The 72,089-nt window shown below is 40.9% G+C and overlaps 4 protein-coding genes across 5 annotated transcripts in view; 3 read left to right on the top strand and 1 right to left on the bottom strand.

Annotated features, from left to right (window-relative positions):
- gys1 (glycogen synthase 1 (muscle)) overlaps positions 1-3,027 on the top strand; it is a 22,447-nt gene extending 19,420 nt beyond the window's left edge. Inside the window, exons 13-16 of the mRNA XM_053615142.1 lie at positions 559-654; positions 789-952; positions 1,156-1,236; positions 1,983-3,027. Of these exons, the coding sequence (XP_053471117.1) occupies positions 559-654; positions 789-952; positions 1,156-1,236; positions 1,983-2,195 (554 nt within the window). The 3' untranslated portion in view covers positions 2,196-3,027. The remainder of the gene's footprint in view (positions 1-558; positions 655-788; positions 953-1,155; positions 1,237-1,982) is intronic.
- Positions 3,028-3,479: 452 nt separating this feature from the next.
- On the bottom strand, positions 3,480-9,182 carry aspdh (aspartate dehydrogenase domain containing). 2 transcript variants are annotated; one of them, XM_053615193.1, is made up of 8 exons: positions 8,905-9,182; positions 8,353-8,409; positions 5,653-5,797; positions 5,460-5,544; positions 5,215-5,364; positions 4,705-4,928; positions 3,838-3,977; positions 3,480-3,751 (listed from the first exon to the last, which is right to left on the bottom strand). In XM_053615193.1, the coding sequence occupies exons 1-8, from the start codon at positions 8,909-8,911 to the stop codon at positions 3,714-3,716; spliced, it is 846 nt and encodes a 281-aa protein (XP_053471168.1). In that variant the 5' UTR covers positions 8,912-9,182; the 3' UTR covers positions 3,480-3,713. The 2 variants fall into 2 exon arrangements, with proteins under 2 accessions (XP_053471168.1, XP_053471174.1); XM_053615199.1 differs by having other exon boundaries at positions 8,920-9,181.
- A 2,009-nt stretch (positions 9,183-11,191) lies between these two features.
- tmem86b (transmembrane protein 86B) lies at positions 11,192-15,089 on the top strand. The gene is made up of 3 exons (XM_053615212.1): positions 11,192-11,416; positions 11,677-11,920; positions 12,776-15,089. The coding sequence occupies exons 1-3, from the start codon at positions 11,366-11,368 to the stop codon at positions 13,234-13,236; spliced, it is 756 nt and encodes a 251-aa protein (XP_053471187.1). The 5' UTR covers positions 11,192-11,365; the 3' UTR covers positions 13,237-15,089.
- Positions 15,090-44,413: 29,324 nt separating this feature from the next.
- On the top strand, positions 44,414-57,815 carry stk17al (serine/threonine kinase 17a like). Its single transcript, XM_053615245.1, has 7 exons — positions 44,414-44,838; positions 48,876-49,088; positions 53,133-53,277; positions 54,077-54,203; positions 54,843-54,891; positions 55,165-55,344; positions 56,324-57,815. The coding sequence occupies exons 1-7, from the start codon at positions 44,726-44,728 to the stop codon at positions 56,598-56,600; spliced, it is 1,104 nt and encodes a 367-aa protein (XP_053471220.1). The 5' UTR covers positions 44,414-44,725; the 3' UTR covers positions 56,601-57,815.
- Positions 57,816-72,089: the final 14,274 nt, after the last annotated feature.

Here is a 72,089-nt window from a genome sequence, read left to right on the forward strand (position 1 = left end):
TCCACTTCACGGGCGGTACGCAACACTTCCAAACGTCTTTTTTGAATTTGGTAATACGTTGGGCAACAGTGTCTCGTGTGTGTGTGTGTGTGTGTGTGTGTGTGTGTGTGTGATGTGCTCGCCATGTTTCCTGTTAAAGACCACCGCAAGCTTGCGAAAGCTTCTCGATCCAGCCACGAGAACGATTTCAATACCTTCTTGTTTTGCCATAGGCGTTCTTAAAGGCTATCTGAAAATAAATAAATAAATATATATATATATATATATATATATATATATATAGTGTACGTATAATATAAACGAAAAGTTTTGGAAGACGTTATGCTAAAAAGTGTTCATTTCCATTATGAATGGAGACTTTTGGGACACACTGTAATATTGTATATATTCAAATGTTCTTCATGAAATAAGTCTGTGTTGAGGTGGTGTGTGGAATTTCTTTACAGTTCAAGACGTCCCTGACTCTCACAGAAAGTTTATGAGAATGTGAGAGTCTGATCTCGCTTTCTTCCTCTCTCTCTCTCTCTCTCTCTCTCTCTCTCTCTCTCTCTCCCTCAGCGGAGTGCACTGTGATGGGGATTCCCTCCATATCCACTAATCTCTCTGGGTTTGGCTGTTTTATGGAAGAGCACATAGCTGACCCGTCTTCTTACGGTGAGATGCAGAACAAATATGAAGGATCTCGGGATGGATGGAGTTCACATTTTAGCGTGTGATGGTGTGACTTGTTCTGTGGTAGGTGATTATACTCCTGTCTGTCTGTCTGTCTGTCTGTCTTTCTCTCACAGGGATTTATATTCTGGACCGGCGGTTTCGCAGCGTGGATGAATCATGTAACCAGCTGACCTCCTACCTGTTCCAGTTCTGCCAGCAGAGCCGCAGACAGCGCATCATCCAGAGGAACCGCACAGAACGCCTCAGTGACCTGCTGGACTGGAGATATCTGGGCCGGGTCAGTCTCACACACACGCACACACAGATGTGGCACAGACATGACTCACACAGATACACACACCCACTTTACAGAGTAACCAAACCTGTTTGTACTAAAAAAAAAATGATTTATTTATTAAATTATATATTTCAAAACCCATTTCAGTGAATGCATATGATCTTGCTCACGCTTTGTTTGTTTTTTTCTCTTCTGTCTCTCAGTATTACGTATCTGCTCGTCATATGGCTCTGGCTAAAGCCTTCCCTGAGAGTTACGCGTACGAGCCCCAAGATCTAACCTCGGTAAGCATCCAGAGTTCTTTTATACATTTAAAAAATAAATAAATAAATAAAAATGATGATGATTTTAATGAATCGTTCAGGGATTTTAGAGGTGCAATTTGTTTAAAAGTGTTTCCAGGTCTGAAATAATCAGATCATTTATGCAATACAGACAAGCAAATATAAAGTTTCTTTAATTCAGGCATCTGGTATTTTTTCCATCATATTTTTTTTTCTCTCTTACACTCTTTCCTTAATAGGAAACTTACATCTTACTTACGAGACATTTTAACAGAGCTTATGGGGTCATTTGGATACAGGAGAAGGCTTATGGTCAATGTTTTCATTGTGATTTACATTTAGCTCTAAAAATCACAAACTGCCCCTTTAAATATTTACTCATAAAGCATTATTAAATATACAGTTGCGAGCGAAATGATTCAACCCCCGTTGCAAATCTGGTTTATTGTCAAAATGTATAGACTTGCAGCTGTTTGCAATGAACAAATCAAACGAGCAATTGAAATAGTTTTGCAGCTCGTTTGCAGCAGGTCATAACAGCAAAAAGGCGCTCGACTAGATACTAAAGATGCTTGCCATGAAGGGGTTGAATCATTTTAGAACTGGAGAAATCATTATAAGTTGCGTTGAATTTGTGGAAACCACTTGAAGCATTCGTTGTGTTGAACTATTTCAACTGCGTTTGTTTGATTTGTTCAAGCATGTGGTTCTCACACAACATACTTTTTGTTGCTTTTCTTCTGCAGGCTACGGGCTTCCGTTACCCCCGTCCTGCCTCGGTGCCACCCTCGCCCGCTCACTCGCTCCATTCGTCGCCGCACCACAGCGAGGCTGAGGACGAAGACGAGACCTACGACGAAGATCTGGAGGCTGAGAAAGACCGCCAGAACATCCGGCAACCTTTCAGTCTGCCAAATAAGAATAAAAGCCTGGAAGGCGACCTACCTGAGAAAAACTAACACTATATACACATGCGCAGGCACACATACACACACACACGTGCACACGCCTGTACTGCTGACCTGTTCACAGCCTGTTGGTTATTTCTGGGGTTTGAAAAGACAACTGAGAGATTTATTTCAGGAAACTATACTGTTCACATGAGGAGCGACTGTATTTTATTTCAACAATAGGTGAAGTGATGTCTTCCACACTTGCTAGTAGACTCCGAATGCTCAAGATACGTGTTTAGATCTTTTTATTCAAGACTATGAGAGGCCGCTTCAGTATGAAGTTAAATAGAATAGAAATAGTAGTCAGGTGCTGGAACGTGTCTGTTCTCTTCTCCAGTACTATACCTTTAACGAGCCAGTTAAGCTGAAAAGACTCTATTTTTACCAAAAAAAACGATGGTTTTGTAATACAAACCAGCATAAAAACCAGAGCTAGAGCAATCTGCGATATCACTGGATCTGTCTGATCTTTTTTTTTTTTTTTTTTTTTTTACTCCATTATTGTTCTCGAAGCACAGCAGAGGTAGAAAACCGTTCTCTGTTTTTGATAATAGTTTCATAATATCCGATAATACAAACTCGGACGATATAAGCGTTGCCTTGCTGTGGGAATAAATCTGTATTTCGCAGACGTCTTGTCCGTGGACTCTGTTTTCATAACGATGCACGCTCAGAATCAGAAAACATGGAACTCAAAATGAATGTGATAGAAACTTGAATGTGTTGCTTATGTACTGTAATGTAATGTACACAAAGCCACCACTTTGAAATTTTGTGTCAGTTGTACAACAAAAAATAAAGTATATATGTAGATCTAAATATATAAATACACACATTTATATTTATTTATTATATATATATAATGTGTGTGTGTGTGTATATATATATATATATATATATAAATTAAATGTATATACATATACACATTTATTTATAATACATATGTATGTATATATATATATATTTATATATAGTATGTGTGTGTATATATATATAATATATATATATATATATATATATACACACACATTTATATTATATACATATACACAAATTTATTTACTATATATATAATATAAATGAAATGTATATACATATACACATTTATTTATAATACATATGTATGTATATATATATATATATATATATATATTTATATATATTATGTGTGTATGTGTGTATATATATATATACACACACATTTATATTATATACATATACACAAATTTGTTTACTATATATATATATATATATATATATATATATATATATATATATATATATAAAATCATTACTACCAACTGTCTTTATTTTGTATATCTTTATATTTATATATCTCGGTGGAGCCCAAATTATTCCCACAAGGATGAGAATATCTAACCGTGTTGATTTGTGGGAACATTTGGCTGTTCCCCAACAAAAAACTGCAGCTTTTATTTCGAAAACTAAAAGAGTCAAAAGGTTTGTGTGTGTGTGTGTGTGTGTGTGTGTATTATTCTGCAGCAGTCCTCTTCCTCTTCCTTTTCAGCACAGATAGACTCTTCCTCCATGACCTTTGCAAACTGAAAGACAATACATTTGATCTAAAACTCATTCACATACACACTGCCTTTGTAACATTAATAGTCTGTTGTGTTCATCTCTGTACCTAGTAAGCTGCTCCAGAGAGAACTGTAGGTGGCGCTGCCTGTCACTGCTCCCAGCTTGGCTGGGTTACGCCTCACTGTTTTCACAGAAAAGCCGTCCGATCCTGTCACTTCCACCTCCACAAGGTGATAATCAGCAAGACTGAGTCATGGCACACAGGAAGAGCCGGTACAGAGAGAAGAACACAAATTACACAGATTTAAGACAGCGATCTGGGTAAAATAGATTACCATTACTTGTTAGCTACTTTAACTTGTCGCTCCAGGACCAATTTATAGAAGTAAACCTCAGACAACATCATCTGATCTCAGTGGCTTTGACTGTGGATAGTTGTTGGACAGATTTCAGAAAGTACTGATTTGGGATTGTCATTCATAACAGTCCCTAGAGTTTACCCAGAATGGTGCGAAAAACAAAACCTATCCAGTGAGCAGCAGATCTGTGAGGAAAAACACCTTGTTAAAGAAAGAGTTCCGAGGAGAACGATCAGACTTGGCTTGTTCGAGCTGACGGGACGAGTACGGTAATTCAAGTAACCACTCTCTACACCCACGGTGAGCAGAAAAGCATCTCAGAAAGCACAATACATCAAACCTTGAGGCGGATGGGCTACAACAGCAGAAGATATACATTGTGTTCCTCTCTCGTCAGTCAAGAACAGGAATCTGAAGTTACAGTGGGTACAGACTCAACCGAAATTGGACAGCTGAAGATTGGAAAAAAGACCAATTTCTTTTTACATACTGGATGTAATGAAACAAATCCAAAAGTTTGAAAGTGACAATTGGAAGCAAAATCCTGGTCACCTGTGGTGCATTGTCCATGTGGAAAAAATACAAGGATCTAAACAGTGTGTACGCTGACTCACGCTGTATCTGACACGATCTCTCCAGTGACTCCAGAGAAGCCCAGTGTCGATGCGGCGATGGCGGCGGCCGCCATGGTGTTCACGTTGTTAGGGGCGACGGGGCAGAGTTCAGCTACTGAACCGTGAAAAATCACACGCCGGCCTTCTCTTTCTGACCAATCAGAGCGCAGGTTTCCAGCCAGCCGGAAACAAGAGGGGTGTTTTGACATGCGAACAGACAGGGCCTGTCGTGGAGGCAAACAAACGCTGAGACTGAGCAAATTTCACTCGGGTCTTATTGCCTAAGGTGGGTGTTACTGTAAAAATAAAGATTTTACAATCCAGTTTTCAGTCCTGTGATTAAACACCTCTATGAGATTGCACTTTGCAGTTGATTAAACATTCAGTGGTCTAAATGTTCACAGAAAGATTCATGAACTTCAAGAGTTCCAGATGGAAAAGTTAAAGCGGGGGGAGGGGTGAATACTTACTTATGTAGTAATGTTATATTAAGTAAAACAGCCTCCTCACTTTTAATAATCCACTATCGTTCAGCCTCTGGATGTCCTGCCCACCCCATAATGCACCACTAGGCACATAGAGTGTGTGTCCATGCTGCTTTGCTGTGAGTCGGAGTTCCTCATTTAGCTGAGAATCTGAGAGAGCTGAGGGACTGCCCACCTGTAGATAAAATAAAAAAAAAACCTTTTTTGGTTAATTTTACATCTCTCTGATTCGGTCATCATACCAAGAACAAAATGACATGACACCATTACCAGGAAGTGTGCATGTGATAAGAATCGCCCGCCAAAATCTTTCACTATCTGTGGATGACAGACCTCCACGATGACGTTGGCGTTTCTGAAAAACACGAGCACAGATGAGAAAGATTTGGTCTATTCTCAGAACTATGATGCAGTCTGAAAGCAAGACGGAGTATATTTATTCATGAAACTAGCACGTGCGTACTTGTGCGTAAAATCCGAGAGCTCGGTCAGTACGAGATCGTTAGGGACTGAGCCACTGAGTTTGTCTGCGTTTCTGTTCCAAACAAAAGCCAAACCGAGTCCAACTTCAAGACCTTCCTTCTGTATGCGTTCCACCAGGAACTGACCTGTACGACACACAGCGGAGCGGAAGGATGATGTAATGACTTCTTCTAACATTGCTCTGAAACTGTGGTAGTTATTTAAGAAACATGCTGCAGTTTTGTTTATTTATTTATTTAAAAATATTTGAATCCATTCTGAGTTCCTGGGCCTTATTTTGTGTGGAGTTTCGCTCGCTGTGTCTGTGTGGGTTTCCTTCAGGTTCTCTGGTTTCCTCCTACGTCCCAAAAAGCAAAAAAGCTGGTAGGTGGATTGGTGGACTCTAAACTGCATTTAGGTCTGAATGAAAGTGTGTGGATGGAGCCCTGGAATGGACTGGCATCCTATCTGGGGGTGTATAGCCCACCATCCTGAAGTGGTTACTGAAGATGAATGAATGAGAGATTACGTAGTAATTTGTAGTGATTGTACATTGGTTCTTTAACATGCTTTATCAGAAATACTTTGTTTTGACCTTCTAGACCTTCTAACCTGTATAAATAAAGCTAATAACTGCAAACACAGAATCAATTTCAAGCTGTTTTAATGAAGAAAAATTGAATCGGGGTGGGGGGGCTTAGTGGTTAGAACATTTGCCTCGCACCTCTGGGATTGAGGGTTCCACCCTTTGTGCGCAGAGGTTTCATGTTCTACTCCGGGTCCAAAGATATGCGTTGTAGGCTGATGGGCATTTCCAAATTGTCCGTAGTGTGTGAATGTGTGTGTGATTGTGCCTTGTGATGGATTGGCACCCCGTACAGGGTATCCCCAATTTCCCTGGGATAGGCTCCAGCCTCCCCCACGACCTTCTGTAGGATAAGCAGTACGGAAAACAGATGCATGGCTGGAATCAGGGGTACAAAAAATACTTCAAATATGATGTCATCTTGGAAATTTTGTAACAGTAATTAAGAGTCGAAGCAATGTTTTCAGACAGATACGGCATCGTGTTCCAACTTCAGAACAAAAGGACTCACAAGAGTCGTGAAGATGCTGGGTAATACTAGCTAATTTGGGTGGAAAAAAAAGGCCAGATGGATTGGAATTCAAAATAATGAAGTTAAAACATGAATAAATTCTCACTATGGTAGTACACAAGTAGCGGGCTGAGAACGCAAGATTTAAACAGGATTGCTAATATCAGAGGCAGAGCTCATAGAAGACGTAGTGTGTGCTTGAAAGATAATGCTAGCTAATATTATTATATTATATATTATATTAGCAAAATATTGCTTAAAAAGATATCTGAATATCTTAAAGCTCACAGAATTGTCAGATAAATCCTCAACAGCTGATAAGCACAGAATATCACTGCATCCAGCAGCTTTAAATAGTACTTTGTGTTATTATTTTATGAGCTAGTGGTTCCAAAATTTTTCAGTCAAGCCACCACTTTGTCAATCGAATAATAATAATAATAATAATAATAATAATAATAATAATAATAATCCATCCATCCATCTTCTATACCACTTGTCCTTTTCAGGGTCACGGGGGAACCTGGAGCCTATCCCAGGGAGCATCGGGCACAAGGCGGGGTACACCCTGGACAGGGTGCCAATCCATCGCAGGGCACACAATCACATACACTTTCACACACCCATTCATACACTATGGACACTTTGGACATGCCAATCAGTCTACCATTCATGACTTTGGACTGGGGGAGGAAACCAGAGTACCCGGAGGAAACCCCCGCAGCACGGGGAGAACATGCAAACTCCGCACACACAGGGCCACGGTGGGAATTGAACCCCCGACCCTGGAGGTGTGAGACAATATATGTATATGTATGTATATGTATATATATATATATATATATATATATATATATATATATATATATATATATATATATATATATATATATATGAGTGATGAGTGTATGTGTGTCACTTAGGGGTGTACTCACTTTTGTTGCCAGCGGTTTAGACATTAATGGCTGTGTGTTGAGTTATTTTTACGGGACAGCAAATTTACACTGTTACACAAGCTGTACACTCACTACTTTACATTGTAGCAAAGTGTCATTTCTTCAGTGTTGTCACATGAAAATATATAATCAAATATTTACAAAAATGTGAGGGGTGTACTCACTTTTGTGAGATACTATATGTATATATATATATATATATATATATATATATATATATATATATATATATATATATATATATATATGAATACTGCATATTTATTAATAATATTTAACAACATAACTACTTAATATTTATATTTATATAGAGTGGGGATTATTTAACTTGTAACAATGTCAGAGTTTGTAAACTATTATTATTATTATTATTATTATTATTATTATTATTATTATTATTACATTTCATTCCATCTTACCTTTTGTTTTTTTCCTAGCTTTCGAGCTTTTCCCCCACTACAGTGCACTTTATGTCTCACGCCCTTAATTCTTCCATTACATCTTCCTGCACTTCCTCTACTTTGGGAACCACTGAGCTAAGCAATCCTTCAAATGTAATTTTCTATTTATGCTGACTTTTTACAAATATAAGTCATGCGTAATGAGCTCTGGGGGTCCTGTATGTTGTACCAGATGTTTCTGACTCACCTAAATGTCCATATCCCACAATTCCGACTCTTACCGGTGGTGATCTGTCAGTCATGTCTGCAGAGACAAAAGGATAATGGCATAATGCATACGTTTCTGGTGTAGGTGATGTCTGTTATGGCTGACGGTGTAGTTTTGGCTCACAGTGTAGCCCTATCATCTTATATACATTATAGGAGTACGATGAAATTAGGTTTGCATCTCCTGTTGTTGTAGGGAATATGTACACTCATTGTCCACTTTATTAGGAACACTGGTGCACCTGCACATTCATGCATTTATCTTGTCAGGATCTCTGTGACTCTGATCGTGGCATGGATGTTGGTACCAGATGGGCTGGTTTGAGTATTTCAGAAACTGCTGATCTCCTGGGATTTTCACACACAGCAGTCTCTAGAGTTTACACAGAATGCTGCAAAAACAACAACCCCAAAATAACCCCTCCTATGGAGTTACCATAACTCCTCCTATGTTGCTCATTTCCTCATATCAGTGTAAGAACTCACACTCACCTATACCCAAATAATCTCTACAAGTATTTTATAACTTTACCTTTCATTTCCTCACCTTTTCTCTACTTGTCTCGCTTTATCCGTTCTCCTCCGGAGCTCTTCCTGTGTCTGATCAGCACAGTGAAGTGTTTGAACCAGGAGGATTATGGGAGGTTGAAGTTCATTGTAGCGCTTACATGTTAATGATTGACTCGTACACCAGGGCAAGGAAACCCAATTTCAGTGATCTACCTGCTCCAGCTGCTGTTCCTCCAAGATATCATGCTGGATTGACAGATGATCCCAGACAATCCTGTAGCCTGTGTATTACAGGATCATAAATCCATGGTGATACACACATACACACACACACACACACACACACACACACACACACAAGTATGTAAGAAAATGAAATTCCATGTGCATGCAAGCACACTGCACTTAGTTTTTCCTTTAGTTCCCCCATCCTCAGGTCTTCACTTTCATAATATACCCTGAAGGCACACTGGAAACAGCTGTATTCTTTACGCTGTTATCTCTAACTGATCTCAGTTCAGTGTTTAGCTAATCAGCTTCTAAGAGATTATATACAACACCCTCCACTAATATTGGCACCCTTGGTAAATATGAGCAAAGAAGGCTGTAAAAAATTGTCTTTATTGTTTAACCTTTTGATCTTTTGTTAAAAAAAAAAAATCACAAAAATACTCTGCTTTCATGGATATCAAAGAATTGCAATAAATTTATTTATTTATTTGTTAAATATAGGTGTGCACCCCTATGAATTCATATGAAAAATATAAGAAAAATATATTTGAAGTATATTCCCATTGATATTTAAAAAAATTTTTAGTAAACCTGGGTGACTAGAAACAGGAAATTATTTAACCATGACTTCCTGTTTCACAGGAATATAGATATGAGGTAGCACATATTCCAAATTCCCTTAGTCATTTATAAAATGGGAAGTGTCTATAAGAGACTAGCACAAGCATTGAAAATGCCCATTTCCACCATCAGGGCAATAATTCAGCCGTTCCAGTCAGTCGAAAATCTTATGAATCAACCTAGAATTGGACATGTGTCTAAACTGACCCAACGCACTGTGAAGCTGAGGAGGATCGTAGAGAACGGACGTGGGTATAAGGAAGAAGAAGATCTGAGAGGTAGGAGGGAGCCAGATTATGAATGGCTTTGAATGTGAGCAGCAGAACTTTATAATGAACTCGTTGGACAGGAAGCCAGTAGAGCTGAATAAGGGAGGGTGTGAAATGGTCAGTGGACTTTGTTTGAGTAATAATTCTTGCAGCTGAGTTTTGAATAATTTGGAGCCAGTGGAGAAGTTTGAGGAACAAGACAAAGAGTTCAAGGTGTTCACTCGGCCTCCGAATTCCCCAGATCGCAATCCGACTGAGCATCTGTGGGATGTGCCGGACAAACAAGTGTGATCCATGGAGGCCCCACCTCGCAAAAGCATAAAGGACCTAAAGCATCTACAGCCAAAGGATCCATAGCACACCTTCAGAGGTCTTATGGAGTCCATGCCTTGATGGGTCAGTTGTTTTGGAGTGACAAACAGGAAGTACACAATATTAGGCAGGTGGTTTTAATGTTATGGCTGATATATATATATATATATATATATATATATATATATATATATATATATGACCTTCCAGTCCAGCTTGTTGTCAAGATGGACATCTGTAGGTGTCAACCTGGTCAACATCCTGACCCATGATGGTAAAGTGGATGGTTGTGGTCCTCTTCCTCCTGTAGTCCACCACCATCTGCTTGGTCTTGGCCATGTTGGGGAGCAGATGGTTCTTCCCACACCACTCTATCCCTAATGCACCCAACCACCACAGAGTCATCAGAAAATTTCTGAAGGTGGCAGAGATCCGACGTGTACTGAAAGTATGTGGTGTACAGGATAAAGAGGAAGGGGGTGAGAACGTGATGCTCCAGTGCTGCTCCACAGGGAACCATGCTCTCCCTCTTCCTCTTCACCCTGTACACCTCAGACTTTCAGTACAGTTCAGTTACCGTTTTAGCCACGATATTTTTTCTCTTTTCTTTTCTCCCCCCCCCCCCCCCCAAGTACTACAAGCTTTCCTGCACAGCAAAACTGATTCTTGACCAGTTGAAACACCAACTTGATATTGATCGAAAGTACCAGAGTAGAGCCTTTCGTTTCTGTTCGGCTTCTTTCATTCTTTCTTTTTTTTTTTCTATAAAAAAAAAAAAAATCACACGAGTATGTAACTGTTAAGTCATGAAACCTTTGCTCGTACTGATGATGTTACCGCAGGGTCACAGGTTCGGAATAATGGGGGCAGGCTGTTCAGTGTTTATGGCTGCACAATCTGACAGATAATGCATCACTCATATTGGTCTAAAGTCCAAACTCAGATTAGCAGATTTGACACACAGACACACTGCTTTCAGAGGCACCACAGGACTCTGTGGAATAGATACATCCCGTATTCACCGTGTATGTGAGAGGGAGAGGGAGAAAGATGGACATTCTGGAGACATATGCCTACGATAGGAGACAGCGCAGGAACACGGTAATGTTACACACACACACACATATACACATACACGTGTACCTACTCTCATGTATACAAATAATGTCCAGTGGTGCTGACAAGTAATCCAACAATAGTTCTATTTCAAATGTGTATGTGCGTGAGTAAAATTCTCCATTTCACTTGTTGTACCGATTATTTACTGACTGTAGTATTCACACTGGTTTTTTGGGGGGTTTTTTTCTGGGAAAGTGTTTCACTATACTGTTTTCATTTCTTCTCCATCTCTTCGTCTTCAGTCCTGCATTCTGTTTCTTTTTCTCCTTCCTTTCTTCACTTCTGCAGCACTGTATTTCTACCTGTGGATCCCAGAATCTGCTCCATCCATCCTGGCTGCAGGTGTGAAGGCTGCCCCCGTGCTCTCATTGGCTTTCGTGGTGCTGAGCTACAATGGAGGGTGGAGCCTGCTGGGCGTGGCTGGAGGGCTGGTGATGTCAGCGGCAGGAGACACCTGTCTCATCTGGCCACATCTTTTCCTCCTGGGTAAATAAAATAAAATAAAAAACCTCATGCTGCAATGCTGTATCTTATTGCGCTGGCCATGATGAAATGAAAATCATGTGTATTGCACATGGCCACTTTATTAGGAACTCCTGTAAACTTGCCCATTGATGCAATCACGTTGCAGCTGTACAATGTGATCACAGTGACTTTGACCGTGGCGTGACTGTTGGTGCCGGATGGGCTGGTTTTAGTATTTCAGAAACTGCTGTTCTCCTGAGATGTTTATGCACCTCAGTCGATGGATTGATTTTTCACAGAATGAAACAAAAAAGCATCCAGGGAGCGACAGTTCTGTGTGAGGAAATGCCTTGGTAATGAGAGAGATCAGAGGAGAATGGCCAGGCTGTTTCGATCTGACAGGAAGGCTATCTTTGCCCCTGTGATGAGCAGAAAAGCAGCGTAGAATACACAACACAACATGTCAAGCCTTGAGGTGGATGGCTAGAGCAGTAGAAGACCACATTGGGTTCCACTGCTGTCAGCCAAGAACAAGAATCTGAGGTTATCATGGGCACAGGCTCATGAAAGAAAAGTTTATCCTCCGTCTCCTCATTGCCATAACTCCTCCTGTGGTTCTCATTTCCTCATATCAGTGCCTCACATGTAGTGCTCAGCCTTTAACAAACATTGTGGACAAAAACACTAGATAAACAGCAGAAATACAATGTAACGAGGTGGTAAGTGGTTTTGAATGCAGCCGATATCTGTGTTGGATTGAATTTCTATTTAATATGTAATCTTCTTGCAGCTTATTCATCATATTTGCATTATCGATAACAGCTGGATGGAAAGCTACGTTAGGTACCTTCCTCATTTCTTTTCTCTGTCTTTTAGGAATGGTCTGCTTTGCTCTGGCCCACCTGCTGTACTCTCTTTCCTTCCTGACTTCACGTTATTCCTCTCACGCCTCTTCTTCCTGTGGCCTCTATTTTTTTTACCTCCTGCTCTGGGGAGCCGGTGGTGGAATTTACGTCTATCTCCTGCCCTTCCTCCAGAAGTCACCAGAGCCTGACGTTTATGTCCCGGCTGTTGGAGGTTACGCGCTTCTCATTGTTCTGATGGCGACTCTTGCGGCACGAACGAGGCAACCGCTTGTTCTGCTAGGTGGCCTGGTCTTCATGGTGTCGGACTTCACCCTTGCACTGCAGCATTTCAAAGTCGTTAAACATCTGGATCATGGCAGGCATATTGTCATGACAACGTACTACCTGGCCCAGATGCTGATCGCCATCGGTGACGTGGAGGCGTCGATGGCAGAGCAGGCCGAGGAGCTCCACAAATGGAAGAAGTCATAGGGGTGGCGTCGAGACATGGGCAGGTGGGACTAATGCAGACTTAATACAGACGGATATAAATAATTACTTATCGGAGATTCTGTGTTCTGTATTTATATGTTTACATAATGTATAGGTCGTAAGTCTGCATTGTTTAGCTACTAACCATGCTTATCATTTGAGAGGAAACTAGGACATGTCCAGTCATGACAGAAAGAAGAACTCTATGTAGCCTGTACTTTGTTTCTTACAATATTAAAATAACCAAAAAAAAAAACTCTCAAACAATAAATAAGAGACGTTGAATAAACTTGGGAACTCTACACATCTATGCATCTCTCCTAATTCCCTGTTCAACATTTTCAAAGATTATATTATATACTGTATTATCCATTAATGGAAAGGATCCATAGGGCCAATGATGTAAGTCATGATGTAGGTAACACTGATATGGTGTGTGTTCATGTGTGTGTGAGTGGTGTTAGTTGGATTAGAAACAGCAGCGACTGTATCCAATCACTGGCCATTTTATAAAACACTCATTCAAACAGGTATACAGTTAGAGACTAAATCTCATTTAATCATCATGCTGTAAAAAGACATCCAGTTTGATTGCATAATAATGACTTTGTGATTATTTTACAAGCTGTACATGCAATCAGCCCAGATGATTGCACCATGTAATTTCCCCACACAGGCCTGGATGACGACCTGAGCTGACTTTCTGTTGCCTCACGGTCTAGGCATAACCTCCAAACACATTAGTTATGTGGTGTCTCATTGTTGGCCCTGATGCCATTCAAAACAACAAGCTGCTTATATCATATAGGCCACATTGTGAGTCTTTGAAGGTGTTGACTTTCCTCAAAGCACCTTACAAACAATGCTAATAACTATAGTGGCCTTACGGAATGTGTCTCTCGACTAGTTTAGAGTAAGAACATTGGCTTATGGAGAGCCTGTGTGTTTTGCCTAGATGCTTAGTACTGTTAGAGTATATTCTCATATCACAACTAAGATTCTACTTGAAAGACTAATACTTACTTTGCCTTCAAGATTATCTGTGTAGCAGTGCACAAACATTGGGCATAGCCAATACAACAATTTGGAATGTCCTGAAAAAGAAAGAAACCACTGGTTTAATGAGCAACAGGCCCCGATTGGGTCGGCCAAGGAAAAGAATAATAGCTGATGACAGAAACATTGGGAGAACTTTGAAGAAAACCCCCAAAAATAACAGTCAATGACATCATCAACAACCTTCACAGGGCAGGGGTGAAGGTATGGGAATCGCAAAGAAATACAGAGATGAGCCAGAAAAGTTCTGGAACCAAGAGTAACTTCTACCAAAGTGATGGAAAGGCCAAAGTGTGGAGAAAGAAAGGCTCCGCTCATGATACAAAACATACAAGCTCATGTATGAAACATGGTGGAGGTAGTGTCATGGCTTGGGCTTGCATGGCTGCTTCTGGAACAGGCTCACAATTTTTTTTTTTTGATGATAGAACTCATGATGAGCAGCAGAATGAATTCAGACGTTTACAGGAACATTTTGTCTGCCAATTTAAAGAGAAATGCATAATTTTTGTCATGTAACCAGACAATGATCCAAAACACACTGCTTACTCAACATGTTTTATGTTTTATGTTGCTTAACACGTCTACACTGGCGCTTGAAAGTTTGTGAACCCTTTAGAATTTTCTATATATCTGCATTTCTATATAAATGTCATCCCATTGATTGAAAACACCTGACTCTAATTTCACCTTCAAATTAAGTGCTAATCCTAGACGGTCACATACTTTTGCCACTCACAGATATGTCATTTCTCATTTTCCTCAATAAATAAATGACCAAGTATAATCTTTTTGTCTCGTTTGTTTATAATTGAGTTCTCTTTGTCTACTTTTAGGACTTGTGTGAAAATCTGATGATGTTTTAGGTCATATTTATGCAAATATATAGGAAAATCCAAAAGGGTTCACAAACTTTCAAGCACCACAGTAGATGTAAATACCAAACAAATGAATTGGCCTTGCCATTCCAGTAGCTTTGGAGGGGACTGTACTGTATGTCACTACTGATCGTCTATTGTGTTAAACATATCTACGTGCTGCTACAGCATATAGGTAAAGCTCAAGGTCATGTGTAAGAATAATTTTGCTGTATAGCTAACTATCCAGCAAAAACAAACATTTATAGTCAGTCCGACTCTGTAGCTAACTAGATAGCTAACATGTATGAATTAGCATAAGAAAGCTAGTACAAAAACTAGCAAGCCTCTGAAACCCAAACAATATTTGGTTAAGTTAGCTAATGTTAGTTTGGCTAACTAGCTAATGTTACTTTTCATAATATACTTTTGATGTCCGAGGTGGTGTTCACTTCAGCATAGCTTACATGGTTAGTTAACCTAACATTTTCAGATCAGTGTCAATTGTAGACATATAAACAAAGTAATTGGTAACGTCAAGTCACCACACGACTTATTTACACGTACATGTGTGATTCTCTTGATCACTAGCCTACTTTTACTTCTACTCAACTCAAGTGAATTATTACTACAGTAACAGCACCTTTACTCAAGTCAGTGAGTTTTGTATTCTTTTCACCACTGGTTAAAGCTAATAACTTTTTTGGTTTTGTTGGTATAAATCCAAACTGGATGTCCACCAGGTGGCGCGAAAGCTTTACTCTTAAATGTCCCAGGTCGCAGAAGCTCACAGATCACACAGGTTTTCCAAAAGCACACACTACTAAACAGTATATAAACGTTTATAAAAGAAAATACCAAGAGTTACAGACATACTATTGTTTATTGGGTCAAAGGCTTCCTCAAGCCCATCACAATCAGCTCCATTTTAGACCGACAACCAATAACAACGATCAGTTGGAGACACAAGATTTGAACAAATTTGAAGCATTTTCTGTCAATTTATCATGTTAAAGGCCGTAGGGTTTCAAATGTAAATATACATGGCAAGAACTAATTGGACTTACCCTGCCTTTTAGAAATTTTTAGACACTTAGATTTTTCACCCCCATTTTCAGTGTTGGTTTGTGCTAACATGTTAACCTATTAAAGGCTAGGGTTTCACATGAGTGGATACTGTATGTGTGACAAGAACCAATTGCACACACTTTCTTCATGCATATATTCAGTTTTTCCAGGGGCACCAGTAGGAATTTTGAGCCCATTTATAGGTTAATGCTCTGGGCCTCTCATTCCTCATTCTCCTGGAATATTTTTGTTCCCGAGTCTATACAGGATCCTTGGAATCATCTCACCCCTCCAACCCGCCATCTGAGATTTTTAATAGAGACAAAACGATACCACTTTTTCTTTTCCGATACCCATACTGAAACCCTGAGTAACAGCCGATATCGATTCCCATCCGATATCGTTTTCTTTTAAAACTACTAACCAAAAAAAAAAAGCACTTAATAAAGTAGAAAGTATAAGTACAATAAATCATATCAATCCTACCGAAAAACAAAAACAAACAAGTCGAATCTCATTAGACTAGATGTAAACATTTCCGGTTGCAAAAATAAATAACTTTTCCAAATCCAGCTCCAAATCTTTTCCAGTTGTTACGAGATCCAAAATCTGATATGTTTTCTCCGATATCAGGTTATTTTTTTTTTCAGGTCGCAGCCAGATATCAATACCGGGTATCAGATTTGTTCCGCACCCAAAATAATGAGACTGGCTAAAGAGCTAGATGAAATCATTACTCATTACAGAATTATATAATGCACTCAGTTCACAGGGTTCATCTCCTACGCCTCACCCTCATCCAACCGTCTCTAGCAGCACCATGTTTTTAAATATCATTCATTATGTTCTGGGTCTTTCTCTCTCTCTCTCTCAGTAGAAACACATTCCATGACCATGTTTAGGTTTTAATATCTTTAGGTGACGTTCCCGTAATGTGCTTTTTTTAAAGCAATCCGTGTTACTGGAGGTGGAATTTCCGCTCATTTTCACAGGTTCCTTCTGCTGCTCACGGATCAGATCAGATTGGCTGCCGTCCTGCGGCCTTGACGACAGATAAGGGACCGTTTTTACTTGGCTATCAACTAGAGCCATCAGCATTAACAATGGAGCATAGGAAAAATGACCGTCATTATGCTGCAGCTGCACTGTGTGAATAAATTTACAAAACCGCACTGTGCATATTTTTCTTTAGATTAGTAGTGCGGTTTGGGGAGTTAAAAAAAAAAAATAAATAAAGCAGGTGTGTGCAAACCTGGTATGCATATACACTCATATCATTGACCCCCTTCCATACAGACAGCAATACACTATGACATCATAATATTCTAAATCATTCTCCCTTCCACACAGACAGCAATACACTATGACATCATAAAATTCTAATTCTTATTCTGAATTCTTGATGATCCCTACCAGTCAGTGGTAAAGCCTCATCGGTCTGCGTGTCGATACGGATTTCAGGGTGAAACCTTTCCACGAAAACCTGTCCAGAAAAGCTGAAAAGACTCACGCAGCCCAGCCAGGAGACGCCAAATTGTCGTGGAAATTAGACAACACTCTCAGACTCATCCTCTGAAGGTAAGGTTTATTACAGAAAGATGGTTCACAAGATTTTTTGCTGAAAAGATGGATACCCCCCCCCCAGCAAATTTTGATTGTATGGAGGTACACAGTAATCAGGATTTGATCAAACTTATAGTACAGTTGTGCTGCAGGTTAAGGTTCTGTATTAGTCACTGGAAGGTTGTGAGTTTAAATCCCAGGTCTGCTAGAGAGTCAACGTGTTAAGACTGCATTCTACCTTACACGTGATTACTAAATGTAAATCAAGCCCCTTGCAATCTGTTTGTTTATGTCTCCGTATCAGACGCAACTAGGCAGTAGACTCTATTAACAACATCACAATATGAGCTCCGTATATAGTTCATTCAGCCTACGACGCATGTTTTTCGACTCGGGGAGGACACCTGCGTACCTGGAGAATAGCCCCGAAGGATTCGGGGAGCATGTGAACACGGCACACACAGGACAGACGGGGAATTCGTACAACCAAGCCCAGATATGCAAGAGACTCCTTATTGTTATTTTTATTGTTATTGTTATTATTATTGTTGTTATTACAGCAGACCTTTCTCGCAAAGCTACACCTAGTGCAAGAAATTAAACAAACTCAACATGAAGAGTGAAAAGAGGTTTCGAAAAAAAATTAAATAAGCAAAGCTGCAAATAAATCCATTTGTTCCCTAAGTGCAAAAACTCCAGAACGATGGCAAGCAGTTGATTTATCTCACGGTTTCATGATTTTCATAATGACTCATATCTTACATAATCAGAAAAAGTTCTGCTTTCTACTGACATGTCAAAAACTACTTCGTTGAGAAGTCTATTACCAATCTAATGTATCGTTTATGAATATTAACGACTAGGGGGTGGGGCTCACGGTTGGGAAAAGTACAGTGTACACAGGAGAGGCAGAAAAAAGGTGATTTGGTGTCGTTAGAGTATATAGAAGATGGGAATATGAGCTGTTTATCAAAGTGAAGCACCTATTCAAAGCAGCATAACCGCACCAGCTTTCAGGTCACAAGCTGCACAACAGGATGTTGCTCAATTAGTACCAGTGTGCATGTTCACATGCAATGCTGAGCAGTGCAGACAGAATCTTAAGTCATCACTGTGCCATAGATTTCCCTTTATTTCCACATAGCACTGAATACAATTGCAAACACACACACACACACACACACACAGACACACACAGAAATGGACACACTCTATAATAAAAGAAAAAGGCAGGCACAACAGAAAAGGTAGTATCATCGTAAGTTTGAGTTCCCAAAGATGCCACAGCTTCATGAGAGCAAATCCGGCTGTACTCTCTGTGTGGGAGGGATGACATACTCTCTCTCCGCTGTCAATCACAGCAACACTAGCCAATCAAGGGTGTCTGTGAGGTTATGTATGCGGAAGAGGGTAGATAGCGCTTTGCTCCGAGTGTGTACCTTGTGACGCTGCTCCAGGTTTCCCCTTGACCCTGAAAAGGATAAGCGGTATAGAAGATGGATGGATGGATGGATGGATAGTGATTGTATGGAAGCATTTCAGCAATGCAAGAATCTGTACAAATAATCTGCCTTTATATATGTTTAAACATGCCGGTTATAGTTTTATCTTTCCTCAGGACAGCACGGCGTAGATTTTCACACTCGGTAATACTGCCGGAGGTAAAACATAGGATCTGTTAAAAATAAATAAATAAATAAATAAATCCAACCTGCAAAACACATCAGAAACTTTCAAATCCTGCTAAGAGCAACATAAAGTGACCATGCTTACAAAGCACTACCAGCAGAGGAATGTATGTGGATGCGTGTGTGTGTGTGTGTGTGTGTGTGTGTGTGTGTGTGCTCGGAGATCCTCCGGTGGTGCATTTTTTCCTGTGTGTGTCACTGGAGGATAGGTTTTTGTTTCTCTGTTCTCTGGGAAAGTCATCAAGGCTGGAACGCAGAAGATTGAGATGATTAAGTCAGTTATGTGCAAAGGTAGCAACTCTAAGTCTAAATGCATGCATATGTATGTGAAAAATACACAAAGGCCCAGTTATATAACTAAATATAATGTTACACTTGCGATGTGTGCAATATGTAGACATGTATAATATCTGTAAGAACTTATTTTGTGAAAATCTACTGACTATAAAGTGAGGCACAGATGAGTTTATAATAGTAGACCTGTATTTCTCTGTATACTTGGATTTGCTTTGAAACAATGGACGAAACAGATACAAAGAGCTAAAGTACTGTTTATAAGACGCCTGAGTGAACTCACTGAACAAGCTCCAATGTGCTGCCCGGTCTCATGTTTTTGTTACCTGGAAGACGTATTGACTAAAAAGCAGTAGGTAAATTAATGTCGCAACATATTTGTGAGCTAGTTAGCTAGCTAAGGGAAAGAAACACGTATATGATCATGGAGGAGATCCGGGCCCTGTTTGTGCTCTTGACAAAAGTCATTGTCCTATGTACATTTCGACCATGAAATATGGTGTTCTGTCCTCGGCTCACGTGTAAAGCCTAGATCACACTGTACTGACAGATCGGCGTCTGTTGGCGTCGGTCGGTGTTTGTTTTCACCGACTGACGATGATCGGCGTTTGTCGGTGGTCGTGGAATGTCTGAGCAGTGTGGTATGATTTTCCAACAAACTCTGACGTAATCTGACCTGGCCACGAACAGTTGCCATGACGATGAGGCAAGCGTCCTAGAAAACTCAACAGAAACGAAAGCCTGTGCCATGTATTCTTAGTGGTTAGCACGTTCGCCTCACACCGCTGGGGGTTCGCTGCCCTGTGTGTGTTCTCCCGTGTTGCAGGGGTTTCCTCCGGGTGCTCCGGTTTCCTCCCCCAGTCCAAAGACGTGCATGGTAGGCCGATCGGCATGTCCAAATTATCCATAGTGTGTGAATGTGTATGTAATCATGTCCTGCGATGCATGGATTGGCACCCTGTCCACGGTGTGCCCGATGCTCCCTGGGATTGGCTCCAGGTTCCGCTGAAGGCGGCCCTGTAGGATAAGCGGTATAGAAGATGGATGGATGGATGGATGCTATTTTCCGTATTCTGTTTCACGAAGTAAGAAGCGAAAGTGCAACAAATGTTTACAATTTATTTGCGTAAAAAAGATGGCTCGTAATGTATGACCTAATAATGGTCTTAGCTGACCACATAGCCTACCTTAAGATGTCTTTCTCGGAGTTGTTGGAACTGCTTGGGGGTAAACCGAGCAAAATTGTGAAAGCCCACGTCGCACCAACCAAGTCTTTTCAGGTGAACCATGACACGTAAAGACACTGGTAATAGTAAAAAAATTGAATTGTGGTAAAAGGATAAACCAGTCTTTTAAACCAGTCTGACTGTCCGTAAGAAAAGTCCGTTAGGGCAGTGTGAACATGACAGGTGAGTTTCCCAGCATTCTAAATCCAACGACCAACTTTTAAAATCTGGCGATTGTCGGCGTTGGTCGGCGTCTGTTGGAGCAGAGTGAACTAGGCTTAAAAGATATTAGTCAGGTCTTGCTAGTGTCTTTATTTTCTTTTGAGAGGTTTAACTGGGATGAGCATGTCGTGCTAGCATGACAGTTACAGGACAGCTTTGCGCTGAACTTTTTCCTTTGCAGAACCTTCACACTAACCGTCCCTCAATGGTGGAATGAACTTCCAACCTCAATCCAGACCGCAGAATCTGTCTCGATCTTCAAAAACAGCTAAAGACCCACCTCTTCCGTGAGCACTTACTAAACTAACCCCTAAAACACCAAAAAAACAAACCAAACACCTCTACTCTGTGCACTTTGCTTCTCTAGAACGCGATTAAAGATCTTGTACAGTAGCACTACTTGTATAGTTCTCCGCTTGATCTATCGCTTTGCTTGTATTTCCTCATTTGTAAGTCGCTTTGGATAAAAGCATCCGCGAAATGAATAAATGTAAACGTAAACTTTTTTGTTCGGTGTGGTCTGTGTTTCCACACCGATTCTAAAAAGATCGTCTCTCGTCCATGTGCACGAATTATTCCACCTTTCTACTGTACTGGCAGTCAAACGGATTCGTAACCTAAGCATCAAGTTTAAACATAGCTACATCACCAGATGAAGAATTCTGCTTTGGGAAAGTAAATTCACACCTGCACCTCTAAAAATGATACGGAGTCGGGTCACGTCCGAATACGAACACGTCATTTAAACCGTGAACAGGTAATACGTTCTAAACAGATACGTATACAGATATAAATAGGAGGCACACTATTGCTGTTGTTGTGTGTGGATTTTTTTTTTTAGAAAGTTTGGCTTTCCAGAAAGCTTCACAGGCGACTAGAGGTGTGAGTCGAAACTGGAATCCCGCAGGCAACAAAAACATAAAAAGGCGGGTGGTTTTGAACTTTAAGTTCTCAGATTTAAAGCTTAAATAAAGACCTTTAGAAACCGTCTGGTCCGAGTTGCGGCGGTTTAAATTAGGCTAGTATTTTGTTTATATTTTGGGAGAGAGAACCAGCTAAATTCAAAAATATCACGGGCATGTACGAGCAAAAATAATAACCCAGTGAGCAGGATTAAAAACAGTACTAAACACATCTCTGTAGTGGATATAGGGCTGTCTGAGCCAGTATTCACAGACCATGCTGATAGTGCTGGCATTTCTACCTCTCGGTTGTTTTTTTTTTTAAATGTTTTTCAGCGTTTTCCAGTTTAGGGATCATATTTAATTAAAAGTAACCTTTCTGTTTTAAGCCACACCCTCTTCAGGTCTAAATTTGAATAAAGATACACTTACAAGTATTTGAAGCATGAAACAGAGATACAGATACAGGTTGTGCTACATGAGAAGTGTGTTCCTCAAAGATAAAACTCTCCACAATCAACCTCCGTCTGATGTCCCGAGTCTACTAAACACGTGCAAACTACTGGATTAAAAAAAAAACCAGACACTCTGAAACTGATCCCTTCACACGGTTGAATATTTCGCACCAGACTCAGACCAGAACGGACTGTGTGTAAATAAACCTTCGACGTGTCCTCTTACACCCACTGAAAATGATAATGACACACTGGTGAAACATTATTGGAACCCTTTAGGAACTTCTTTTAAACATCTCTACTGGTTTAAAGGTCAGCTTTGCCCTGTAATTCACTTCGCTGAGCACGGTACAGGTTTCAGACGGTCTCCGAGCGCATTCTTCCTTCTGTGGTCATAGGACAACGTACGAGCCAGGCCAGAATAGGAGAAGTCAGCATCCAAAGCAAACAGCCACAAAGAGAGGCTTGCTATTTGTTCGTGGTTGTACTTAGAAGTTCTGACCACGGCCTCAGAGAAAGTGTACTCTAGTCACTGAGGTTAGAGGCCGTATGATTGGATAGCCGTCTGACGTCGAGGTCAGAAAAATGGCGGAACCATTTACGAGGGAGAGTACTTCTGTCCCCTTGAGGAACTCTGCGCCTGCGTCAGCCGGTAGCACTAAGATCATGACCTTTGACCTTGATAATTTGTAGACTTGGCTAGCTGTAATCTAAATGGTTGGCTCGTCTTTTGGGGGAAGAAGCGCAGCTTGGGAAGTAAGCCGTGGGAAAATGTTCCCATCTCCAGTGGCCAAGTGGAATGCTTTATTTTGACCCTTGAGCTCTGAACAAGGAATGAGGAACATCCTTTTCCTGCTTTCATACCACAAGGCTTTCAGATCACAGCTGCGGTTCCTATTACATATGTATGAGCAACGCCACATACCTGATGTTACAAATGACACAACAATGAAATGACATTCATCAAAACACTCTTTGATAGACTGCTGTTGAGAGCAACCTAATTAAAATGCCGACCCTGTTTGAACGTGTCAGCTGCAAGTTTGAGTGACAACTGAAATCCTGCGACCAGGATATAACGCTCTTATAATGTTTGATAGGTTTTGAAAGGAAATTCCAGTGTTTTCCAGCCTAATCTCAATCAGTGCATATATGCGATTACTACAGACAATTTTTTTAATGTCCTGGGCTCCCTAGTGGTACTACAGAAAAGTGTCCACTCTAACATCTGGCGAATGCATGTTTGAATCCCAACAATGCCACAGCCATCCATGTCTGAGAGTCAAGTTCCCTCCAAAAGTATTAAAACGGCAAGGCTAATTATATTATTTGTGATATACACTGAAGATATTTGGGTCTGAGATCATAAAATGAATATGAGAAGTAAGATCTCTCAGACCTTCAGCTGATAGTTCCTGAGATTCACATCCAGATGTGTTAAACAACTTAGAACATGACATTTTTTGTGGCAAACCATCCAATTTTTAGGTGAGAAGAAGTATTGGAACAGATAGTGAAGTAAAGTAAAGTAAATAACACTTAATATTTGGTTGCATATCCTTTGCTTGCAATAACTGCATCTAGCCAGCGACCCACTAACATCACTAAACTGTTTTTCCAGATTTCCTCAACTTCTTTCAGTTGTTGCTTATTGTGAGAGAGTTGATTATTTTGAGTTAAGGTCTGGCCAGTCTTAAACTTTCCACTTTTTCTCCGTGATGAAGTCCTTTGTTGAGTTGGCAGTGTGTTTTAGGTCACTTTGCTACATGATAAAGTTCCTCCCAATTAGACCGGATGCATTTCTCTTTAAATCGACAGACAGAATGCTTCTGTAGACTTCTGAATTCATTCTGCTGCTACCATCATGAGTTCCATCATCAGTAAAGATTAGTGACCCTGTTCCAAAAGCAGCCAAGCAAGCCCAAGTCATGATACTACCTCCACCATGTTTCACAGATGAGCTTGTGGTACAGTACAGTATGACTTGTATATTTCTGCTCTCAAAATCTTCTTTGAACAGCAGATTATGTTGACCTGTGGAGGTTGTTGGTGATGTCACTGACTGTTGTTTTTGTGTTTTATCTTCATAGCTCTCACAGTGTTTCTGTCATCAACTGCGGTTGTTTTGCTTGGCTGACCTGTTTGGTATCTGGTTGTTAGTACACCAGTGGTTTCTTTCCTTTTAGGGACATTGCAAATTGTTGTATTAGCTATTCCCAATGCTTGTGCAATGCCTCTGATCCATTTTCCTTCTTTTCTCAGCTTGGTTAGCTTTTCTCCCATAGACAGCTCTCTGGACTTTATGTTGGTTTATCCTTTTTAACAGCCAATGCAGTCTTCACAAGCAAAACCCAGGGCTCAAAATAAAAGTAGACATTCAGAGCCATTAATTATGTAAACAATCGATTTAACATGGCACATCTGGGCAACAAGTAACATCTATCAGTCAAATGTTCCAATATTTTTGTTCACTTGAAAAATGGCTGGGTTTAAACAAAAGGTGCTATGTTCTGTGTGTTTATTACATCTACATGTAAATATCAGGAGATGAAAGCTGAGATTCCGATCTGTCGTCCCATATTATTATTTTCTTTTAATCTCAAACCCAAATTTCTTCAGTGTATAGTAAAAAACAAAAGAATTGGCCTTGCCGTTCCGTTACTTTCGGAGGGGACTACACAGACAGCTTCGGTAAGACTTTTCAGAAAGGATGCCTGTCTCATTTCATATTGAGTTTATTGTTATAGTTTTGAATTTTCCATTACGTAGTCATGTAGTTGATGAAGTTCAACAACTGCCCCTAGACTTCTTCTTCTCTGTACGTGGAAATGTACCGTTCTCGATGGGCTACAGATCCAGTAGATAGGGATTTAGGTTGAAAAATGCTAGAGTGGGCCTTAAAGTTTTATCTTTATTTCTGAGGTGAGAGGAATGTACTTTGACCTACTAACTACAGAGCTAACAGAGCTTCTTCCAGAAAATGACTGCCCCCTCATTGCCAAGGTGTAAGGTGTTCAGATGAAAGGAAAAAGTGGAATGTTTTGATCTCTTAGAGACGGCTGGATGAGAGAGTGTGAGAAATGAGTGAAAAAGAAACGAGGGAGGAAAGGTATGTTGGTGGATGCCACACCTGCAGCTCAGGTATGGAAGGTCTGACTCCAGAGGCTTTTACACTGACATCATGACACATCACATGTGAAGGTTTCTGTGTCAAGGGAGTGGCAGCAATCATCATGTATCACTGGCATTTAATTTCCCTTTCTCTCTCTCTCTCTCTCTCTCTCTCTCTCTCTCTCTATATATATATATATATATATATATATATGTGTGTGTCTCTCCCCACACACACACAAACACACTCTGTGTGTCTCTTTTATATACACACAAATAGTCATTTGCATCTATATAGTGTCCTTTCTTTGCCCTCTATATAGTATATTCTTATAGACCAGCTAAATTCACACATGCCTCTACCTGTTTATGTCATCGGCTCCTTCCTGTTTCACTCCTCTGATGTGCGGATGTTTTTCACACGGCTACAAAAATCTACACTCCAAACACAAACATTGCAGTTGCTTTTATACACTCACAGGGCACCACACACACACACACACACACTGCTTCCCAAAATGGACATAAAAGGCATTAACGTGTCATGGCATCATGTCATTTATGGCATTTATGGAATGCTGTGACATATTTCTCTTTGCATGAGAGGTTGTTTTTGTTGTTTTTGTTTTTGTCTGTTTGTACCTGCCTCCATGGAAATTTGGTAATACTCGAATGAAAACTAACAAGCAACATTTTACAGTCATGACAGGGTTTAATATTATATTGTACACCACATGGCTGTTGAATTCTTGAATCTGATTGGTCAAATCACAAAATACATTATCGCTACTATAGGGGCAATTCATTTACAGGTGGGCAAGCTACAATCTATCTTTAATAACATATTGACAGATTACTGTAACTGACAGATTAAGAACAAGGTTGTTACTGTATATAACAAAGAAAAATGATAGTTGCTGATATGGTGACATTTTCTGTAAGGATATTATTTAATATTTCTGGAAGAAATCTCCAGTGTCAGCATGTCGTAACTGTCGATGCAAGAGCTTTACGCTTTCCACTTCTGCTGTAACAAGTTGTGTTTTTTGACTTAATTTCAAGTAGGAGGGAAAAAAAAACACAGAGGGGAATTGCTGTGGTATACGAGGAATAAAACACTTGACATGCTGTTACTGGGGAGAAATGAATCCTGAGTCTGGATACTTTAATTTCCTCTTAAAAACATGCCAGTAGGTGGACTGGCTACTCTAAATTGCCCCTGGCGTGTGTGTGTGTGTGTGTGTGGGTGTGGGTGTGTGTGTGGGTGTGATGTTTTGCTTTGGCGGTGCTGGCATACCTATAACTTACCTGTTTGTTCCTGACTGAACTTTACAGTATGAGAGGATTAGCCGTCACATGACTACTCTGTATCAGGCCTAATGAAGCCTGGGTGTTTCTTTTTTGCATTTCTGACATGCATGGCATAGGCCATAGACTGTAAGCTCTCTGCAACCAAAATAGGAAATGTCACCTGGCCTCATTCTTATCATTCTGTACGATGCCACTGTGGAGTCTTTCCCATAAACACCGGTATGTAGTAATGGTATGTAGAGCTGAATTGGCCTTATGTAATATGGACCTGTTGTTCTTGTGCTAGCTTAAGGCAGCTGGAGTGTTTTACAGGTATGCATAACAAATCCGTCAATAGACACACAACCCCTTAATATATGATAGTTCATTTTAGTTTACCTTACAGGCAGTCTGCCTCAGTAAAGACAGTTAGCAGTTAGCAGAAAAATGCTGTTTAACCTAGCAAAATGTTAAGAAAAGCTGCTCATTATAAATAACTATTTTCTACTTGGATTTGTGCTTTCAGTAGTAATTGAATAGAGCCTCAGTTCCAGCTGAAGAGAAGCAGCCCCATACAGTACTATACTGTATTATACTGTAGTACATGTCATGGCTGTGGCTCAGTTGGTAGAGCGGGTTGTCTACTAATCGGAGGGTTGGCGGTTTGATTCCTGGCCCAAGTGACTCCATGTACCGACATATCATTGGGCAAGACACTGAACCCCAAGTTGCTCCCGATGGCAAGTTGGCGCCTTGCATGGCAGCTCTGCTACCATTGGTGTGTGAATGAGTGTGTGTGTGAATGGGTGAATGAGACACCGGGTGAATGAGGCACTTTTGGATAAAAGCGCTATATAAGTGTGCCATTTACCATTTACATGACCACCTGCACCTGAATCACGTTTCTGTTAATGAGCACACTTATATATAGCCATTGTTTGCATCTTACGTTTGTCTTGGACTACCGTGTTTTGTTTCTTGCCACAGTATTTTGCCAAGTCGTCTTAGTGTCTTTGTTTTGTTGTTTGTTTGTTTAATTAAAACGTTGTATATCTGCGATTGCTTCCGCCTTAACCTTGAATCGTGACAATTCCAAAATGGATTCAACTCATTATTTTCCTCAAAATTCTACAAACAATACCCCATAATGACAATGTGGAAGAAGTTTGTTTGAAATCTTTGCAAATTTATTAAAAATAAAAAACAAAAAAAAGCACATGTACATAAGTATTCACAGCCTTTGCTCAATACTTTGTTGAAGCACCTTTGGCACCAATTTCAGCCTCAAGTCTTTTTGAGAATGATGCTACAAGCTTGGCACACCTATTTTTGGGCAGTTTCTCCCATTCTTCTTTGCAGGACCTCTCAAGCTCCATCAGGTTGGATGGGGAGCATCAGTGCACAGCCATTTTCAGATCTCTCCAGAGATGTTCAATCGGGTTCAAGTCTGGGCTCTGGCTGGGCCAGGTGATGAGTGGTGCCTGGTTTCCTCCAGACATGACACTTGCCATTCAGGCCAAAGAGTTCAATCTTTGTTTCATCAGACCAGAGAATTTTGTTTCTCATGGTCTAAGAGTCCTTCAGGTGCCTTTTGGCAAACTCCAGGCGGGCTGTCATGTGCCTTTTACTGAGGAGTGGCTTCCATCTGGCCACTCTACCATACAGGCCTGATTGGTGGAGTGCTGCAGAGATGGTTGTTCTTCTGGAAGGTTCTCCTCTCTCCACAGAGACACACTGGAGCTCTGTCAGAGTGACCATCGGGTTTTTGGTCACCTCCCGGACTAAGGCCCTTCTTCCCCGATCGCTCAGTTTGGCCGGACAGCCAGCTCTAGGAAGAGTCCTGCTGGTTCCAGACTTCTTCTATTTACAGATGATGGAGGCCACTGTGCTCATTGGGACCTTCCCCAGATCTGTGCCTCGATACAATCCTGTCTCGGAGGTCTCCAGACAATTCCTTGGACTTCATGGCTTGGTTTGTGCTCTGACATGCATTGTTAACTGTGGGACCTTATATAGACAGGTCTGTGCCTTTACAAATCATGTCCAATCAACTGAATTTACCACAGGTGGACTCCAATCGAGTTGTAGAAACATCTCAAGGATGATCAGTGGAAACAGGATGCACCTGAGCTCAGTTTTGAGTGTCATGGCAAAGGCTGTGAATACTTATGTACATGTGCTTTTTTTGTTTTTTATTTTTAATAAATTTGCAAAGATTTCAAACAAACTTCTTCCACGTTGTCATTATGGGATTTGTAGAATTGTGAGGAAAATATTGAATTGAATCCATTTTGGAATAAGGCTGTAACATAACAAAATGTGGGAAAAAGTGAAGCGCTGTGAATACTTTCCGGATGCACCGTATATATATAATGTATCATCACCTTCTGGATAGAATAAGAATAGAGTATTCAACATTGAGATTTCCAATTTCTGCCAACATAAGTATTAGGAATATCTGGTAAGACTCAGATACTGAAACCCCACTCTTGTCTACTTGTAATGCAAGCTAGTTTAACACAGTAGCAGTTAGCTAATTAGATAGTTATGAATAGCAGGGGGACATGGGAGCGTTTCCAAACTCTACATTTAAGCCATTTTAAAGAAAAAAAGTCTCTTGATGTTTAATAATTGATTATTTCACACAGATTATTTCAATGGTAAACTTGTGAAGATGAATCTTTTTAGACAGTGAACGTACACGTTACATTAAAAAAAAAAAAAAAAAAACCTTTTACAACAGCACTGAAAAAAACCCAACCCATAATGGTCATATTTTTTGCAGCGAGCCACCTCCAGCTGTGCCTTCATTCTGCCATGAGCTACATGAAGAAAGCAAAATTGCATCTGAAATAGAATTTGAAACAAGGCCCAATGTCCCATTTCGAGTCAGGCAGAAGGATCTTAAAGCCTCATTCTGGAACTGCTGAAGCAGGCAATATACCGAACAGGATACACTAAAAACTGCGATAACTACGTGAATTAGCGATCAGTTACCCGAAAGAAATCCCCACATAGTTCAAATGTATTATTTTATCCTTATTAAAATGGATGCAGGCAGCTCAGACGGTAAAAGTCTTTTGGCAAGGAACCCAAAACCTCATGAAAATCGAAACCCACTATGAGCTACCTCAGAGGCTTACAACCGGCCCTAAATGACAGGAGTAACTGAGACAGTGGGGGGAAAAAACGCTAGTGGAAAAACCGAGAGGCCAGTCAGTTCAGCGTGACCTCCTGAGATCTTCAGTTATGATACACTAAATATGGCAGCATATGTTGCACTTATACAGGATTCAACCACTTCGTGTACAAGATCCAACGAAAGCAGTGTCAAAATCCTCATTAGAGGTAGGAAGTAGTAAAGTACAAATCTGGTGGGGGGGATTTCCACTTTCAAAACTTTTAACTTTTACTCACTACATACTTTTTAAAGAAACAACTCTCGTTTTCTTTTTGCTACAGTTCCTGTAAAAACATTACAGTGGATACATGGACTGAAGCCTACACTGGCTACATCAGTATTTTGTAACACACACACACACACACATGCAGAAAAATGGAACATTCCATTGCCTGAACAATGTCATATCGTTTACGCTCATCACTTCCTGTGTGCTCCAAAAATAATCCAGGAACGTGTTACTAAAATCCAAGTTTTTTCTTTTTTTTTTTTCTTTTACAGAGGGCGTAAAAAGTACGTGCTTGTTCAATATCAGCCTCCATCTGCTTGTCCTCAGTAAAGGCACATACCGAACACTTCATGTTACAGCATCTTCATGCTGAAGACGGACGTGCCTCACAGCACACGTCCCCAAAATGGGACAAATTCCTCACTAAAGAGCGCTGGGTTTCCGACCTCTCCTCCTCTTACAGCTTTGGATGGCTAATCTGTCTTTGTGAGTGTAATTGCATAATAATTCACGTCGCCAGCCGCTGCAATTTGTCATATTAAGGGACCGACCCAATAGCACGGGAATGCAAGTGGGTAAACATTCACATGTAATCATCCATAAATCCATCCATCCATCTTCTACCGCTTACTCCTTCTTCAGGGTCGCGGGGGAACCCGGAGCCAATCCCAGGGAGCATGGGGCGCAAGGCGGGGTATATCCTGGACAGGGTGCCAATCCATCGCAGGGCACACAAACACATACACACATAACATGAGGTTTGTGATATCGTTTATTATATTGGGGGGAAAAAAGAGCCACAGTGGTTTCCCCGGTTTCCTCCCCAGTCCAAAGACATGCATTGTAGGCTGATTGGCATCTCTAAACTGTCCGATTGTGCCCTGTGATGAGTTGGCACCACGTCCGTTGTGTCCCCCACCTTGTGCCCCAAGTCTCCAGGAATAGACTCCAGGCTCCCCGTGATCCTGTGTAGAATAGGCTGTACAGAAAATGGATGGATGGATGGATGGCTTCCATTTGTATTGAAACTTTGCTGTTGGATGGAAAACGGTGATTTATTCACAAACGAGGGCAGTGGTGGCTCAGTGGTTAAAGGCTCTGGGTTACTGCTCAGAAGGTCAGGAGTTCAAGCCCTAGTGCTGCCAAACTACCACTGTTGGACCTTTGAGCAAGGCCCTTAACCCTCAGTTGCTCAGTTGTTTAAATGTGATAAATGTAAGTTGCTCTGGATAAGGGCGTCTGCCAAATTCCGTAAATGTAATGTAATGTTTGAATACGAAGTTAAATTTGCAACTCGGATGGAAGCATAGCTAGTCACTGTTTCTCTGACATCGACATGATTCTGCTTTCATGTAGTGATAAACAACATGGCCGGAAACACATAAATTTGATAATAATTTGCACCTGACCTCTACAGAACCTTTAGCCCTCCTTCAGAGGGACTGCTGAAGAAACGTTAAGAGTTCTGGGTTCATTTATCAGATTGATCCTTTTTTGGTTCACTCCCTACCCAGAGCCCTGGTAAACTGTGGTTGTAGGCCTGCATTGGCATATTTAAACCTGATTGGCTCTTAACGTTTATGACGCAATAATTCTTGCCGGCCACTAATTCAGATTAGTCACTAAGATCATTTTCATTATTTGACCAGACTGTCCATCACCTCTTAAAGGATATAATCATGCAAAACATATTTTATGATATTTAAGATGACCATAAGTATTACTTCTATGGTTTAGTCAAGGGCAATAGGCTACACTAGATTGTCAATCTGACACCTTCTATCATGTGTCTGCTTCTTCTTTTTCTCTCAGTCTTTGCCTCTATGACAGTGTGTGTGTTTGTGTGTGTGTGTGTGTGTGTTCCTACGCATGGTTGTTATGTCTGCCTACATATTTATGTGTGTCTTTTGCTATACCACACCATCACATTCTAACACATGACTGCCAAAAGACATTTCTATGAAAAAAATCATGGTCTGATCTGAGACCAGGTTTAGTCTCTGTCTCATGGTGCTTGTAATATGGCTTCAGGGCAGGAAGCTGTTCTGGGACCTGAAGAATGGAGCTGCTTCCACGCAGATGCTCTTCAGGTCAGAGGGTATTAACGTCAGTGGTACAGATTCCTTAAGAGCTTTTGTCAGGGGTGACATTCTTCTCCATGTCGCTGCGTCTCTGTGTCAACAGCGGAATAAAGAAGGTCACTGAAGAAGCCTGCGCAGCTGAGGAGAGGTGAGGATGAAGAGAGAGAGAGAGCGAGTGAGAGACCGAGACGGAGAAAGAGAGTGTCATGTTAGTAATGTTAGTAGAGTTTTGGACTCCAGTGGGCAAATAAACTTAATGGGTTGTACACACACATTAAGTAACGATTGTCTCCGCCAGTGTCATCTGCAAAGGCTGATTATGAACAAGACCTAATTTATTGCATACATCTCAAGCCTTTATTCTCTGAACCATTTCAGAAAGCTGAGAAAATATGAATGTGTGTGGTACTGTGTGGGTGGGAAATTCAGAAAGCAGTACTTTTTCTGGGAAGGGTAAAATAAAAACAGCTGAGTGTCCACACACACACACGCATACACACACACATTGTGCTGAGGCTACAGGAAAGTGTGCTGCAAAGATGTCTAACTGTGATGATGGGTGTGAGTCAAGCAAAAAACCTTCTCAGATTCTTATCAGGTAACAGTAATAATCTCACTGGGAAAGTTTTAAAGATATTTAAAAACCTTTTTTTTTTTTTTTTTTTTTTTTTTTTTACGTCCGTGTTTGTGTATGTGAGGGATGGAGAAAGAAAAATGGAGACTAAATCAGCCCTCTCGGGACCTATTAAAGGCTAGAGGAATGTTCTGTCCTAAAATTCGTAGGGTTTTGAGACAAGACGTCATTCATACGTGTATAAATACACAAAGACTGAATTTTTTATTTTTTTTTGTAACATTCATTTTGTCTGCTCTCACGGGCATCTGTATTTCTACGAGAAGAAAAAATAGACTGCCTGGCAATTTGCCCTTAGCTTATTTGGATGCCATCTACAAGCAATGCTGTGGTGTGGTTACATGTTATATAAACCCAACAGTGGGGATTTTTAATGGAGGGAAAAAGCATCTCATACAATATAAGCCTCCAAATGATGTAATTAAATCCAGAATGAAAATGAAAGGCACGATATTGTGCGGATGAGAGGTAAGTAGTCGGAGTTGGCAGTCTAAGGGATACTCAAGAGCGCCCTGTGCTGACACAGGAAATCCTGGAGATACGGAAATCCGTCCGCTGTTCCACGCATGCAGGGATTGTTTCTCTTTCGATCGATCCCCCGTTCCAGGCGTAAATACACGGCAGTCCGAGCGCAGAGTCGACCCGAGCTGTGAACGCACACCAGCAAATGGAATTATGTCAGCTTGTATGTATGAAAAAATTTGTGGTACCATTCATAGCCAAACAGTGATTCATATCGAAACACTGCTCTCTCATGAAATGGGTCAGTGAACACGTCAATCCTAGGGATTTGACTTCAAACCCTGTGGTTTCTACAAGACCCTGTGCATCACAAACGTTCATTTCTTCAGCGTTTCGCTGCACATTTTCCAACGCAGTTAGCTCATTTTTTTATTATTATTATTATTTTTTTAAATCCATCTCCAAACCACCAGCCTCTCCCATTCAAATGATGGAGTTCCCAGGCAGCTCCTCTCTCCGACTGCTCATCTTCCTGGCGCTGAGGTCTAAAACCCAAAAATGACACTCAATTTTTAATCTTATGGAAAAGGGAATTTGTGGGGGGTTTTTTTTTTCCCCCGTTGAGTTCACATGACCAGTAAAGAGCGGTTACAACCAGTGCAGTTCACATACACTAACACTGGTTTGTCTTACTGTTCAGAAAAAACCTTCCATTGATATAATTATTAAATTGGAGCTTTTAGTTTTTGTTAAAAGAAATAAAGTAGTTTTCTTTTCGGCCACCTTTCGCACCATACCCCCCCCCCCCCCCCCCCACACACACACAGAGATAAGCCATGTTTAAATGAGTTTATTAAGATCCTATCTGTCACACTTACGCAACCATCAGTATTATGAGCGCCAACGCACACCTGGAGACCAAAGGACAAGGACCGTGACCTCACACCTGGACGTCTCCGTGGCAACCAAATAAACCAAACCTGTGCCCAGATGCACACGCTGTTACGTTTGTTGAATAATGATTAGCTAGATAAATGTTAATACTGCAGTGCAAAAAGTAGCTGTGCAGATTTATAACAGCCTCCTTGCACAAAAGAACACACACACACACACACATACGCATGCGCAGACACAAACTCAGACTCAGTGTGCGTGTGTAAGTTGTTGGCTTCCTTTGCATACGAGCTCAGAACGCAGGATGTGGGCTACTCAAACTCACGTTGCTACCTATGAAACGTCTTTCATCTTCTTTTCTTTTTTTTTCTTCACTCAACCGCTCTGTTCTCGATTCTTCTGCTGCTGTTCATCCTGTTCATCCTCCCACTCGCTGCAGAAACACAAACTGCTGAGACTTCTGAGGAAACTTAGCAACTTACATCAGTAAATGACTCAGAGCTGATAAACTACTTAGCAAATGAATGTGATCTGATTTTTAGATCATCTAGGCCCTTTTTTTAAATTTTTTTTTAATTCGTTAACATGTTAATGTTAATGCTCTCTTATCACATTGGAAGCAAGTTATATTTATGTTGAAACATGTACTGTATTATAGTATATGACATCTATACATTTGAAGATTTTAAGAGCAAAGAAAGACACTACACAGTGCAATAATATAGATTACAGAATGTTCTTCTACGTGTACTCCACGTGTGCTGACGTTTAGTGCAAAAGTTTGCATACCCCCAAAAGGAACAACAAGAGCAGCAAGACATCGTTAGGTTTTTTCCACATTCTTCTTTCTCGCAAGTAATAAAATAGCCAAATAGTTTGGGTTCAGTAAGAAATAATACATGTTGGGATGTGCTGTTTTCAGAAAGTAATCAACCATGTGGCCCCAAAGTTGATTATTTTCAATAACAGCACATACCAAAGTGTTTTATTTCACTTATATCATAACTAATGACTTTTTTTTTTCATATTTTTATTTAGTAATGTGTCACTTTAAATTGTTTTCATTTATTAAAGACCAATATGGCAGTTTTTTCATCTATTTATAGTTGTAAAGTTGTGAATTGGCAGCTGTAACAGTACAGTCGTTCCTTCACCAGCCTCTTTTTTAATAAGCTTGTCATGTTACTGAGATTTCCGTCTGTGGTGCAAAACTAAAAAAATAATAATAATAAATAAAAAGTTACAGCTTTACCTCTGACTGTTACAAAGCGTTGACACTGGAGACTCCTTCCAAAAATGCTAAATGAACATCTCCTAAGCATGTTTCGTGAAAATCCCTGTGTTAGTTACTAAAATAATGATAACGCATTAAGACTAGATTATCATTATAATTATAGACCTGTGATTGGCCACTCTCAGAGCTGCACTTTCTGACCTGATCTGAAATCTCAACATCCATCCATCCATCCATCTTCTGTACTGCTTAATCCTTTTCAGGGTCACGGGGAGACCTGGAGCCTATCCCAGGGAGCATCGGGCACAAGGCGGGGTACACCCTGGACAGGGTGCCAATCCATCGCAGGGCACACAATCACACACACATTCACACACTCATTCATACAGTACGGACACTTTGGACATGCCAATCAGCCTACCATGCATGTCTTTGGACTGGGAGAGGAAACTGGAGTACCCGGAGGAAACCCCCGCAGCACGGGGAGAACACGTAAACTCCACACATACAGGGCCACGGTGGGAATCGAACCCCCGACCCTGGAGGTGTGAGGCGAACGTGCTAACGAAATCTCAACAGTGCTGTGGACTAAGATATTTATAATGAAAAAAAAAAAACACACCAAAATATCACTTGAGAAGTTTGTGTCTCTCTCAAACGTATTCTTTAATAACTGGAATGGCCACCGTTTGACTTTTTAACCTTACACACTCTCTTATTTCTATCCTCTAAACAGCTTTTCAGTTGTTTTTGCCCCACTGTACTTCTTGAGATATCTGCCCTGACTCTGCCAGGTTGATTTTTTTCATCGTGTTTTCCATTCTTCTTGACAGCTCTGGTATGAAAAATATTTTCAGTAGATTTTGGCGTATGTTTTGTATCATTGTCTGGTTGTCGGATACACCCATATTTCCTACTAGTTTCATTTTAACGTCTTGCGAAGTTAGTTAAGTGAGTTAAGTTTTCTACGGGTACATTTAGCTTTTTCACCCATAAACTATGGGGTATGCAAACTTTTGCACTGGACTGTATATGTAGCTTTTATTAAAATACATTTATTTTTCCTCAAGGATAGCCCTGCTGTCAAATGGTACCACCAGTCAAAGTCCAGTGATGTACTTTAAATGAGCTTTAAAGGTATATATACAATCAGATATATACTAATAGTGCAAAAATAAAATTTAAAAACAGCAACAACATACCCTTAAGATTACCTCACAGTTTCTAATGTCAAGCGTTGAAAGGTATAGAGGGTGTGATGTGCTCGCCATTGTTAGGTGATGATGTGAACTAAAGGATGGGTTTGCTTTGACTCTGCAGTTTTCACCTCTGTGTAATTACTGAAGGCTCTGGGGTCAATTTCACATCCCTGTGCTTGTTGAGTGTGTGTTTGTGTGTAGAGGAGACATAAGGTGTGTATTTTTTTGTGGTTTCTTCAAAATGGAGATCCTGGCTAGGGAAAAAAACACTAGCAGCTGGAGCATCAGTAAATAATAACAAACACATCCGTTCTCAAGATGGACTCTCAAACGGGAAACTACAGATTTTCCCCATTTTATTTCTGGACAGAACTTTTACCTGGCTATGGATGGTCAGTTTCTAAATGTACACCATTCCAAAAAAAAAAACCCTAAAAAAATTCTCCTCGTCTAAAACTGTGGTCAGTCCAACAACTCTCAGAATAACGATCTCATCACATCGTGTCTTTTTCTTTGCATTGTGAAATGTGACTTGATTCAATTACTCGTGGTTAATCTGCTACGAAGCGTCACTTGATCCTGTGTCGTGTGCTAATGACTTCATTCTGTTCTCGTTTTCTGCTTCGAGTTTCTCCAGGCCTTTGTTTTGCCCGCTAAAAGGATTAAGAAGAACATGTGAGAATGTTTGGGAATAACTAACATGCCTTTTAACAATGCAGAGACGCCGAGCCTCGGTCCCATAACGCTCTCTCACGCACGGAAGCTGCTTGCGCAGTTCAGAGTGTGCCAATGGGTTTCTCTGGGTGACCTTTAACCTCGACACATGCACACTAACATAGACAAACGCTAACACTTTTCAGGGTTTATAACCTACTGTAGAACAAGCATTTTCAGCAAAAAAAAGAGAAATGAAACTATTTTTATTTGTGTACACACACACACACATAGAGAGGCAAAGTGGTATAGGTCATCAAAAAGGTATGAATTGAGCACACCATTACATCAATCCCCCACCAGCACACCACTGATGTGACTAGATGACAGCGCACAAATGTAAATGAATACAATATACACACAATACAGGGTGGGAAAGCCCTGAGTAAGTCATTCTGAAACCTGTATAGTGGTTATCTACTGTATATATATCAAATTTCTATTTAATACCCCCGTAACTCTGTAACGATTTCTTTGTATTTCTATCTGTCTATCTATCTGTCTATCAATCAATCAGTCAATCTATCTATCTAGTTTTATTTTAACACTATATTTGTCACTTTCGGGTTAAAATCTCATCAGTTTTCCTACACCGGCAACTCATGATTGTCAGAGGCAAATGTTCAAAGGTGATACTTTGTTTATGTTTGTCAGTAAATTTGCCGCATCTGTTTTCCCCCTCGTTTTTCTCCCCAATTATATCACCTGCAAATTGACCCCCCCCCCACAACCCCCTCCCCCAACCAGCCGTCTCTCCTCTATCATGGAACAGCTATCAACCGGGAAGAGCGAAGCCTTACACGTGCTTCTTCCAAGACCCATAAAGCCAGCTTTCGCATTTTTTTCAAACTGCATCACAGTGCAAAGTAACACACTCGGAGGAAAGCGCTATCTGCCCTCTTCCGCATACATGAGCTCACATACTCTAGCCAGAAAGAGCATGGCCGGTTTTGCTTCCATGACTCCCCGACATGGATGGTTGTGGTACTGTCTAGATTCGGACTCAGGATGTAAAGACGATAGGGTAAACGCTTTTCTGTTGTGCCACCCAGACCAATATGTTTTTGAGACATGGCATAGTGGTGCGTAAAATGTGAATTTTATATCATGCAAATTTTATATTTACAACTATTTTGCCCATTCTCGTGAAGCCGCGCCAAAAGTTTTGGTCACGAAATTTTCATGCATTGTAATGTCAGTTGAACTCAATGACCTGTGACTTGGGATCCAATTCAGACTTGAGCTTCTGAGACTCAGACTTTGACTCTGACCTTTTTTTTATTATTATTTTATAATGGTAAATAATGTAAATAGGCTACTTAACATTACTCAAATTACACTGCTACTGACGAGTATGGACTGGACTTGGATTCGACATAGACCAGTGATGATCATCTTAACCTGTTCATAATAATAACAGAACACAACACATAATAATAGCATACATGAGGTCCAGACATTATACGCTAAGGTATGAAACAGACACATAATGATGCCTTGCTTTAATGCTCCCGCTGAGTGTTTTCTAACGCGTATGTACACTTCCTCTTTTGCATAAACACCTGCGTTTATGACAGTGTACACATCTAAAGAAGGATTCAGGGTCACAAGAACTCTGACCTGACCTGAACTCTGAGTTTAGGGAACATTTTTGCACAGGCTGCCCAAAACATACACACTGACACAGTAATGCCAGCCTTTCCCCCCGCAGGCATCACATGCTTTTGGGTTTAATTAGGACCATCTGGAAAATGGGTTTCAGAAGCATTCACATGCACACACACACACACGCACACACACTACCACACCACATGCAAAGTGATCAGAAATAGAAAAGGCATTTTTGGTTCTATTTTACGTTTATTCGCCCTAATGGTTTCCCGGACTCTTACTGTAGCTTGTGTAAAAATAGTTTAATAATAATAAACTTTATTTTATATAGCACCTTTAAAAGCAAATTCTCAAGGCATTTTACACAGTAATAAATACAAAGGATATATATATATAAAAAATACACACATAAAAGCACAAAGCGTACAAAAAAACAAAAACAAAACAGACTTGAATACAAAATGGTTAAAACCATCAAGAAAAAGCTAACCTAAAAAAAATGAGTTTTTAGGTTAGATTTAAAAATGCTAACATTCTGTGCATCTCTAATATGAGCAGGGAGTGCATTCCAGAGTCTAGGAGCATAGGATGAGAAAGCCTTGTCCCCTATAGATCGCAACCGTGTCTGTGGGACAGCCAGTAAACCAGCTCAAGAGGAGCGAAAATGACACTTGGGGGTGTATAAAGTTAAAAGCGCAGAGAGGTACTGAGGGGCCAGACCATTCAGTGCTTTATATGTGAGTATAAGAATTTTAAAATAAATGCGAAACCTGACCGGGAGCCAGTGCAAGGACTTCAGTATTGGAGTGACGTGTTCAATTCAATTCGATTTTATTTGTATAGCGCTTTTTACAACGGACATTGTCTCAAAGCAGCTTTACAGAAACATATAAACACAGGATAGAGATTTTAAGTGTGTGAATTTATCCCTATTGAACAAGCCGGTGGCGACGGTGGCGAGGAAAACTCCCTAGGATGATGTGAGGAAGAAACCTTGAGAGGAACCAGACTCAGAAGGGAACCCGTCCTCATCTGGGTAACAACGGATAGTGTGAAAGTAAAAGAAAGCTCGTTATGGTTTTTATATGAAGTCTGTTTGTTGAACTAATCCACTGTTCACTAAAGGAGACCTGAGTGCAAAATTGTATGTGGGAATTGCAGTCCCCAGTCCAAGCAACCACACCAAAACTATTTCACGGTACTTCAAGGTTGGGCATCCGGATGGATCAGGAAGGTCTGTAGTGCAGAAAGGATCAGGATCACTGGCATCTTCATGAAATTACGTGTGGCTCAATGTGTTCATTTCTCCTCACACCAGTCAGGATTCTAGCAGCAGAATTTTGCACACATTGCAATTTATTCAGAGTGGATTTAGGGACCCCAGCAAGAAGCGCATTGCAGTAATCGATACGAGAAAATACAAACGTGTTTATAAACCTTTCAGTCACAGGAGAATATAGCATAGGACGAAGTCTAGCGATACTTCTGAGATGAAAGAAGGAATTCTTGGCAGTATATCGCACGTGTGGGTCAAAAGAAAAACTCGAATCAAATATGACTCTGAAATATTTCCATTTAGTTTGCAGCTCCAAAACAGAGCCATCTACGTTTAACATTAGTGAACCAGCTTTACGAAGCAGATGAGAAGAGCCAATAAGCAAAACCTCAGACTTATCACTATTAAGACACATAAGGTTTTGGGACATCTATGTTTTTAAGGTTTTAAGGTAGTTATGGGCCTGGGGTTATCAGTTCCAGTCATGATGGGGTCCAGCACATTTTGATGCTTTTCCTACACCTTTTCTAATTTCATTTAAACTGGCGAATTGAATCAGCCTCTACCAAAGTGACGGAAAGGCCAAAGTGTGGAGAAAGAAATGATCTGCTCATGAACCAAAACATAGAAGCTCATCTGTGAAACATGGTGGAGGTAGTGTCATGGTTTGGGCTTGTATGGCTGCTTCTGGAACGGGATCACTAATCTTTATTGATGATGGAACTCAGGATGGTAGCAGCAGAATGAATTCAGAAGTTTACAACATTTTGCCTGCTAATTTACAGAGAAATGCGTCCAAATTTAATCGCAAGGAACTTCATCATGCAGCAAGACAACGATCCAAAACACACTGCCAACTCAATAAAGGACTTTATCGGGGGGGGGGGGGGGGGGGGGGGTGGAAGGGTCAATCACCAGACCTTAGGGAAACTTAAGGGAAACTTAAGGGAGACCCCTGTCTAGATTATATTGTGAAGGTGTTAACACTTCCATCACTTTTTGCACGAGCTCTGCTTTTTCTAAAAGTATCAAAGTATCATTTTAGCTGTTCTTGTCTGGTGGCTTTGCCGTTTGAGTCCTCTCTCGTTCTCTCTGTCTCATTTGCAGAGGCAGGTCATGACCCACTCTGACTACCGCTCCAGTTATATGTCTGTCAGCTGGTTACCATCAACACACACACACACACACACATGCATTCCTGGGCATCTGATGATGAGGTGAAAGATTTCTCATGCTGAACAGTAGTTGGCGTGACTCTGACTTTACCAGGCTGTACACTCCAATTACCTACTGAGGTTTTGTGTTTTACAAACACTCCTCTCTTATTCCCTGTGCCTCTCCTCGTCTCTTACACACGCTCATATAGCGTGTTTACAAGCTTAACATGATTCTATCACTGCCTTTAGTCATAGTCATGCCAACCTACACTTATAAAACTTTCTATTCAAAAGCATTCCAGCTGAAAAGATAGAAAGAGAAGTGGGATATTTTTAGGTTCATGCACGTTTTATTTAGTTCAGCATGTCCTAGAATTTGTATTACAACACGTCTCAGGTGGTACGGCTCTATTTCCTACACCGGTTATGGACTCAAAGTCCCTGCAATTAGAAATTACGTACGTAATGTGTGTGTGCATGCACTCAGTGGCTACATTATAATGTGCATCTACTTTGTTATCACTGTTTTTTTTTTTTATCATGGTGCACTTTGTACACAATTACTGATTGTAGCTTATCTGTAGCTATGTTCGTCAGCTGGTCACAACTGACCAGATATTATTATTTGCATCAAGTGCAACAGTGGTGTAACTTAAACACATACCGTGTTGGTTCAACTTGTACAGTTCGAGACAAAGCTCATCTTTTTCCAAATCCAGTATCCATTCTCTACCCTTTGCCATGTCAGTGCTGGAAATGGTGTTCAAGTACACTACCCAGAGTACTACAACATGCAAAATGCAACAACAGAGATTGTCACTTTCAGGTTCACCATCTTACTGATTACACACACTTGTTCACAGTTACAGACCACAGTATATATGGCCTTTCATTTCACACTCATTTTGCGAAGTATACGCTCTGTGATGATCTCCAGTGGTTACTAAGCTGTTGTATTGCCATAGTCTTTCCAGTTACAGATCTTGTTTTTGTTTCACGTTTTTGCCTTAACCTTGCCTAGTTCACATTGCCAAGTAATCGCTTGACCTTTGCCTGTTATATTGACTAAGTTTTGGAATTGTTTGCCTGTGTCTTCGGTAAAGCTGTTGTTTACCTGCACCTGCATCCGCTTGTGCCTTGTGACACATTTTATCTGCTTTGGTTTTCTGACCACAAGACTACTGGTGGCTGGTTATTTTGGGTTGGTGGATTGTTTCTCAATGCAGGCAGTGGCAAGTGTTTAAAACTCTGAGAACTTGATTGTATTCACACCATACATACTAACCTGTCAGTGTCACTGCTGTGCTCAAAGATCAACCATACATACATACATGCATACATAACATCTGGTCAATGTGCTCTTGTGGTTGTCCTCATGTATAGATAGATGGAATAGATGTGAGCTGATAAATAGTGCATAGCAACAGCCTGCATTAAGCTCATTATTGTATGTGTGGAGGATAAAAAGGCCAATGCATGTAGATATACCCATCCATCCATCCATTTTCTGTACCACTTATCCTACACAGGGTTGTGGTGGAGCCTGGAGCTGATCCCAGGGAACTCGGGGCACAAGGAGGGGGACACCCTGGATTGGGCTGCCAACCCATCATAGAGCATATTCGCACACCAGTTCAGACAATTTGGAAATGCCAATCAGCAATGCATGTCTTTGGACTGGAGGAGGAAACCCAGATGAAACCCCCGAAGCACGGGGAGAACATGCAAACTCTGTGCACACAGGGCGGAATCAGGATTCGAACCCTGATCCCCGGAGGTACGAGGCAAACTTAAGTTGGGTACACCTGAATCCATCCATCCATCCATCTTCTATACCGCTTAATCCTTCTCAGGGTCACGGGGGAACCTGGAGCCTATCCCAGGGAGCATCGGGCACAAGGCGGGGTACACCCTGGACAGGGTGCCAATCCATCGCAGGGCACAATCACTTACACATTCACACACCCATTCATACACTATGGACACTTTGGACACGCCAATCAGCCTACCATGCATGTCTTCGGACTGGGGGAGCAAACCGGAGTACCCGGAGGAAACCCCTGCAGCACAGGGAGAACATGCAAACTCCGCACACACAGGGCCACGGTGGGAATCGAACATAAGTTGGGCACACCTGAATGAAAAAATAAAATCCCAATTTCTACATTATGAAAGCAGCAAGAGCAGCACTTTCCTTTAAAACATGAACGTGTCTCAAACTGAGGGGATCCATGAATTATAGCTCAGGGTCTGCAATTTTCTCATTTTGTTGCCGTGGTGAAAACCACAAACCATCAATATCAAAGTGGGTATGAATATAAATAATATACCCTGGAATATAGTGACAGTATTATGATTAAAAAAAAGGGGGGGGGATTCTGTGGGTGAAACGGGTGAAAACGAAAAAAACAAAATCTCAAGATTAACATGCACAATAACATTGCACAGATAAAGATAGGATTGTACTTGCTTAAATAATGTGTCCGATATTCTTTAATAAAAAGAAATCTGAACCAAAACTTTTTATTGAAAGGGGTTCTCATGAGATAGATAGATAGATAGATAGATAGATAGATAGATAAATGGCATTTATTCATTAAATAATAAACTACCATTTATTTATTAAATAATTATGCAATGCAATACAATGCTTTTCCATCCTTTGAGAACCCAGAAACCTAGCCCCGCCCCTAAACCTACACCGATTGGCTGGTAAATTGCATTGCAGAGAAAGGGGGCGGAGCTACCGGACTATCTTATTGTTCGGAGTGTTTGTGCTCGTGCTCAGAACTCGCGTTACATTGTCGCACTCTGGACGCTGCTGGAGTATTTAATACCGGTATCCAGACGCTTCAAAACTACACACATACAACAGCAACAACAACCAAAGAAGTAAAACTACTGTAGGATTTTGCTCCGTCTTTGCTCAGTGTTTAATTTAGGTGTGTTTGGACTTGAATATCTCCCCCCAGCTGCAGTATCTTCTGGAAGGGCAGGCTGCAGAGGTACTCTCACCTGATGGACTGAAGCGTTGCCGGGTTCACTCATTAAACCGTGATTAGTCGTGCAGATCTTCAGAGCCGCAATGTTGGACTCCACTGTCAAGAATAAGAACGGGATGTTGACCAAAATCCACACACGAATCCGCACAGAGCCGTTTAAGACCAACTACGACCTCGTCGGTAAAGAGCTCGGCAGGTAAACCCGTGCTTTCTTGTTTACAGGTTTGGGGCACGCGCTCACTGGGTAAACAGGTGTTTGTATCAAGGCGCGCGTTTAGTTTAGCTTCATACACATTTATGTTCAGGTTTTTAAACTTAACACATCCACATTGTAACTTTTTTATTTCTCTGACTTGACTCATTAAGTGGTTTTGAATCAGGTAGTAATGTGTACACCACTTATTCCCTCATGAAAAACTCTTTCAAGGTTTAATGTGTGTGTGTCAGGCTGAGGTGAATTAAGTTTAGTACCAAATGTAGGTAGTCAGGTGTGCAGTTTAAATGAAAGGAATATGTAATATAATATAATATGGCAGCTTACAATTGTACTATTTTCTGAAACTAAAGACATGTCTGGTTCTTTTTAATTTTGCCCTGAAGTTATGAGTTATGAAAGGTAGTGTCACCTAGAAAAGAGGTTTTAGGTGACCATAGAAGTCTCAGGTAAGTCCAGTGTGTTATCCTTGTGGAAGAGTGGGAAAAAAAGGTGCTGTTAATTTAATCATACTGTGAGGTTTTCTAATTCTATATTTCATTTTTTTTTTTTTACATTTCTGTTTCAATGTTTAGTTCTTAAGCTGGAAAATAATTGTTTCTGTTCAGTAATTGTTTCTGGACACGATTCCCCTGAGGCGGAGCAATAATAAAAAGAAGCTTGTCAGCGTTGGATGTCAATAATATATCTGAGATCCCGCATTTGCTGTGGTTTTTAGATAAGGGAAATGTTTGGAAAATTCCAGCACTGGGTGTTAACAAACATCAGACGGTTTAATTTTAATCAGACAGTAATGTTGTTTAAACTCCAGCAGGGCATTTCGCAGATGAATATCTACCGGTGGGGTTTCAATTTATGGCTTGAAAACATTGTGATAAAATCTGTTTGCTTTCATACATTCTTGGAATGCTCTTTTTGGCTGGGTTAAAAACATTCATGACCCCACATGCATGTGACGGAGCGCAGAGTTCTTTATGTAATGCATGCTATCTGATCTCCAGTTGAAAGAGAGAGCCAGATCTGAGGGAGAGATCGAGCTCCATGAATACAGGCAGTCAAAATATCGTGACTTCTTTGCACCCAAACACCACCTGCGCCGTGCGTACGACACACACCGTGAAGTCATGAGACTTCATCCTGAGTGGATACCTCAACATGTGTGCTCTTCCTTTTTCTAGTCATGTTTGCACATTCTGACTAGTCGTGGCGTTCGTGTCTGTTAAAGAGTCTCAGCTGTAGGCTCATTTGGAGCTTGCTTTGAATAAATGTAAATGAACACATGTTTACCTTCTTTGGTTAGACAAAGAAATTTCTCTCGCTCGCACGAATGCATTTCTCATGCGATTTCAAGTGTTCAGGTGATCAGATATCACTGCTTTGGAAGGGGACCGACAGAAGAGGAGATTGATTCCTCTGCAAGGACGTGCTCGTCTCGCTTCATTTTCCTGACTGATGTTGCATAAAAGTCCTTACAAGTGTCCTACTTTTGAGCGCTTGTTGGCCTGGTTTCAGCTCTGACTTTTTTCTTTTTTTTTTTGGTGGCATGTCATTTTTAGGAACTTCCCCTGAGGGTTCTAGAAGGAGTCGATCTTGCCCTTGTTCTCGCTTACTGTGTGCTGATCAGGTACAGCAGTATGTCCAGGTTTTTAGAAATATGGAGACTATTAAGAGGACGAAGCACACTATGGGATAGCAACATTTACTTTTATATTGGACAAGGCTGCATTTGCAGAATATTTTATTTGTTCAGTGGGAATTTGGTCAGAATAATCTGTGTGAATTGCATAGGGATAATAGCCCACTCGGAGAAGTTAGTTAGGGTGACCATTGCCTGGGCCATTGGGTTGTCCATTGCTGTGGCCACTGGATTGCCCGTTGCAGTATCCTTTGAAGTGGCCTTTGGGTTATCCATTGCTGTAGGCACTGGGGTAACTATTGGAGAGTCCATTACCATGCCACGGCCACTGTATTTCCCATTGCGGTATCCTTTGCCATGGCCATTGGATTATCCATTGGTGTGTCCACTGGTCTGTCCATTGGGGTGTCCACTTGTCTGTCCATTGCGGTATCCATTGAAGTGGCCATTGGGTTATCCATTGCTGTAGGCACTGGGGTAACCATTGGAGAGTCCATTACCATGCCATGGCCACTTGGCTGTCCATTGCTGAAGCCATTCCCGTGGTTTTTCCCATGGCCATTTGGCCAGCTTACATTAGGAATGACAGGTTTTTTTTAAGGTGTCAAGTTGTTTAAGACGTCAGATTTGCAGTGATAAGAGAGCTGAGAGAAAGACATCCATGGTTGCATTTCTATTCTCAGTCTCTTTTTCAGCACCCGCAGACAAGAACGTTAAAGAAAAAAAAAAAAGAAAAAAAAAAGGAGACAAGTGTCTGTGTTGGTTTAGTTTCATGCAGGATGTACAACCACTTCTGCATCTGGGTCGTGTGACAGCGTAGTGTGTTTCCTGTCTGCATGGTGAATGAAAACATCCTTTTAAACCTTTTAAGGTAACTGATTGTGGATTAGTGAGACTAAGGAGCAATTGTAAAAACCGTTCAAGAACAGTTTAAAAAAAAAAATGCAGACCCTGCATATCGAGAACAGCGAAATACCAGATGCTGAACGAATGGTCATTACAACCTGCAGCACTTTGCACAGTGGTTATGGTTTCAGTGAATTATGAAGGTCCGAGTTGTGTCCTTTTGACCTTTTTGTCGCCCCACATCATTCTTCTTTTGTGTTGAACATGAGTAGATACAGCGAGAGATGGGGGGGCACCATTTATCAGTGAGGTGTAGTGGGTGGTCTTTGTGTCCACTACCACCCACATACACACCCCATGCTTCATACACACCATCGTGTGTGTGTGTTTTTATTGTGATTCTTCCTGAAGAAGAAGCAGTGAAGGCAGAGTTACAAGCAAATTGTTCTTTTGGCTGTTAGACAAAGGATTGTACAAACTGGTGGCCTGGGCTTTGTGTGTGTTGGTGTGTGTTAGTGTGAAGTGAGGAGGAAGAAGAGATCCTTTTGTCCCAACTGTTTTTATCTTCTGAGTGTCAGGCTGTCTGAAGAAGAAGCAGACACTGAGAGAGAGAGAGAGAGAGAGAGAGTGAGGTGTGCACACAACGAGTCATAAATGATAACCGAGTAAGAGCAGGGACTCGTAATGTCTGGCTCTGTTCTAATTATCCACCTTGTGGACCCGTGAGAGCAATATCAAGGTCGTTAAAGATGCTGAGAATAAATTTTTATTGACACATAACAGCGAAGTGCCTGGTCAGCTTGTGACAACAGAGGCGTGCAGATTTTCTTCATCTCAGTCATTGTGAAAACGGCATAACTGGCAGCTGAGTCATTGTGGTCAGCAGGCACGTCGCTTGACAGCTCGTCTGGGGACACGTCTTCTGCTGATGCGGCTCTGATGGGATGCTTTCCCGTACACGCAAAATGTCATTCGTTCAACCTTTTATAGGCTGATAAGTGAGAACTTTTTTTTTATTTTTTATTTATTATTTTTTTATTTGTTTGTGGAGAATACAACAAACAATGAGGATAAAGCTCAAGTTATTAGAAGCTCTCGATTCGGATAAGGAGTTCAGAAATTTGTAAAGTCTTGAGATTTCTGCAGTCGTAAAACATAATGAAGAGCAAAATGTTCCAGGTGCATAAGTGTATTACATAAGTGTAAGATTTTTCACACAGATTTAATGAATATGCAAATGAGAAATGCTGCCCTTCCTGCATAGCCACACCCTTTCCTCTGATCAACTGGTTGTTATACAGTCTGTATTTGCATATTGGAAGATGATTGGCTGTTGCAGTGACACTTTTTGTGCTTTGATCATTTTCATCGTTATTCTTATACTTATTCCTGCAAAAGATATTTAGTATTTAGTCATTAACACATTTTATCAAGTTTATGGTAACATCCGAGCAACACATCTACAATAGCTTAACTGACCCTGATCATTAATCCTGTCTCTCTCTCTGTCTCTCTCTCTGTCTCTCTCTCTCTGCAGAGGGAAGTTTGCTGTGGTGAAGAAGTGTGTGGAAAAGGCTACGCAGAACGAGTATGCCGCCAAGTTCCTGCGCAAGCGGCGGAAGGGTCAGGACTGCCGCGCTGACGTCCTGAACGAGATCGCCGTGCTCGAGGCAGCCAAGGCCAACCCTTACGTGGTGGGGCTGCACGAGGTGTACGAGACCAGCTCTGAGATCATCCTGGTGCTTGAATTGTAAGTTTCGAACACGTTTCAGTTAATATGATTAGTGCACAGTGGTATATGCCACATATCACAGTAGGTTATGTCACAAGACACTTTTATCAGCCATGCTTTAGCAACGCTGATCAACTCTGTCGGACAATTAAAAATATATTTTTAACACTCAACGCTGATTTTCCCCTTTTCAGTCTTCAGCGCATTTCTATAGATGCTACATGAAAGCATAAACAATGTTTTGCCATATCAGCCACTTCTAATCTAGTACATTTAGTGTGTGTGTGTGTGTGTGTGTGTGTGTGTAGCACTCATCCCTGGGGCTGTTCTCAGGTCAGTGTTCCAACTTAATAACCACCAGAAACCGGAGAAACACTAACCTTAAAATCACCTCTCGCTCGTGAGAATGCAGTGTTCCTGCGCTTTTATTGTATTTATTTTTTTCCTCTTAAGCTTGTCTAGGTACTAGATCAACACACACAGATGGCAGATCAGGTCATGACCAGAGAGAGCAAGCCAGAGAGACACACGGAGGGAGAGGAGGGAGAGAGAGAGACACAGAGAGTGAGCGAGAAAGCAAAACCATTGGGTCATGACTTTGGGTCTCTCTCCCTCTCCCTCCAGTCATGAACTAACCAGATCATTATGTGAAACGAGGATGATTTTGTATCTCGTCACGTGTACACGTGCAGGGAGGTCCTGCAGAATAAATCCACAAGCTCAGCCTGAATGTCAGACTGTGAGCGGCGTCAGTACGCAGAGCCGATAACAATCTATAATGACACTCCAATTAACCCTGAGAAACGTTTCCCAAACTGCCTCCTCCATCTTTTTTTTTTTTTCTTTTCTTCCTCTTTCTGTTACAAGAATCGTTCTTTATTCTAATCCTCTTTATTGTATTTTTAATCAGGTTATTTTTCTGTGGTTTCTTTAGATTTCCCCTTCTTGTCAGCGCTGCAACACTTTCACTAACTCTGCACTTTTTTTGTTTTCTGAACGCTTCTTCGTCACCGGATGCTGGTCGCGAGTAACAGGAATTTTGAGAAATGGTATTTTGTCCCACTCTCAGTAGCTCACTTCCTGTGCACATTTCATCTGCTTCTGCTGAAGATCAGCTGTACGTCAGTTACCAGCCAGACCCAGGCGTGTGCGAACACACTCCCGTACACACCACAGTGCGTCATTACCTTATTAGGAAATTCTTCAGGTTAATCATTCATTCATTTTGGCCTGAGGTTAATCTGCTCATCATCATCATGAGCGTTTTGACAGTCAGTCATCTTCTCCGTTTGTGTTCGTCTCTGTCCCCTGTTCTGTATTATCATGTCTCCTTTTTAAAAAAAATTAAGGTCCCTGAGGCACGTATACGGCCTGAGAGTAAGATGATACTTTAGTTTATAAGGAAGCTTCCTTCCGTCTGTTTAATTTCGCATGCTGGGACAAAAACGTTGTTCCTCTGCTTTAACACTTTCACTTTTTTCTTTTTTTTTTGGCTCCGTCTGCCTCCTTTTCTCTGTAGATTCAGAGAGACAAAGAGGAGTGTGAAAAATGAGCGCAAGAAGAAAAGAGCAGTAGATACAGAGAAATGATTTCTTTCCATTTCCTGTGGCTTTTCTTGCTAGGCTTTAAATTGGCTTCTAAAAATGGAGCAGCAAGAAAACACACACACACACACACACACACACACACACACACACACACCGCCATAACCACATCCTCAGAGCTGAGTGTAAACCCAAGTGATGTGACACTGTCTGTATCGCACGCTTTTGTCGTTTAAAATGAGAGCTGAGGAGGAGTTTTACAAGAAATGCAGCTAAAACACCATCAGTTCACTGGTTGACACTTTAAAAAAAAAAATGCGCAGAAATATTTTCTTGTTCATAGTGGTGAGGGAGCCGAATTTTGGACACAACCATAATGGTGCTGTTTGGGGAGGGAGGTATTCTAGATTTTGTTTTAAATTGTTATGGTGAGTCTTTATTGGTCACGTATACATTACAGCACAGTGAAATCCTTTTTTCTTCGTATATCCCAGCATTATTAGGAGGTTGGGGTCAGAGTGCAGGGTCGGCCATGATACGGCGCCCCTGGAGCAGGGAGTGTTAAGGGCCTTGCTGAAGGGCCCAACAGTGGTAGCTTGGCGGTGCTGGGACTTGAACCCCCGACCTTCTGAGCTGTAACCCAGAGCCTTAACCGCCAAGCCACCACTGCCCCCAGTATGGACTACATACGCACAAGCTTTCAGGTGTTCCTTGTGTGAGGTATCGTTTTGGGCAAACTTTTTTTTTTATTCTTCTTTTGGAACCTAAACCGTAATTTTCAGCCATTTTTGATCGTCGGATTTCAGAGGCCGTAGTTTTGTTCCAAATGACAAGAGTATTAAACGAAACGTGACTGCTTCCTGTCTGAGCACGGTGCCGTTATCGTTCCTCGTGCTACTCTCCTGTGCGTTTGCCTGTCGGAGAACCTGCAAGGCAAATGCCATCAGTCCAAAAATCCACCTAGGACGTGTTGCGTTTGTGTGTCTGGTTTGCGCTCTTCCTGTGCACGCACTCCTTATTGTTTGTTCGGTATCGAAGAACAAGTGCACCATCTAGTTTGGGCTTTTCCAGTGCACTGCCTGTAGTCTGTTGAAAGTGCGTGCAGGACTGAGACCGTCTAATTAACTCTGAGCTGATGGCCAGGCCGATAAGCCCCGCTCAGAACACCAATTATTTACACAGCTGGCTTTTTCAGGGCTGTGCAACAAATGAAGCGTACAATGTACACACAGGCGAACACGTGAAATTTGAACAATCCCACGCACTTTGCTGAGCTGTTCTAGTTACGCAAGCCTGAGGTTCGACAATTCCTTAATTAATTATTATTATTATTATTATTATTATTATTATTATTATTATTATGCTGTCCTTCCCAACCACTTTTGCTCCAGATGATGGGGCGAATGCTTTTCTGTTCCATCTCACAGGAGCGAGTTTTTGTGCCATGAGTAACACCTTGGCTTGTTAGTACTTGGGATTGAATTGGAGTGTCTCGCTCGCTCGCTTGCTCTCTCTCGCTCTCTCTCGCTCTCTCTCTCTCTCTCTCAATGCTGATTAAATATCAGATGTCATGTCAAGACACAACCGGGTAAGACTTAATTTGGATTTGAAGCTACAGCTCAAATCGTTCGGCTGTGGTTCAGATGGTAGAGCGGGTTGTCCACTAATCGTAGGGTTGGAGGTTCGATTCCCGGCCCACGTGACTCCACCTACCAAAGTGTCCTTGGGCAAGACGCTGAACCCCAAGTTGCTCCAGATGGCAAGTTAGTACCTTGCATGGCAGCTCTGCTACCATTGGAGTGTGTGTGAATGGGTGAATGAGACACAGTGTAAATCGCTATATAAGTGCAGACCATAGCTCTGTCAACAATAAGTAAAGCCTAGACGACGACTGCTTGCTCTTTGTTTGGGGTTTGAATAATACATCGGTTAAATCAAAGTCTGACTGTGGGTGGGGTTTGAAACTTCACTGGGTTGTCAGCGTGGGCACATACTAAAGTCCATAAATCTGCTGTAATTCTGGCCTATTTAGAGCCGAGAGTCCGTGATTTATAGATGTGATGTCTGCAGCACTTGGCCTTAGGTCTCGCTTTGTGACTGGTTCCTTTATTATTTCCCTGCCAAAGTGATCCAGAGATGTTATGCAATTCGAAAAAAAAAGCATGCGAGTAGGTGTGTGGGTGTGTTTGCTGCCAGAAAAGCCACAGTATTATAATGTTCTTCACACTCTGTCCTGGCAGGTTTGTAAAATTTTTTTACAATGGCAGGTCTGAAAGAATCTGTGAATTATGTAAATGGAGCTTCATAAGAGTGTTTTAATAATGCACTAATATTACTTCTTGAATAATTCTCAAATGTGTTTCTGCATTACTAATGTATCATTCCTCTGGCAATGCATTATGGGAAAAGCTATCCGTTTTAAACGTTTGGCTTTCGCGTTCCGTTTCTCGAGTTGAATGTGGCTGCGACTTTTCAGGCATTTATCGATTGCGTTCTTTTCTATCTCGGTGTGTTTCAGTGCTGCTGGAGGAGAAATCTTCAATCAGTGCGTGGCCGATAACGACGAGGCCTTCACAGAGAAAGACGTCATCCGGTTGGCCCGGCAGATTCTAACAGGCGTAGCGTTCCTTCATCGCAACAACGTCGTCCACTTAGACCTGAAGGTGGGTAAAATCACCGTGTGCACGTGCGTGCCTGCTTACGTAAACGTCTACATAAATACACCGACCCACCGTACGGTCTTCGTTCCGTTTGTGTATAAAGTATCAAGTTACATAACGCACGGAAGCCGAGATTTCAGATGGAGCGGCTGCAGTTAGAGTTCAGAGCCGAGGAGTCGTACTCCATGTCGTCTTTGTCTCCGGTAAAGAGAAGCACTGCAATAAACCTGCGCTGATTTACGGACGTGTTTGGCGAGTGTTGATTTATATAGGTGGATCTTTGCACATGATTTGTCATCAGATCGGATATCCGAGAGGGTTTTTGAGAGCGGTTTTAGCCTTAAAGAAAGGGTCGCGTCCCAAACGATTTCTTAAGATGGTGGAAAACTAGCAAGGGGGAAAAAAGTTGCACTTCATCCTCAAGTCATGCATCAGCTGTATTTATTTGGAGCATCTAAAACCGCAGGTCACTGGTAAATACTGTAGCCGAGTAAAAGCGCAGGCATGTTAAAATAGACCAGGAACTTAAAGCACCATCTATTAAAGCGAGGCTGATTTACTAGATGGTGCAGATGTTTGGAAAAATCCCTTTCATAAGGCCCCCTTTTGTCCCCCCAGAAAGTGTCTTAATTTGACATACCAGTCCATCATGTTTGCTGTAATTCCATACAGGCGGGCGAGTTGAACCCGCATCGTGGGTTAAATTCAGAAACGTGCACAAACGTGCGACGATCAGTTCAAGTTGTTCCGTGTGGATGTGTTTTTATTAACCCCCTCATGTTTTGTGTTTTGTCTGTTCCAGCCTCAGAACATTCTGCTAACCAGCGCTCAGCCACTCGGGGACATCAGGATCGTAGATTTCGGTCTGTCTCGGCACATGGACGACAAAACAGAAGTGCGCGAGATCTTGGGAACTCCAGAGTACACCGGTGAGTCACTCGGGTTTATCTGCTTCGGTTTTAACTGCAGCGCGAATGAAGGTCACAAGGAAGTACAGATAAGAACGGGGCTTTCGGATCGGACTCTAAAGCCACGCTGCTCTATTTCAAAAGCACACATGTACGAAACAGCCGAAACGGTCAAAAGTCCATTTGGAAATTTGCAGTTCGCTGCTCATTGAGGTTGGGGTGGGGGATCTTCAAAGCTGTGCAAGAAGATTGGTGGGGGGAGGGGCGGGGACTCCCTCATTTTTGGTGTCTGAGCGTTTTAAGTTGTAGCAGCTTTCACCAGCTTTGACGATAATTTTGTCAAATTGGTTAAAGAGGGTTAGACCATCTAATACAGCCTCCTGACTGCTCACTAAATCCGAGTGCTTCTTCCTATTCGGAAGGACTTTAGATCTCAACACATCCAAAGCGTCTGTGCTTCTGGACACTAATGCCCATTCCCACGTCAGCTGATGTTTAGCTCAGTACATTTATTCGTACTGGAAATCTCTGACTCGAAACTGCTAATCTGCTGAAATGCATGCAAGCTCATCACTTCAGCTCTGTTAGTATTTAGTAATTTATTGCTATATAATAATACACTGTGAAGTAAGAGTTTGATTTCCCTTTTTCCACTCGCAGCTCCGGAGATTCTGAGCTACGAGCCAATCAGCACTGCTACGGACATGTGGTGAGTCAGAGCTGTGTGTGTGTGTGTGTGTGTGTGTGTGTGTGTGTGTGTGTGTGTGTGTGTGTGTGTGCATTTACTGCTTTATGAGGTCAATTGAACTGATAACTGATGCCTTGTCACTAGCGTGACAAGGCATTTCTATAAATATTGCTCCATCACTATTGCTGCTTATCATTCGAACGGTTTGTGTAACACATTTCCTACAGCTGCCAGGATACGTGACCTAAGAAACGTGTGCCCGAGCGTAACGCTTCTTCTTTTTATGACGTATAGGAGCATCGGCGTGCTGACGTACGTGATGTTAACGGGAGAGTCTCCTTTCCTGGGCGAGGACAAGCAGGAGACGTTCCTGAACGTCTCCCAGGGCAACGTGGACTACTCCCAAGACGTCTTCCACGGGATCTCGGACCTCGCCGTGGATTTCATCCAATCTCTGCTCCACCTAAACCCCAGGTATGTCAAGAAGAAAGAACAGCTAATGCACGTTTTTAAAGGCCTCTGCTTATTTTCATGAGCAGATTTGCACTTCAATTAAAACGTCAAGCTGTACAGGACCTGGGAGATCCCATCCTCGAGCTATAAATGTAGCCGGATAAATAAATCTTGATTTACAACGTAACAGCCGGCAAACGTACAGGCGCTGTCGCATTCCTGTGTCCGTCTGGTGCCCGTCACGGTGACTAACGGCAGCCCAGATCTGTCACCGTGTTGGCTCCATGAGAAATGATGGCAGCCTTTTTGCCTCGACACTCACTAAAACTTTACAGCCACAGATCATCAGCGATATGAGGGGAAAATGAGCGGCTGAATAAAAGCTATGTGGAAAAATTCCTCTGTGTGCGAGTAATCCCGAAGAGAAGGAAAAACCTGGGGAGAGGGGAAAAGGATAGGAGTTTTAAGTTTCTGTCAAACTGCTGGAAAAAGCCTTATGAAAAATCCACAGATTTACAGTAATTATTATAATAATAATAATAATAGACTTTATGTATATAGCATCTTTCATATGCTGTAACGCACTTTAAAGAAAAAATGAACATAATCAGAAAATGGAGAAAATAAATATTTAGTTGAAAGATAAATCATTCTAATATTAATAATAACATAACCATACAATAAATGCAGATAAAATGGCAATAATGAGTTTGGTAAAGCAGGGAATTGTATGCTAAAATATGCAAATGCTGGTAAAATGTCAAATGATGCAACAAATCTAAAACTAGAGAAGTGCTAGAAGTTTTAAAAAAAAAAAAAAAAAAAAAACCTTTTTTTTTTTATTGCATTTTCAAATATTCCACTCAAGTCGATCCAGAAGCTGGATCAGCTGAACGGAAGCTGGAATTTCACATGGCAACTTTTGCAGTTCTCCTTGAATACAGAAGCACTTTCGAATGATTTCATATCTTAAATAATCTTTTTTCCCCATTGTCCACAGTGAACGCTCCACAGCAGACGAGTGCCTGCATCACCCCTGGTTAAACACAGAGTCTCACACACACCCCGCTACCGCCGCCACCACCACGCTCGACGAGCAGGAAACCAGCCAATCAGAATCCGAGCCCGAGACTCCCGATTCGTCTCCAGAGCTTCTCGACATCCCGTCGTATCCCACTTTCCCCGGACAGGGGGACCTGAAAACGGGCCGGGACACATTCACTTTCACCGAGTCGTTCCCTACTCGCCCTGAAATGCAGCAGGAGCTGATCTGTTAGAGTGACAGCCATGCCGTCCAATCAGAAGAGAGCTCAGGTTGTCAGCGACGTTAGGAAAAGACACTGGTGTGAGTTGGGCTGCCCAGGTGTTTTTGGCCCCGGTGGTGTGCCCGTTGCGGGGGTGTGTTTGTGTCTGTGTGTACCTTTTTGTGTGTCTGGGTGTGTGTGTATGAATTTAGGTATGTACATGTGACTGCAGCTAGTAAGAAGTGCCCTTTAACAAGCCCTTAAGAAGCCTATGATCATTGCAAATTGTTAATAAAAAGTTTTTTTTAATTAATCAATTAAAAAGTAGGTTTCTCTCTGCACACGCACGCACGCACGCACGCACGCACATACACACACCAGTGTAAATAGAAGCTTCTGTGGTTACCGAGTGTCTGTTAGTCTGCTGGTCGGAATTGAATTGTGGGTAATCCTAATCCGGAGAGCTGGACCCTCAACACCAACGAATGCTCATGAGGTCAAAGACGACAGCCTGTTAAAACGGACACTCCGTCTGCTTTAAGACTCGTACTGAGGTGTGCGCACGGAGACTTCACCAACGGATCGTGAGATCAGGTCCTTCTCTTAGGACTGTTCAAACTTGGGAATAGTAGCTTCTTCTTTATTTTACAGCACTTTTGGAATTAAAAAAAAAAACAACAAAAAAACCCAAAAACAAAAAAACTGACATGGCAAATGTGCCAAAGACTTTGGTTCAGATAAGCACAGTTTAGAGTTCGTGTCCACACTCCATCACTGTAACCTCTGTGTGTATCACCGTCTCCACCACGTGCCACAAACACGCGCTTTTTCTGTTCCATAGATTTATGAACGTTTTGCTGCGGTTGCACAAGTTTTATTGTATGGTATTTACGGTTTTTTTTTACAGACCTTTTTTCTTTCTATCTGTTTTTTTTTTTTTTTTTTTTGTTGTTGTTTTTTTTTTTTTTTTTTAAATGTAAAATTTCCATTTCTTTACAGAACAAAATTGGCATTCTCACAAGATATGGTTACATCATCTTGATCTGTAAATTGTCTGTCTGGGTTGGGGAAGCGTTTTGGTTTGATTTGGTTTACTGATTTTTTTCAAGAGACTCGAGGGTCATTGGCGAATTCAGAAAACGTCTGTGGTTTGTGGGAGACGAATACATTTTGAGGAGTGTATATAATTAAAAAGGATTTGTTTGTTTTTAAGAGAGAATATTGTGTAAAATTAACTATTTTTCTATTTTCCGTTGTATTTGATGATGATGATAATGTAAGAAGATATAAAGATTGTCTTAATTTAGGATTTTATGTTCTATGCTTGTGGCAGGTTTGCACTTGTGTCCACTGGACCATCTCTTGAGGATGAGTCCGATATTATTGGCATTGCTGGCGAAGTATTGAAGAAGAATAATAATAAAATGTGCATTTTTGTATTAAAACTCCTGGTTTGGTTTGTGATCACATTTTAGAACCCATCAGAATTTGACATTTGTGTGTCTCATAGAATGAGAATATGAGTACACTATTCAGTTTGAAAAGATGTGATGTCTTTTTAAACAAATACATATGCGAATAGAGACGGGAGGCGTGCGTCGGACCTGGGAATCCCAAACGGCGCGACAAAAAAAGGTTTTTACTTTCATGCTAGCATCGTTTAAGCCATACCCACTTCAGATCTAAATTTGAATACCGATAGAATGTCATTGCGTTGCACCCCTAGCAGACACACACTACCGGTCAAAAGTTTGTGGACACGCGACTGAAATGTTTCTCGTGATCTGAAGGTGTGTGATTAAATGTTTGAAATCGATGTTGTCGACAAAAATATAACCGTGCCGACATATTCATTCCTTTCGTTAGAAAGCTAACATTTTATTTACAGAAAATCTATTTTTTAAACGGACGACTCGGAGAGAAATATTCCGAAAAGCAGCCGATAAGAGTCCAGCGTCGGTGAGAACTCCTTTAACACTGTTTAAAAAGCATCTCGGGGAAATTCCTCAAGAAATCAGCCGAGAAAACACCAAGAATACATTTCTGGAAATTCTACTCCTAGGGCGTTTATATTGAAGAAGTTAAAATACTAAATTATTTTGAAGTGGAACATAATTCCCATAGTTCCACTTGTGTTACTCCAGAGTTTTGATGACTTTATTATTATTCTAAAATGTCAAGAATGAGCATGTCTAAACGATTGACTATTCAGTTATATTTACGTTTTATTTGTAGACACTGTAGCAAAGGAGTTTTACAGAAATGTAGATGTAGATCCCTAATGAGCGAGCTAGAAGTGACCGTGGCAAGGAAAACTCCCTGAGATGACATGAGGAAGAAACCTTGACAAGCAAGAAGTATGAAATACACTGAACATACACTACGGACAAAGGTTTATGGATACCTGACCATCACATTCATATGTACTTGCTGAACATCCCATTCCAGATTTATTCCCCCTTTTTGCTGTTATAATAACCTCCACTCTTCTGGGAAGGCTTTCCACTAGATTTTGGAGCGTGTGGCTGGGAAGAGCCTTAGTGAGGTCAGGCACTGATGTTGGATGAGGAGATCTGGGGTGCAGTCAGCGTTCCAGTTCATCCCAAAGGTGTTCAGTGGAGTTGAGGTCAGGATTCTTCCACTCCAAACTTGGCAAACCATGTGTTCATGGAGCTCGCTTTGTGCACAGAGGCATTTTCATTCTGGAACAGTGAAGGGAAACTGTAATAATACACATTGTGTGCTTCTAACTTCCTGGGAACAGTTCGGGAAAGATGCACATATGGGTGTGATGGTCACGTGTCCACAAACTTTTGGTCATATCGTGTACGTAGGATTTATTTTTTTTGTGATGTGAGCATAATGTGTATCTTGATATGAGGTGAAAACCATTATATAATCACAACAGCAGTGTTTGGGAGGTGTACTGTATATCTCTAGGGCACCCGAAAGAGTTTTTATCTTGTTACCAAATTACTGATTAATCTGGAAATCTATCTGCAGCCTGATTAGCCGAACATAACCAGATCACCACAGGAAATTCCAGCACGTAAGAACACAAATAGTTACAGCACTGATCTGTGCTCGTCTGTTTATTCGGCCTCTCGTGGAGGCTTCACGCACTCTTAAATACAAAGTCAAACAATAGTAAAGCCTGCAATCAATCCCTGCTTTAATGCCTCTTTTCCTGCGAAGTTCGGCTCTTCTCCAATATCCAAACACATGGCTCTCAGGAGTTTCCGTTTCCCAGAAGAAACGAAGGAACGTCCTGCTGTTTTGCAGTCAGGAATGTGAAAGTTGTGATGCTTGCTCGCTCGCCGTTTCCACTTTCACGCTCTGTTTAAATGTCCAGGTTTTAAAGAACTGAAAATAGACTGGACATGGTTTTAGACTCGAACATAGTTTGCGATTAATCATCCGCTGTTAGAAAAAAAAACAAAAAAAGTTTCCTCATAGCACTTAAGAGTTCTCATCTGAATAAAAACATCTAAGTAGAACCTTTCAGCAGTGGGGTTCCTTTCAAAGAGTGTTCCCAATAAGACATCTTTAGAAAGCTAGAACCTTTAGCCAAAGTGTGTTTGTTTTATATAGAGTGATCAGAGTAAGACGGATAGCCGTTTCAGCTTCAGGACAAAAGCCTAGTTAGCTCATCTAGCGCCATTCCACCCCCCAAGAATCCCCCCCCCCCCCCCATAAATTATTATGACCTTGACAAACTCTTGCTATGTGGATAAAAATAAAAAGCTGGCACTACTCAGTTAGTTAGCTAGCTAGCTAGCTAGCTAGTTAGCTAGCAAGCCTACTTGATTAGCCGAATAGCCAACTCCAGACACCTTTCATGCACGTGTTAATGCTGGTCATTGAACCTGTTTTTGTAGTGTTTGTCTTGCCATCTCTAAAGTTCACAGAAAAGAAATCCCTGAATGACATGCATATTCACCTGTAGGCTATACTTAACACGTACAGTCAGGTCCAAAAGTATTTGGACAGCCGTTTTTCACCTCTGTACACCACCAAAAATGGATTCGAATCGACACAATCGAGATGCGATCGAAGCGCAGACTTTCAGCTTTAATTCAAGAGGTTTAACAAAAATATTGCATTAACTGTTTAGGAATTACAGCCATGGTCTTTTTTGGGTTTTTTTTTTGCAGAAGTCACTCCATTTTCACAGGCTCAAAAGTAATTGGGCAAACGAACAATCATTAGGATTAGGATTAGTTTTAATACTTGGTTGCCAAATCCTTTACAGTCAGTCAATGACTGCCTGAAATCTGGATCCTACGGACATCATCGAATGCTGAGTTTCCTCCTTTGAGATACTTTGCCAGGCCTACGGTGGAGTCCGTGAAAATCTAAGTTAACTTTAAGTTTGGTCTTCTTTGGTTATCGACAGTGCCATTTAACTACCTGCTAATAGTGGGATTAAGTCCTCGCTTCATCTCTATCTAAAACGAGTGATGCAGCAGCGCTTTAGTCCTTTATACTATCCAGTTCTCTCTCACCTTCTTATCTCTACACTATGCTCCGACAGATCCATTACCAAAGCTTCAGATTTCATGCTAACGCAGTGACTAACCAGCCGAGCCGAGTCTCTGCTGTACCTCTGTGCGACTGCATCATATAACTGCATTGCATTGTGGAACTTTAAGTTCATCATCTCTACTAGTTGTACACTGGATTTCTCAATAATATGACAATGGTGAGTGAGAAAGGAAGCTCTTGATCTTTTGTTGTTAAGCGCAACAACTTAAAAAATTGCTCAATACATCACAAATATTTCAGGTTTTCTTTTTACTATAAACACATTTAATATGTTTCAGGGTGGAGTTTTTCCTTTAGGTGATAATACCATAATGACTTTATTCCAAAAGGGGAAGGCAGTTCTATACAGCAAGAATATTTTGAATACATATTTTGAATATGCTTTCAATTCGAGCTCAAGTCTGAATAGTTTCTGTTACGCATACTTTCGTTGTTCTCCATCAACATCCATGACGTTTCACCTAAAACTGACACTTCAAGTTTGTCGATCTAACCTTTGTACATGTTAACCTTATACAATTGCGCACAGACACGCATGTGTTTTTAGCAAACCTCTGCTTTTGATCTGTCCTTCCAAAGCCTTTCTGAAGCCCGAGTGTTTCATGTGGTCTCAACTTTTGAGCACAGTGGAAACACATGGTGTTTAAAATATACACTCTAGGTGTTATTTTGCAGTAGTGATATAAGACCTACCCTCAAGAGCCACAATAATATGGATCCTTCCAAGAAAAAAGGATTTGGGATTCAAAACATCCTGAAATAGAGAGGAATCCCAGGAGATGAGTGAGATTAGGAGAGCGTTGCGTAACCAGAAGACAACAACATGAGAAGTGGAGGCTCCTGTAGTGTGAAATTACGCTAACTAAAAGGGTTTGGATTGAAGAGGACGTGTCTCCGAAGACTAATAAACTCAAATGAGAAGTATGCTTAGTTCTTCGCTGATAAAATGGTGAATGTTGAATTTCATGGAGCAAATCTTTACACAGAAAGCACAACAGATGAGCTCGGAAATGTATTTAAAATGCCTCATGAATTCCTTAAAGGTTCCTTAAAGACATTACTTTTCCGATATGATGCAAAGTCAAATCATTTTAGAAAACTAGACGAAAGAGCACTTAAGGAAGACTTTTTGTTCCGAAAGAATATACATTACTGTATATTGCCAAAAGTATGTGGATACATGACTATCACCCATATGTGCCCATTCCAAATCCGTGGCCATTAACATGGAGTTGGTCCTCCTTTTGCTGTTATAATAACCTCCACTCTTCTGGGAAGGCTTTCCACTAGATTTTGGAGTGTGGCTGTGGGGATTCGTGCTCTTTCATCCACAAGAGCATTTCACTAATCAGACACTGATGTCAAGTGAGAATGCCTAGCATGTATTCGGAATTCCAGTTCGTCCCAAAGGTGTTCAGGTCAGGGCTCTGCGCAGGCCGCTTGAGTTCTTCCACATCAACCTTGGCAAACCATGTCTTTATGGAGTTCTCTTTGTCGCACAGTGGCACTGTCATCAACCAGTCAGTCAATCAAAATGTATTTATACAGCACGTTTAAAAACAACAGGTGTTGTGCTGTACAAAATTAACCAACATGTAATAAATAGTAAGATCTAAGATTAATAATATAGCACCAAAGAATGACACTACACAAAAGATTACAATGACTCATAAGGTGAGTCTTTAGTTGAGACAGGTCGGACAAGACCTAATCGAAAGAAGGGAAAGCATTCCAAAAGCGAGGGCCCATTAAAGACAATGAGCGATCAACTGTAGCTTAAAGACGAGTTCTTGGAACACTCAACGGTAGATATTGTGATGATCTTAAAGACCTTGGAGTCTGATACTGGTGGAGAAAATCAGAGATATAAACTACTGAGCAGTGGTGGCTTGACGGTTAAGGGTCTGGGTTACTGATCGGAAGGTCGGGGGTTCAAGCCCCAGCACTGCCCAACTGCCACTGTTGGGCCCTTGAGCAAGGCCCTTAACCCTCTCTGCTCCAGGGGTGCCGTATCACGGTTGATCCTGTGCTCGGACCCCAACCTCCTAAAGAATGAAAAAGAATTTCACTGTGCTGTAATGTATATGTGGCCAGTAAAGACTCATTAAGAAGTGCAAAGAGACCAGAACTGGTGAAACAATGGGCATATTTCAGTTTAAGCGTTACTATAAGAAGTGTATATACTGTCATATTTCTTAGTTCCAGTCAAGAGCCTCGCTACATTTCGCAGTGTCTTAAAATGAGATAGTTATGCTTGAGATACATCTAAATACAGTGCATTACAGTAATCAAGTCTAGACGATATAAAAACATGGATTACAATCTCTAAATCCTTAAAAGACAAAAAACGCTTTTCATTTCGCTATTAACTTGAGTTGGAACAAGCTTCCTTTAAAAACGGCCTTTATTTTTTTTAATCAAATTTTAAATGAGAGTCAAAGATAACGCCAATGTTTCTTTTCTCTGTATGAAGATTAGAGGCCAAAGGCCCCAAATATTTCGTTAAATCATTAAAAGGAAGTTAGCACTGAATATAATCCGCATAACAATGCTAAACAATTTTGTGATATTGAAAAATAGACTGTAAAGCTAACAAATATAAGGGAAAACAAAAGAGGCCCCAGAATTGAGCCTTGAGGTACTCCGTAGATGATAGAAGTAGAGGCAGAAGAATGATTCCCAGTCTCAACCGAGAATGTTCTCCCATTAAGATAAGATGAGAACCACACCAGGGCAGTGTCTTGAAGCCCCATCCAATTTCTTAACCGATCGAAAAGAATATGATTGATGAATGATGAAGGTTGATGAAACATGTATGGGTCCCTTTCTTCCAGTAAAGGGTAATCTTAAAGCCAGAGCATAAAAAGTCATTCTATACAATTGTGTGCTTTTAACTTTATGGAAACAGTATGGGGAAGATCCACACGTTGGATGTGATAGTCAGGTGTCCAGAAACGTTTGACTATATAGTGTATCTTTATAAGGAAATCTAAATTAGGGAGCAGAAATATAGGCTCTCCAACATGGATAAATAAAGAAAGAATGTTTCAGAGTGCTAGATAGAAACTTTTGTCCCTATTTGGCCAAAGACCTGACATTTAAATGTGTGAGGCTAGTTAGCTAGCGTTTAAGTGTTTGTCCACAATGCCCAAGTTCTGTCTCAATCAACTGACCCTGAGAAGAACCTTGTTGCCAATGGATGGCACTCACAACGGGCCAGCTACAAAAGCCTCCATAAATTTACAGACCAGAGCGTTCTTTCTGTGATAGTCATCACAGATGTCAATGATGTATCGAATCTAGTGTTACAGTAACCTTTGTATGGGGTGTATAACCTATGTATAACATAGACTTGTTCCAAACCATATTTGGGGTACGATGAATCCTCAGAACAGCCATTGTTTATAGACATGTCACTTCGATACCCTTCAAAGCATAACTGATAAAGAGAACCCCATGGAAAGCCACCAACTGTGTCCAATAATGTTCTCACGAAGATCTAAATACTCTTTATAGGATCTCAGATAACAATATTGATTAGGTCAAGATTAGTGTCCAGGATTTCTCTGTGTGACTTAGGCTTGACTTTAAATAGACAATACCTACAGTACACCTCATTGCTCAGTGGTCATCCGTAAGCCACATGATCTCTCTTGTGTTTTTTTTTTTTTTTTTCCTTTTCTCTCCCACCTTAATGAGCCGATAATAAGGAGCAGAGCCGTGAAGGAATGTCCCGGTTATGCAACACGTCAGATCAACTCCAGAGAAAAGTGACAGAATGACTAAAAGGTCAGGAAGGAACCAGTGAGAAAAGTGGGAGTCAAGCTGAGAGACAGATGGAGAGGAAGTAAAAGTAAAGAGGAGAAAAACATGAGAGGGAGGAATGAAAACCAGAACAAAAGAGAGACAGAGCAGAAAGAGAGGGAACATCTAAGCAACCAGTGGTTGCCAGAGTTGGCTATGGCATGGTAAGCCTGTTTACAACATAGCATTTTCCAAAGAGGACTTCTTTATATGATAAGTGAGGAATGAAACATGACAGGACATGCTGGTGGTGTGATACAGCTCGAAGTGAACAGAGTTGCTGTTCCCACCCTGAAGTTGATTATTTTCTTGTATTATCACATCCTGAAGTATTAGATTCCTCTTATACCATGAACAATTCTCCAATGATAAGAATTTTTCATTTAACAATACATCATAATGGCGATGCTACGATGACTTAGTGGTTAGAACGTTTGCCTCGCACCTCCGGGGTTGGGGACTCGAGTCCCGCCTCCGCCCTGTTCTCCCCGTGCTTCCTCCAGGTACTCCAGTTTCCTCCCCCAGTCCTGATTGGCATCTCCAAAATTGTCCATAGTATGCGGATGGGTGTATGAATGTGTGTGTGATGGCACCCCATCCAGGGTGTCCCCTGCCTTGTTCCCTGGGATGTGCTCCAGGCTTCCCCGTGACCCTGTGATGGTATGGAAACTGGATGGATGGATGGACACATCATACTTTTTATCTGTTTATAGCTACAATTATGTAGCTATGTGGTAGAATGACCGGACACATACTCCATGATGGATCAGTGTTACTCCAATATCCCAAGATTTTCACACAGTCAGTACTTAAGGTCAGTGTTTCTCATTTAAATGTTTATCTTTGCTCTACTTACTCAGGAATGCTGATTAGTTGGATCGGTTGGTCTGAACAAGGAAAATAACAAAATCTGCAGACCAGTTGTCCACCAGGACCAGGGTTGAGAACCACTGCTTTAGGCAAATTGGACCACAATACGAATCTCCTCATTTCCCAGTACCACCAGAAGCTTTTCATGAGAAGAATGCTGTTTCATTCCTCAGAAACATTCAGCAATAAAACTGATATCTGACTATTTTAAAGTGCGTATTACTGTAAACAGACTCCTCGAAACAATACCATTCGTTCGTTTTTGGTAACCACTTTATCCCAGTCAGCAAAAAGTGAGCTGTCCCACAATACGATCTTTTGGTTTCATATGTTTCACAAGTTTCTATAGCATTCTATGGTAAATATGCAAATGCTGTAACAGTGACTCTTGGGTATCTTTGAAATAATTAATTATTACAGGTCTAGGTACAATTTTAGATATACAGTGATTGTCCCTGTCCTTAAGAAAGTAGGTATTACAGGGGAGCAATATTTACACTATTGCTATTATGCTTAAATGTCATCAGACTTCAAGGCATCTGAGGAAGTTTGGAATTTCCAAAGAGGTGATGGGATTTCTACAGAGACTGCATTCATTGCAAGCTGACTTTCCCATCTATGGTATCTGAACAGCACACAAAAGGAAGCAACTTTCACACATTACAAAGGATACAGCATCATAGGATCATAGGACAGCAGATTGGTATGTAAAGTAAACAAACTCCTCACAGACTCCTCACATCCTGCAGGGGACTAATGAGTCTGAAATGCTGCACATCCTGTCTATTAAACAGCACCTCTCCATGAGCCCTGAGTCAAATTATGGTCATTGGCTGATACAACTCTACCAGGGGACATCATGGTAAGGTGCCCAGACCATCTCAACTGGCTCATCTCAATTCAGAGGAGCAGTGCTCGTACTCCAAATTTCTCCCAGATTGTCAAGCTCCTCACACACAGGTTAAGCCCATCGTCCCTGCAGAGGAACCTCATTTCCATCGCCTGCACTCATGAACTTACTCTTTTGGTCACGACCCCCAGCTCACAACCTTTTATTTATTTTGTTATGTGTTATGTATTGTATTATGTTGTTTGTACAACATCATATTTTACAGTGTCAACATCATACATCAATGCGGACATCTTATATTACAGTTTGGACATCTTATATTAAAGTGTAGATATCATACATTACAGTGTGGACATCTTATATTAAAGTGTAGATATAATACATTACAGTGTGGACATCTTATATTAAAGTGTAGATATAATACATTACAGTGTGGATATCATACATTACAGTGTGGACATCTTATGTTAAAGTGTGGATATCATACATTACAGTGTGGACATCTTATGTTAAAGTGTAGATATAATACATTACAGTGTGGACATCTTATATTAAAGTGTGGACATCTTACATTACAGTGTGGACATCATACATTACAGTGTGGACATCTTATATTAAAGTGTAGATATAATACATTACAGTGTGGACATCTTATATTAAAGTGTGGACATCTTACATTACAGTGTGGACATCATACATTACAGTGTGGACATCTTATATTAAAGTGTGGATATCATACATTACAGTGTGGACATCTTATATTAAAGTGTGGATATCATACATTACAGTGTGGACATCTTATATTAAAGTGTGGATATAATACATTATAGTGTGGACATCTTATATTACAGTTTGGACATCATACATTACAGTTTGGACATCTTATATTGCAGTTTGGACATCTTATATTACAGTTTGGACATAACACATTACAGTTTGGACATCTTATACTACAGCTTGGACATAACACATTACAGTTTGGACATCTTATATTGCAGTGTGGACGTCTTATATTATAGTGTGGACATCTTATATTATAGTTTGGACGTCTTATATTATAGTGTAGATATCATACATTACAGTGTGGACATCTTATATTAAAGTGTGGATATCATACATTACAGTGTGGACATCTTATGTTAAAGTGTAGATATCATACATTACAGTGTGGACATCTTATATTAAAGTGTGGATATAATAAATTATAGTGTGGACATCTTATAATACAGCTTGGACATAACACATTACAGTTTGGACATCTTATATTACAGCTTGGACATAACACATTACAGTTTGGACATCTTATATCGCAGTGTGGACATCTTATATTATAGTGTGGACATCTTATATTACAGTTTGGACATCTTATATTATAGTGTAGATATCATACATTACAGTTTGGACTTACATTAAAGTGTAGACATCTTATATTGCATTGTGGACATCTTACATTACAGTTTAGACAAATTACATTACAGTGTGGACATCTTCTATTACAGTGTGGACATCTAACATTACAGTTTGGACATACTACATTAAAGCCTTAATATGCAGCATATCATCAGCCATTCGTAATTATGTTCAATCTTAGTTATCTTAAGTATCTTAGTTTTTCTCCATTAACAGCAAATCTATAACCAAACCCAACCACACCCCACTGCAGCACTTACTAACTTTATAGACACACCCTATAGTATCAAATTTACTGTCCTACTTTCGGAGTCTCACGTCTCACGCTACTAAAACAGACATGGCGATTAGCTGTATGTAAAACGTGTGACTGTGTAATAAAAAGACCAGAAAGCTTTTGCTTAGCTTCTCTGATGCCTCCACTCAGTGGTATATCTTGATCTTCAATGTGGCCTGTAGTGATTTATTGAATTGTTTTTTTTTTTTTGTTTTCAAAATGAACCAATCCCCTTTTTTACTCAGAGTGTCTGGACAGTTCTATCCAGGTCCTGAAGTCCTACCAAATGTGTAAACTAGCTTGACTGTATCTACGCTCTTAGATCAAAAATGGGTTCTCAAGCTTTTCTTAGTTCAGTTAATAGTTCTTAGCTACCATAAGGGTGCTCTACTTGGACAGGGAAAACTTCTAGTGCAGGGTTCTACATTGAAACTGTCAGGACTCCTCCAGAAGGACAAACCAAAGAACCACTGAGAGTTCCCACCTACAGTACAGCAAGCATGATGAAATAAAATAAAATTGAAAGTAATATTAATTTTAATGTCCAAAAATCCTTCTCTCAATGCCCTCAGCGCTTTCAGAAGAAGATTTAGATTCAATTTCATTTATTCAATATAGATATTATTTTAATCTTATACATGACATAAAATATCCCCTTGATGTTAAAAGATTTTTACAAAATCAATTTTCCAAAAAATAAGAAAAATGAATGAAAACCCTGCATGGCAAATATACAAAAAACAGGTTTTCTAAGGTATCTGTAAAAAGTCTATGATTATTTTAGCTCTACAAACACTCAAACATTAATTAACATTAATACGAATTCATTATAATGGGAGGAGAACATTATTATGGCAACTATTATGTCTAACCCTCATTGCAAAGAGTGTTTATTAAGAATGTGAATTTCTTCAAATATATTTACACAACAGCACGTTCGCCTCACACCTCCAGGGTCCGGGGTTCGAGTCCCACCGAGGCTATGTGTGTGCGGAGTTTGCATGCTCTCCCCGTGCTGCGGGGGTTTCCTCCGGGTACCCCGGTTTCCTCCCCCAGTCCAAAGACATGCATGGTAGGCTGATTGGCGTGTCTAAAGTGTCCGTAGTGTATGAATGGGTGTGTGAGTGTGTATGTGAGTGTGCACTGCGATGGATTGGCACCCTGTCCAGGGTGTACCCCGCCTTGCGCCCGATGCTTGGATGGATGGATGGATGGATATTTACACAACCCCTCTGGTTTGTACTTATATATACACCATTGTGTTTTTTTTTTTGTTGTTGTTGTTGTTGAGGATTTATGGACTTTTTAATGATCTGACATACTGCACTCCAACTAATTTCTCTGTGGGTTATTTTTTGGTTTGTTTTGCTTTGATTTTTTTATTATAAATAATAGGCAATAAAGCAGCTCGATAACTTCTGCGCTTCTGTACCAAGTCTCTCAGCCAAGTTCACAAGAAGGCAAACACCGGCGAAAGGAGCGGAGAAGTGCACAAAAACAGGTCAATGAGTCTGTCAGGCCATAATGTGTTCCTCATGTGGCTGAAGTACATTCTTTACCTCTCCAAAACATACACATTTCCTTGCTGTAGAGATGAGAGAGTTTTCCTTAGGGCACCACTGCATTCTTCCAAAAAATATACAAATGCTTTTGGTTGCACATGGCTATTTTCTTCTGTGGCGAGAAACAAAGGTTTAAGTGGGTAAAATAAACAGAGAGAGAGAGAGAGAGAGAGAGAGAAGGCTGAAAAAAACACCTTTTTTTTCCTTACAACTGTTCTTTTTTTGGTTTCAAATTATAGCTGTTATTTTTATAAATGAATATTGGGAAGTTGACAGAGCACTGGAATCTGTGGAGTAGTTCATTCTGTCAGTGTATGCGTGTGTATGTATGTGAGTGAGAGAGAGAGAGAGAGAGAGAGAGAGAGAGAGAGAATGCAATTTTATGTCTGCTAGTCTGTGCCAGTGCCACTATCAGGGTGGGGTAGAGATACTAATGATCATGAAATTCCTTTTCCTGTTAATGACTTGTCAGCATTTAGGAATGAAACATGGCCTCAATTTTTTCATCCCTGCCTGAAAACTTTCTTTGTGTTCTAAACAACTTCAAAGCTATCAGACCGACTATATCCTGGTCTTATTTCATACAGTTTAACCACCTTAAATACTGTATAATCACTCCATGCTAAACCACAAAAACGAGGTACGTTTCTGAGAGATAATGAACTATATTTGAAATGCATACCTCTAAAACCAGCTTTCAGCATCGGTGGGAAAAGTGTATCCTGCAAAACTACAGCGCTTCAGTCGCAAAGCCTTACTGGAACTGCCAATCAGATGTCAGATCCATAAACATTCCATCGAAAAAAGTCATCCTAGATTATTACGCTTAGAGTTACACCTTAGGGTTTGTCTTCCTTCTCCATCTTCTACAGTCACGTGATTTCACTACAGATTCACTTACTAGAATTTCCCAGAAAAACCTGCCATGCCAATCTCACGCCAAGCTCGGTGGTGAGTGACTGGTGTGGTGTGGTATGGTTATCAGTCAAGACACGTTCAAATTCATACATTCGGGATTGGCATACGTACGCATCCTCATCGCTGTCTAGTCTACACTTGCAACTTGATGCCATCATCATACACAGACACTCCCAAAAAAAAAAAAAAAAAAAAAAAAAGTGGGATAGTTGTGTACAGAACACAAAAATACCAAATGATGGCTCGTCTACATCTAGTGTCCCTTGTCCTATTCATATTTACACACAAGTGTCCATATTACAGTGTGTTCCAGACAGGACACATGATTGTCACTGTCCCACACTGCTAGACTATTACGGGGCGTTTCATACATACAGCGACTTGGAGTGACAAAGCGTCCGGAGGCCATTCATTTTGAGTGGCGATTTCCGGAAATATATGAGAAGGCACACGGTGGCTTAGTGGTTAGCACGTTTGCCTCACACCTCCAGCGTCGGGGGTTTGATTCCCACCGTGGCCCTGTGTGTGCGGAGTTTGCGTGTTCTCCCCGGTTCTCCCGAAACTCCGGCTTCCTCCCCCAGTCCAAAGACATGCATGGTAGGCGAGTCCAAAGTATCCGTAGTGTGTATGGCCTTGTGCCCGATGCTCCCTGGGATAGGCTCCAGGTTTCCCTGTGACCCTGAAAAGTATAAGAAGATGGATGGATGGATTTATGATACGAAGCCAGAGGTGCATACAGAGGCACAATTAATAAAAGAAAATGCGTAGAAAAACGTATCCGACCTCGTGTGCATACACGATGATTAATGCATTTAACAGCCTGGAATATTAGCTTTGAATTATTAACTGTATCGACCATGTGTGACATGATAAACAGCATACCATACTATGATTAGCTGAGTAAGCTTACCTCTTTTTATAGTTAAAAAGTCGAAAAAAAATAAATAAGCAGATAATAAGCTACTCCAGTCCCTCCAGGATTTAGCGATTTTGCGATGGCAGAAATGAACACGAAATCAAGGAAACTCCGCAATATTCGGAGGAGTTTGCGATTTTTCAGAATGACCTCAGATTTTCCACAGATTTGGTCCAAGACGCGTAGTGTGACATCATCACGACGCGGATTCAGCCGAAACCCTCTTGGATTAAATTTTTCAAACACAAGTACAGCTAAAAGGTCTCGACAAACATCACTGGGAAAACAATTTCGTGCGATTGCGATCTCACAAATTCAAGTAGTTTTCTGCAAAAAAAAAAGCACAAAAAACTCCAGAAATTGCATTGCA

This window comes from Ictalurus furcatus, chromosome 2 (assembly GCF_023375685.1).
Source record: "Ictalurus furcatus strain D&B chromosome 2, Billie_1.0, whole genome shotgun sequence".
Lineage (NCBI taxonomy): Eukaryota > Metazoa > Chordata > Actinopteri > Siluriformes > Ictaluridae > Ictalurus > Ictalurus furcatus.

Coding starts and splice junctions, on each gene's coding strand:
- aspdh (XM_053615193.1), bottom strand. Junction 3,978..4,704: donor GAGATCGTGTCAGATACAGC/GTGAGTCAGCGT, acceptor GCCATGACTCAG/TCTTGCTGATTATCACCTTG. Junction 3,752..3,837: donor TCTCTGGAGCAGCTTACTAG/GTACAGAGATGA, acceptor ATTGTCTTTCAG/TTTGCAAAGGTCATGGAGGA.
- tmem86b (XM_053615212.1), top strand. CDS start 11,366: ATGGACATTCTGGAGACATATGCCTACGATAGGAGACAGCGCAGGAAC. Junction 11,417..11,676: donor GGAGACAGCGCAGGAACACG/GTAATGTTACAC, acceptor CTTCGTCTTCAG/TCCTGCATTCTGTTTCTTTT. Junction 11,921..12,775: donor GCCACATCTTTTCCTCCTGG/GTAAATAAAATA, acceptor TCTGTCTTTTAG/GAATGGTCTGCTTTGCTCTG.
- stk17al (XM_053615245.1), top strand. CDS start 44,726: ATGTTGGACTCCACTGTCAAGAATAAGAACGGGATGTTGACCAAAATC. Junction 49,089..53,132: donor ATCATCCTGGTGCTTGAATT/GTAAGTTTCGAA, acceptor GGTGTGTTTCAG/TGCTGCTGGAGGAGAAATCT. Junction 53,278..54,076: donor TCGTCCACTTAGACCTGAAG/GTGGGTAAAATC, acceptor TGTCTGTTCCAG/CCTCAGAACATTCTGCTAAC.